Here is a 72,089-nt window from a genome sequence, read left to right as displayed (position 1 = left end):
AATCCAGCATTTGATGCTAAATTGGATGTTTTCAGAAAATCATTAAAAGGAAAAATCTCGTATGAAGTTGATATGGTCTTATTAAATAATACCAGTGCAAAGGTCTGGGCAATAATTAAATATCGTTTAATGAGTTTCAGTGGGTGCGTATTAATACGATATGATCATATCATTACAAACGGTCATTTTCATTACCGATTAATCTGCCTATTATTTTCCTAGTTCCTCATTTTGTATATACAATACAGAAAAATGCCAATCACAGTGTCCCAGAGCACAAAGTGATGTGGTCAAATGGCTTCTTTTATCCGAATAACAGTAAAAGATATTTAGTTATATATATATATATATATATATATATATATATATATATATATATATATATATATATATATATAATTTGGTATTTTTGCTTTAAAAGGATGATATATTTGAGATAATTTATTATCTTGATAAACAGTACACTAATAGTTGGACATTTGGGAGGGGGGTGGGTGGATGAATGGGAAAATGGGGAGAAACAAATTTGAACTTGACTTTAAACTACCACTGTTGTTGCACCAAAAATATATAAAAAATAAAATAAAAACAGTACACTAATACAAATATTCACTTAAATATCATGGTATGAGTAAGGCCTCTTTGTCTTGTAGATCTTTGCATAATAGGGAATAATGCATGCAGTATACAATATAACAGTGTAAACATACAGTATTTCTGCGGATCACAGATAGAATTGCCAACCACAGCTCATTCCACATTCAAAGAAATTATTTTGTAATGAATATTAATGGCTTGGAGCTTTATTTTAAACATGTATTCAAATTTACTGAAACTCAATCTCCACCTGTGTTGAGTAGGAATGTGTAAAACATGAACTCTACTGGTTGATGTTTAACTAAATTAACAAAAGAGCGCTTGAAGAGCCCTCAAACATGACTGGTATTACATGCTGGGTGATGAATTTGGAGGAAACACATTGAGTCATCTTCAAATTGACAGATGCAGAATCTCTCCACGGGACTCTTCACAGTGGCTTAGTGCTCGAGTGAAAAAATAGATTTTTACCAAGTTTAATCACACGCTATTACAAGGCAGCTTTTATCAGTGCCTTCCACCGTGTAAGTGCTGGTGTCTTCACTAGTTCATTACAGACACTTGTGATTCTGCAGCACCCTTCTCATGTGTAATTGCATGGTTAGCTTTCCTCTGTAGCTTCCTACACACACTCTGGTGCAAATTATTTCCAATTCTAGTTTCCTTTCGAGAGCGATGCTGCAATTACAGAAATCTGAACATCCTGGTAATTCCCCCCACAATTTTCATTTTTGTTGGAAAATGCAACGAAGAGATCTTTCCATCTGGGAAATTCTTAAGAATTATTTTCTATCTTTATTTTAATCCTTCCACCAAGTTTAGTTAGTTACTTGATGAAACTGATGAACATCAAACTCTATGTGACACACAATCTGGTTAATTGCACTTTCTGTGAAACAATTGTTAAGTACCTTTTTCTTGGTTTGCAGCTGGTAACTGAAAATACACACCTGTGTTGTTTCTGTGGTCCGAAAGCCTCCACTCACAAGTACACAGGCTTTCAGAAAAATTACAGGCACTACCATGTTCTCATAGGATTGTTTTGTTAAGTACATTTCATTTTATACAGCATACATAGGATTCTGCCATATATGTGAATGATTATTATAAATGCTTTATAATCAATAATAATGGCTACTGCATATATTTTCTTTTAATGGCTAAATACTTTTTTTCTCTACATAAAAAGACCAAAAAGCTGCAGTGGTTGCTAATGTTATCTATTTAGGCAGCAGAATTTCCAGGCTTTATAAATGGCCAGCTCCTAGCCTTTTGTGTGCCTCCATTCATTATCACCACAAAGCGGTTGAGGTCTCCCTTCTCTGCATTTTCTGTGCTAAGCAGCGGGCACACCAGACTGTCTATTACAGGCGTGTGACACGTGCAGCCTGGGAGATGGCCAAACAGAGAGGAATGTCATCGTTGAGTTAAATTAACAAGCTACATCTGTGTGGAATCTGTAGCCAGTCAGAAAGACAGGATGTATCTACGGTAACCGAGATCTGATTATTTGTTAGCCGAGATGTTGGCGGTGAATTTGCAGCCTTTCGCCTGGTGGCTTTTCTTCTATTAATCAGCTGACAGGGTGGAGTAGTCAAGTTACAGTCGTAGGAACTCAACTGTTGTTTCTCAGCTATGCAATTAGTAGACACTCTATATGCTGACTGTGAGTAAGGAGACTTAATTTCAAACACGGGGGCTCCATTTCTACTCCTCCCGAATAAATTGGATTATATAAACAGAATCAGAATAGGAGACAACGTGAAGATGAACAGCATAAGTAACCTGCACTTTAAACTATGACATGAATAGCCCCACACACACACACACACACACACACACACACACACACACACACACACACACACACACACACACACACACACACACACACACACACACACACACACACACACACACACACACACACACACAGTAATTACCCCTCAATCCATACAAATTGAATGAAGCCAGAACCGTGGTCTAAGAATATAGACCATAATTAATAAATTACAGCCACTCTACTCAATCATTCTCCACTTTGGGGACATGTAGACATCCCATTCTCCGCAGAGTAATTGACTGAGCCCACAGAAAACACACCTAGTGCCTCCACGGTGGCTTTGTGGATGCATCTGGTGCCACTTCTTACAACCAAACAGATGCCTGATTGAGACTGTGGGTCATATCGCAGATCTTCTATCCTGTGTGTTTACAAGTAACAAATCAAAAGCATGCATTATTTCTGGGCTCTGAAAATACGCCTGGGGGAGCTATCAAGTTTCTTTGCCACCCCCAATGCTTCCCCTCGCAGCTGCTGCACATGAGCAAAGATCTTTTTCTGGGTGGGTGACACAGTCATGGAGTCCAGAGGAGCAAATGTTGAAGTTTACAGTACAAATCAAATAGCAAAATCTATTTTTTCTGGTGGTTAATGCAGCTGAATGCTTGGGATCTGATACTGTAATTGGAAACAAATATAAACCCTTGTCTATTGCATTTGAACATGCTAAGTGGGATAACACAGATACCTTAATCAAAAATGTACCATATATTCTCCAAGTCACATTTCTCTGTGAAAAATGAGGAGAGGGTTCGTCTCACACTGCCTCCATTTACAAATATTTCTTTGAAAATAATATATTTTGTTGTTGCTGTGTGTGTCCCCTTGGGCTAGAAAAGGGCCCGCTGGAGACTGTCTAATGATTGTTGGGTCATGTATCAAATACACAGCAGCTGGAGGCGAGAGGGGAGAGTGCATACAGTCTGGATGTTTGGGGTGGGGGAGGGAGGGGTCTGTAAGGAAAGCCCAGGCTGTGTTTGGGTGCTGAGGGTGGGTGTGAAATCTGTAATGGATGCTGACCAGGGTACTCACTCACTGGACCTTATTAAGAGCTCTGACCTTTGTCTGTTTCACAATTACTTTATTCAACTAATTTCTCTAACAAGCAGAGCCGCTGTTTGTGAATGATTTCAGGTAAAAGATGTCACCAAAAACAACAGCATTTTGTGTAAATATTATATTCACTCAGAACCACTGCAACCTTTACATTCATCGCCATATTGACAGTTAAGATTTCCTTTCATGCCACCTGGAGAGACAACATGTAACTAATCAGCCAAATCCTTATCTGGCAATGACATAAACAAACATAAACCAGTCTGAGAATGTGAATAAGCTCAAATGATACTTATTCATATGCAATTGCCTTGATTCAATCAAGTGAGCTAATGAGTACCTCGCAGCCAGAAGCAGAGTGACTTACCTCAATAAAAAACTGAGGCGATAAAGCAGTAATTAACACTAGGAGTGTTCATTGGAAATTATCTGAGAGAGCACACTAGAGTAAAACATGTTTTTAAAAGAGTTTTTTCTCTTTTTCTAGATTGCCAAATCTAGCAAAAGGACCAGCTGGAATTATAATTATAAATCATCTCTCTGTGGTGCAGTAAAAAACTCTGGAGATTTTCTTTAATTGAATGAATCTTGAGCAGAATTATTTTTTAATCACTTACTCTGATGTGTATACAGTAATTTCCTGATATGTTTTAATTAAATATGGACCTAATGGTTTTCAAATAACTGTACAATTGCTCTGATGTTCTGCAATCCTCAGCCCAAATCAACCCTGTGTTTTTCCAGTTCCCAGAACAAAAACAGAAAACGGAGTGAGACGGTCATAAAGTACTACTGCCACCTGCTGGTCTTCTGGTTCATGTTGGGCTTTTTGCTCTACATTATTATTTGGAGCCGTTGACACAGCATTCAACTCTCATTTCCAGATTGTACCTCTGGTCCTGGCAGCTCATCAGAGTGGACTGACCTGAGGAGCGTGTCCCAGCAGGGCCCACAGCGAATCGGTTGACAAGGTCTGGACTCTGGTAAACTCGAGAGTGTCTGTCTCCTGTCGGTCGAGAGCGATGTACTGGCAGCCCTGGAAGTCTCCTTTCAGCTGCTCGCCACAGTGCAGCCGCACCAGATCCCACGTCCCCACCCTCCTCAGGACCTCCCGCACGGACTCCATCTGCCTGTACGACAGATGACCTGCGGGACAAAGAAAAAAACAAATAAAAAAAAGAGTTGACCTGGTAGCATTCCTGTCAGAAGCCTGCTTATTTAATCATATTCTGTTGTGGAATTCATTACACTGTCAAACATGTCAAGTCAAGTTGCTAAAAGTCTGACTATCTTAAAACAAGTGAAAACATTTGCAAGGTCAGTAAGATTTTTTGGTTTGTTTTAGAGAATTTTTTGGGACATTTTATTATTTTATTTTTTTTAGAGAGTCAACAGGATCAATTTATTATTATTAATTTATGGTCAGCGCCTTGTTGCCAAAACTTATTCAGTTTTCATTATCATGAAATGAGACAGTATAAGACAGAGCACTGCACTAGAATAAAAAATAAAATAAAACACTGACAATTGAATGTTTTAAACACAGGGATTAGTATTGAAAACATGTTGTGTCACTTGTCTATACTAACTACTAACTAGTTTTTGAAACAAGCAGTCTGATTGAGCAGATTTCTTCAGTATTAAAACATCCATTGAATCCCTTTGAGTATTAATGTTCATCTTTTAAAGAGCTGCTCACCGGAGAGCCAGGATGGAGTCAGTGCATCCGATATCCAGGCCATGTAGCCCTCCCTGAAAGATCTGAGGAAGCCGTCTATCTGGCTGTGGGAGACCAGCTCCCTCCTCTTCCTCAGCTCCTCATCCAGCTCGCAGTTTTGAGAGAGGAAGATAACTCTGGGGAAGAAGAGGCTTTGGCGCACAGACACTCCACTCCTCTTTAAATGGCCACATAAGTTAGCCGTCTTGGTCTAGAGGAGAAGAATTTTGGGATGCAACTAATGATAATTAGTTTCAGATTAATCATTTAGTCTATAAAATGTCAGGAAAATTCCATCAGTACTAACACTAATCAATACTTTTTTGGTACTGAACAAAATATGTCTGTAGCATCAAGAAGAAGTCTTGTTTATTTTTTCTTTGATCAGACAGTGTTGTCTCAGACAGTTTGGATTCTTTTGTTAAATTAAAAGCTGGTACTTGAATGTGTTTGTATTATTTAAAGCAAAGTTAGTAGAAAAAGTATTGTTTTGGTACCTAGAGCCCAAAGCAATGTCTTCAAACACTGTATCTTGTTTTGTCCAACTACCCAACCAACAAAGACACTGAATTATCAGACTTGTTCTTCATAAATTTCCTGTTGATACACTAATCAATTAATCAGCTGATTGTTTTAGCATTAAGAGTCTATATCCAGAAAAGATTAATTTGTCAGAATGTGCTAACATTCACACAGGACGCCTTTGTATTAAACAGTTATATAATGACCCAATAAACACACAAATGCATATGTCCACTTTTCAATTTCTAAAAAGGACCCACTTTAGGAAATTATACAACCTTAAATTGGCACAGAGAGTCGAGCTGTCTGCTTTGTGTACATTAATGAAGTTAATACTTGCAATTCAAGCAGAACTGTTTAAATAATGCAGTATGTGTTTGCCATCAGACTCTTCTGTCAAGCTCCCAGTCCCAATTGAGCATCTATAGAGATGGAAATGAATGACTCCTAACAGACCCAGGCACATAAGGTGACAGCTGTGTTTAGGCACCTGCCTGGTTTCGCCCCCCCCCCCTCTGAACATAATTATGGCCTTTCAAATGAAGAGCAACCACTTGGGAAGTTTAGGAAGCCCTGTTGTAGTGTTTTAAATTTCCATATAAATTGTTATGGTGACTCAGAATCTCTTAACCCGGCTGGAGTTTCGGATGAAAACAATGTCCTGGACAATTGATTGGACCTTGGACACAAGTGTGCCAGACAGTTTGACATTTAGGTTTCCATGGTGGTATTTCAACATTTCAGCTAAATGTGTCTGTTTTTACCTTGATAGCTTTGAGGGGATCTTCAATCTGCTCAATGCAGGTATTGGCAACGTTTTGGTCCGCTTCCTTCACTTGCACATGCCAGTTCTGGTTTTGAGCGGAAACTGTGCCTCTCCATGGTTTTACATCTATGCAGAAGATCCCCTGGCCTTGGTAAAAAGAAGAAAACATAATTGAAAATGTACAGAACAATAGTGTAATCCCACATATACGGTAGCTAATTCTTACCCTAAAGCCTCAAGGCAAAATGGATAAAAATCCTTCATTCCCACTGCCATCACTACACTGAACAGCGATACATAGACAACATCAAATAGCTCCATTCAGGCTTCTTCCTGCACTGTTTTTGCATTTTGCACGTTTGTAAAGTCAATATTGTTACACAGTTCCTATATGTATCTTTATGTTCTTATATGTATTTTATGTCATTTGAGCCTGCCCTGTCAAAGACAAATTTCTTTCACTTGTGACGGACAATACGTTTTTCTTATCTTATTTTAAGTTTTTCTTATCTTAAATCTTCCATGACAGTATATGTAATTTTATATCACCGTAGCAATGAAGACATTTTCAAATGTCACAGTAGGAAATAATAAAATTAAGAATGGCTGAATTCGATTTAGCTGCTTTAGTTTGGGCATGCTGGTGTTGTGCATGCTGGCTCACTGCCATGGCTTACATGGTACATTTTAACAGAACAGAGCAATCGTTATTGTAATTAGTAACACCTGTGCTTTTCCTTCCCTGACAAGACAATATGTCTGCTGGAAAAGGGTCTAGTAAAACGATTCACTGCTCACTTTAATGTAACTCAGACTTAAAGACCTGCGGGAAAAACAACATTTTAGATATATTTCAATATCACGAAAAATAATGTTTAGATGATATTAAATCCTATAGCACAAAATCAGCATTATATTTATTTATTGCGCAGCTTTCTTATTAAATTAGTTTTTATTCTAAATACCAACCTGTGAGGATAACAATGTTGATGTCATCTTTGGCGGTCTGAAACTGGTCGGGGATACGCAGATTGCAGTAAATATCTTCCTTTCTCATCCCGGTGAGTTTCCTACAGTGAAAGAACATAGAAACAAAGAAAAGAATAGAAAATAAGTTATTTTGTGCAAAAGAACACTTCTGAAGCTGCATTCATTGATTTTATGTTGGCCACTTGGGGGAAGTGGAACAAGCTAGGAACACAACATTGACATATTATCGTATTATAAAGTTCTTACAGCAAACGTGTTAGCATGTCCAGCAGATACAAAGCAACATTAGCATTCATTTGGAGTAGTGGTTCTGCCCATCCCATGATGTAAGTCCAGTAGTCACTATCCTTTTAGCTCTGTTTTAGTCTCCACCAACTCCTAAGAGAAATATCTGGCTTTTAGCTGCTAAATGCTCCACTATGTTCACCAGCTAGTAACAAACTTTGTCTGTCTGCTGTTTGGTGCTGGGCAGGTAGTTTAAAGCAGGTTTATCAGAATTTATCAGGGAAAACAGGAAGGTTTATGATAACAAGACGGTAAAGTGGCAGCTCTAAAACCAGAATAATAAGCTGAAAGATACTAAAACACAAGAGAGACAATAAGGGGAACTGCAGAGTTAGGTGATAGGCTTATTATCTGTGTGCAGCTTTAAATTTGCACAATACTGACCTGACATGTTGTATAAAGTCAGGTAGTGTTGCTGTCTGATTTGGGCTCTTGCCTTGAGAACTTTCTGAAGCTTTGGAGCTGAGATGAAACTGAGAAAACAGGCGTCCAAGCTGAGGCATTCTATTCTCTATCTGAAAAAAAGAACAGATATACATTTAACTGCCAGCAGCTTCCTACTGAAGGAAATACATACGCACAGAGCGTCAGATGTTTCTCTTCCCCCAGTTACATACTGCAATACTGTCAAATATGTCAACATGGTGTTTAGACTATATTAAACATGCTGTTTCGAACCAAACCCAACATGTTAAACTAAACAAATCCAGTGTAAAACACTATCCCCATTGCTTTAGTATTGTTGTGCATCCTGAAAGCATGCTAACTGCTACATTCAGGCTTTACAGCTTTGTTGACGACACTTGAACGCTTGAACCTGAACCTGAGAAGCCTGTGGAGAGAACAAAGAGCAAAAGACAAGACTGGCACGAGCTCTTAAACAAAAAAATACATACTGATGAAGTCTCGCGCTGTTTAAAGAGCCGTTCAATACGGGAAAATTAGGGAATTCAGCTCGAGATTTTCCTGGCGTTAATGTCGGTCTACGGTTCTCTTTCCAAATGCTGAGCAACCTAACTCTATCCAGGAAAGCTGTTTCACAATTTCACCGAGCCCCCTCTCCCCCTCCTCTCCAGCAGCACTTCCAGTGTTCCTGGAAGAAGTAAACAACAGACCACGTGCACCACCTGCAGCATCATATTACGTCCAAAGGGACATGACGTCAGAGCACATCACTCACTCCTGCCAGAGAATGTCTAATAAGACGGGCTCTGGTCCTGCAGTGTTTGCGTGATGCATTTAGGGAACGATTCCTGTTATTTGCATGTGATGTTCGGGTGATGCTTTGGACTGAGAATATGCTAGACAAGCAGTGGTGGAAGAAATACACAACACCACAGTGGAAAAATACTCTACAAGTACAAGTATAGCTACATGTGAAATGCATACAGTGAATTTTGTATTTAAGTAGGCCTAAATGTAAAAATGTATTTGCAGTAGAATGTACTCAAGTATCAAAAGTACTCACTGTGATGAAGTAGTCTTGCTGTCTGATGAAAACCTTGTATCTCCAGCTGAGAAAACAATCCCACTATGAGGTCCATTTAGTAGCTGTTCTGAAGCTTTTAATCATAGCACATGATTTTCATCAGCAAATGGAGTTTGCCAATTGTCATGGAATTATAGACCTCAGAAAAAAAACTGACTTTTGAACCTCAACAATTTCTAAGTAAGATCAGGGGATATGATCAGAAGTGCATAACACTACTGAATGGACTGTGGTGACACTGTTTCTTAACTGCTGTTTCAACTTTGAACCTCAGCTTGTGGCAACAGTTTTTGGGAGAGTGAATTAAAAGTAGACAGTTGGAGAAACAATACTTTTTGGTAACACTTTAGATTACAGCCTGCAACGTACAGCTTAATAGTCATTTTAGGGTTTAAGTTAATGGCATGTTACATGTTAAGCCCATATTCTGCATAGTCTGCATACTCTGAGTATTGAGAAAAAATGTCCCAAAATGTCAACATATGCTTATACCAGTACCTTAAATTGTACTTATACTGGAGAAGATACTAGCTAGTTATTTCCCACCTGTGCTAATAACTGAGCGAAAATGGAATTAATTGTGATCCAAGCAAATATTAAAAAAAAATAGCCACAACTTTCAGAATAACTAACAGATAGTACTGTCTACCACAATATGAAGTGCATTCAACAAAACTACAGTGAGCAAACACCAAACATTTAGAAATCAAAATCCAACCCTATTTATAACCCTACATTTTGTCAATCCCTGTTGGTTTGGGATTTCTGTTTGCCATAAATCACCATGGAATATAACATATTTCATACATAACATTATATACAGTAGTATATAGATATAGTTGTATTATATATAATAATCCATTTCATTCTAAGTGTTATGATTCATTTTATAATACAGCAGTGCAAGATGAAGGGGAAATTAAGGAATACAATTAGTATTCACAGGTAACCCTTTAAGAGCACAAAGAGCAGACCTATCACAATAATGTAGAGAAGTTTATCCTGGAGTTGGCTGAAAATAATAAGATTTTACATTGCATAGCATATGGGAGGACACTGATGAAATATACTGTATGTTGTGCGTTTTCCCCTGAGCTCATAGATGGTATACATAAGGATTTGCTTGCACATCTAGCAGGATTCTCACATCCTGCATGAGCCTACAGAAAGGATATTACAAAAGTGATGAAGAATATTTAATTCAGCAGTAAATACACACGGAATATCTCATTGTGGTGATAAACAATATCCGGGTAGCACAAAATACCATGAAAGAGCTTAATATCAAGAGCAGATAGCCAAATCAGCTCATATGGGCTCAATGGAAGCCAATAAACAGAGGAACTCTGCCTCTCCTGACCTTCACTTCTGGTTGAGATCGGGGCGATAAAGCAGGCGCAACCTCAATAAAACCCATACAATGGAGTAAAATAAATAGATATTAAATTAAAGCAGAGGCAATACTAGCTGAACTGCTGCAGGAATTTGAGAACAAAAGCTTCTTTGTGCAGTTTAATATTGTCTACAATCACCGCCTCATGATACATTTCCAATCATTTTCATCTCTTGCCTTCACGTATCAACACATATAATCATCTTGTATTGGAACTTGCAAATTACTTGTGTGTGTGAGCAGCCACGTTTAGATATTAAATGTGACTCATGCTCCTAGTTTGGCCTGACTGTCCAGCGAGGAGGGGTTTATGGTGTCAAACATTGTCATGAGTGCATGTTGTTTGTCTTGCACAAACTTTACCCTGGCTACATTTTATGTTCTTTTTAGCCATTAGGCTGCGTTAGGCTTCTTATTTTGGTGTCATTATTAAACATGCTGCTGCAAAACCCATGTTGTTGTCTTTAGTTTTTTGTAATGGGCTGAAATACAGGCCCTCTTCAGGTCCACTGCATTGCTTCAAGTGGTTGCTGAAGCCTTGCGTCTTCCATTGCCAGCGTTAATGTCATTTTCACCTAATGCACCTGAAGAGCCCCGCTGTGTGTGTGGGGAGGGTTTTCAGGTCCCCTCTAAAGCGTAATTAGGCATCAACGTTCATACTTGGGGGGCTTAGCTACTATTGTATAGAGGGCTTAGTAACCTCAGTAGAAAGAAACGAGCATAATCTGGAGAATTATCCTGGTATTAATTATATGTACGGTATTTGTCAGAATTGGACTGCCATGTGCAAGTAGATCATATTTAGTGTGGTGTACAGTATATAAAAAAGATTAAAAACTTTCACACTGACGATATTTCCATATTCTATCTTTCAAATCAAATATCTCATTTGCAGAAGTAATGGCTACATGACATCGCTGATGCTCTGCTCACTAATTTTTGCTCATTTCCTTTGAATTATTAATATGAGAGATTCTCCATATGCTCTCAGAGGATTCTTGCCCATTCTTTTCAGAGAGAATTAGCATTTTACAATGAAGAGTATGAAGAGCCTAACTGCCCCAATCAAACCGGGGGATTTAAATCCTGTCTAATCGAGATGTTTAATAGGGGTTGCAGTTGGATGACCTGAAGTAAATGGTCTGAAAATATTCCTGGGTCTCAATCACCTGTATAATGAGGACAATTTCACCTGCAAAAGCATGGGTGCTGAAAAGAGGTTTGGAAATAAGACTCTAAAAATGTAGTCTTGTATTGCCAGACCTATTTCTACAGCGCTGCAGAGGAATACTATAAATGAGGTAAAATAAACCATTTGGAGGTAAATTGCTGAATGCATAATTGACATAATAATGACACAAAACTGAATAACTAATAATCCCACTGATATAATAAACCCAGTTAAACCTGGTCTCAAAACTGAAGCTGGAAAGTGTAAAAAACAATTTTGAAATCAACCCTGGAGAGCTTTCTTTGTGACTGGCCTGCCTCAGTAATTAGTTATGCCATATGAAGAGGTAATTTGTATGCTAAAGTTGAATTGTTCAATTATCACTGGATGTGAGAGGAGGCCTTGATGCCATTTCATCATGTTTGAAAATAGTGTTGAACCCCTCAAGCTGCATATTGTAATAGTTGGCAATTATAGAGAGAGCCCTCTCACTAAGTTGATTGATGAAGAAGCCTTTGCTACCTGCCGGATGCAGTCGTTGGCAGTGAAGAGTCGGCCCATTCAGCCTGCAGAGCTGAACCAGCCGGGCTCTGTAGAAGAAAAAGTTCTCAGGTCCAATTCAGTGGCTAGTTCAGATGAGTTTTATTTACTGCGCAGTGGTGAAAGAAGTTCACAAAAGCTGTAGAATTCTCTCTGACCAGAATGAGTTTCTGGCCAGGGTTTTATACACGGTTACAGAAAGGGACAGACTAAACAATGGCTGAGAAAATGTTTAATTTACAGGTCTATATGAGTAAATTTGCATAGGCTCAATGCTGTCTGCTCCAACTAATCAGAAGGTGTGGATCTCTCTGTTGGGCCAACCTGGGCAAAAGATGATCAAAGTGAAATGCTTCCTCTAACACCAAGCTAGAGAAAAGGCAGAGAGACTTAAATAAATCAGGATACATTAAAGGTTGTTGATTAGGTAAAATAGTTCCAGCACAGTTGAAATATCATACGGAAGTTTGATCAGTGAACAATTCAAGAGAATATTAGTATAAGATTAAACTAAAACTCTTAGGTAATTAATTTTCTTCTACAGCTCTAAGGACCTCAACTAGCTGCTGATAGACGGCATAAACACCAACTGTATAAGTACTGTGGAGGACAACATGTTAAAACATTATCATAAAAAAACAAGAGATTAGTTGGCCATTTTTTTGTTGGAAGAAAAGGCTTACTTTTCTTTTTTCATGTTATAAACACATAGAGAAACTAAATCACATGAACAATGATCCTCAGCATTTTTTCATTATGTCATGAATACAGTTTCAAATAACATTTTGAATGCCCAGTCTTCCAATTTGCATTTCACCATGGGAAGTTTCATGTGTTTGTGGCTTCTGAATGTAGCTTTTATTGAGGCCAAAATCTGGGATTGAGTTTTGGCTCAGTGATTCATTTTTTCCCCTGTTTACTGACCTCTCAATGAAGGCCTGAAAACAAGCATTACTACCTTATTCAGGTATTTTTTTTTTTTTTTTTTTAAAGAACAACTGTAAATGTCAAACAAATATGTATTTTTTAATTTAAATTTCCACAGTGATGCGAATGCTTTATAACAATTACTGTTTTGTTAATTCAATTTAATAAAAAAAACTATTGTATAAATAATGAAGAAGCCTCGTATTGCCATCTGCAGGCTGCCATTAAACAAGACAATAAAAGGAATTTAAAATCGAGATCTTACAAATCTTGAAACGTTTGTCATCATAATATAATGTACAGTGCATGAGCCATGTGTAATAAAGCAACAGAAATAATATAGAATAAAACTGTTAAAGAGACATTCTGTGGGACACTGAATCGCATTTGCATGTCTTTTTCAGATGTATGTGTAATACAGACATATACCAAGTAATTACAACTCCACAATCAGTTACTGATGACCTGGGATGACATGGGCTGATGATGACCAATGATTATGGTCCATTTCATGCTTTTTAGGGGCCCAGATGGGAATCCAGGAGACAAAAGGGGCCCTTCAGTCTCACCCAGCAGCTTTTCAAGATTCTCATTAGCGTGCTAAATTGATCCATATGTGTCCAATTTATAATTAGCTCCTACACAACAAGGGTGGAAGGGACATGGGTGATACAATGTCTTTGACAGAGAAAGGTCTAGGCCTACTCTATTAAATGCCTGTCTGTTCTCAACAACAACATTAATAACAATACAGGAAGTGAGATTATTTTAGCTTTTTTTATATACAGATACAGACATACATCTTTATTTGTATTCCTTACAAAAACACGAAGGGAATAAAAAGCTGCCTTTGTGAACAATAATTCATAAATAATAGAAAAGTTACAGCAAGGTCAAGTCGAAACTTTTGTGAATTTAGGAAACACACTTTAAGCTTTGTTGGCCCTTTGATGAGTGATTTGTAAAACCAGAGGTACAACAGGTAACAACAGGTACTTTCAGCTCTCCCCAAACAGAAAATGTCCCTTTCATGTTCTTCCAACTTGGTACTCACAATCTGAAACAAGGGTGCAATTGTGGTTGTCACCAAACAATGACATTTTTTTCTTTCTTTCACTCTCTAAATTCCCCATATCATCTCTACACAGATGAGCAATTTGTCTGTCATGATGTCTGGGGCATTGAGCCACTCTGGGCCTATTTCCCTGACAACACTGTTATTAGCTGTAAGCCGAGCCAGCGGCAAATGAACCTGCCTACTGTTTAGGAGGCCAGGGCTCTTTTCAGCGATTAATTTGATAAATATATTAATTATGAATCTGGATGACAGTACGATCAGATTGTCAGGCTTCTAGACTTGGCCTTTGTGATAAGTCTGCTTTGAGATTGAGTCTCCTCGGGTTTCAGGAGCTGTCATCCCCGGGGCTCAGTCTCTTATCAGCGCCTGACCCATTCACTCGGTAATTTCCTGTGTGTTGTAATTAAATGGAGGCTTTCTGATTGCAAGTGACTCTCTTTAAGAGGTGCTTCTTGGGTTTCAGGTGAATGGGATGTTCAATGGACTGTCTGTCTCCCCTGCTCTCTGCAGTACGTGTACCTTTAATACATCTGCTTTAATGTGAAAATCTTGTTGATGGTTTCTGCTGAAGAAGAATCCCCACAAATCCTGTATAAGGGTCCACAATGTTTCCAATGCACAAATGAGTATTACAAGCTGGTTTGTCTCATCATCAAATAACCCAAAGAAAGACAAACACCAATTCATCACTTTGAATCTGGACAAACAAATATGATATGTAAGGTAGCTTTCTTCTTGTTAGGTTATGTCAGGTTAACTCAGCACAATCGATTATTAAAACTATTAAAAACTTTATCTTTGCACTGAATGATGGTCTGTTTATTGGTATGCTGGAATATGTTGGCCACTGCTTGGAAGTTTAAGGAATCCTCTGCTGGCAGCTGACAGTGGAATATGGACATTTACTGTAGGTGCTGACTCTGCCAGATCATCTCCGCTTGGATACTGTTACAGGACTGGCAGACAGACTTCCTGAGCCTGGCGTTGGGCCTGCAGCAGCAGTCCTCTGTCAGTATAGTCTGACAAATGGCTGCAAGGCAGTGAATGTTAAAAAAATAAAGCAAAAATAATGCTTGAGGTGCAGCAGAACCAAATACTGAAAAGTCTGGATTTTCTTCAGTGGTATATCCATGTTCATGCCATCAAGAGATGACAAAAACAAATGTTTATAGAAATTACAGGCTTCATCTAGAGTTTATGTTTTAAAGTTTCACTATAAAGTCCAGGCCAAAGCTGACAAGGAAACAAATCTTAGAGGTAAGAGCAATATTTAGTGATGACTTTGTAACATAAAGGGTGACAACGTGACATGGAATGATTAGGAATACCTGATTATAACTCTACTTCACCTGTATTTATACAGGTGAAGTAGAGTTATATTATAATTATTTCATTAAAAAAAGTGAATTATTTTCTCCCAGATTCACTTCATGATAATCAGTATCTTATCTTTGGTGAAGAAGACCTTAGAGGGACAACTCAAATTTACACACATCAACTGCGTTTACTATTTCCCAATTTAATTCAGTAACACCCTTATTCTCAACAGTTGGAGAGCCAATGAAAGCTTGAATTAGCTCGGCTGCGCTGCCTCTGGAGGCACAAAAGGTTTCCCTGCTGCCCTCTTTCAGTTTTCCTCTCTGGTATCACCAAGACCTATAATTAAAATCACTTTTTTTTTCATACGGCCAGTGAGCGCCATTAATTCAAAGAGTGGGAGCCATTATGGAGCTTGTGGCTCCCGGGGTAGCACTGGGGAAGAGGTGGGGCACTGGCTTTTCAACATTAATGGCCCCCATATGTGTCTGCCAGTAATCTCAACAAGGAGTGAAGTGGCTTCATCACAGCTGCAGAAGCAGGACAGCAGCTTCCAAAACACTGCAAAGATTAAATGGAGTTTTGTCCTGGGCCCTTTACTCTGACCTGTGCTGTGACATTTAAAAAGGTGCTCACAGTGGGCTCACCTTTACTTGCCGTAAATTGGGTTACAATCGGGAATATTGTTCTCGTTTATATCACTTTTCAGAATTAGCAGCACTTTTATTTTATAAAGGATCCCGTGTCTTTGTGCAAGTGCAAATATTTGGACAGAAACTGATACAGCACCTTGTTTTGTCTTGTGGAATTATTTTATTCTTTCAGCTTGTCAAACAGCCTCTTGGCTGGAAAAACAATGTGTAGGTCACCTCTTGTCTACATTCAACGGTTGTTGAATAATTCCTATATACACCATGACAAGCAGGACATGCAATTTATAAATGCCACTCAACAAGACATGGACTATAAATAGCAGGAAATGTAGATAAAAACCGCACTGACCTTGCTTTGCCACAAGGAGGAAGCACCGGTTTAATTTTGCTGCAGTCGTAGTTCATTGCTCATTCATGCAGTAACAGTTCAACAGAGGCTTTTAGTCTGGTTGTAATGCTGCAGTATTTCACTAGATGGCAGGAGTGCATAATTTAGTCGCTGAGCTTGTGTCATCATAACAATGAACAGCCAAGATAATCTCTTTTATAAACCAGCCACCTGAACAAACAGGAGAGTCACCACTTTTGATTTTCTATCTGGACAACAGTGATGGCTAAGCTGTAAAACAGGCTTCTAAATATAAAATGACTTATAAAGCAGTATGTTACAGTAACACAGCATTTATCAAAACACATCGCCCATGGACGATAAATGTCAGGCCTCAGGACGCAACCTCTTTCATCTTTTTGTATCATGTCCCAAAATGACACCTTTCTGGACTCATATCTTTTAAACTATCTCAGAAGTAATCAACACTCCATTAGAACCAGAGCCTGTACTGATTGTCCTTGGAATGTCTGAAACATTACATAAGAAAACTCCACAAGTTCCAGCAACAATTCCTTTCTTATTGTCTCATCACAGCAAAGAAATTACTTTTGATGTCATGGAAAGGGACAATGGTTCCTACAACCAAGATGGTGCTCCAGGACCTGACTAGTACATTACATCTGGAAAGGATAAGATATGTAATGAAGGACAAACTAGCACAATACAGTAAAACTTGGCAGCTCTTTTTGTCGTACCTGTCACAGTGAAAGTTGTAGAATACATATATGCATATGTTGTACTGTATCTCTTTAGCGAGTTAGATGAGTAAGAGTAGTAGGTTGAGGAATGGGATGGATATAGGGAAATGAAGCTCTTGTGTGTGTGTGTGTGTGTGTGTGTGTGCGTGCGTGCGTGCGTGCGTGCGTGCGTGTTTTCTTCTTTTTTCTGTTTGTTTTATTTCTGTTTTTCTGTACCAAATATTCTACTGTCTGTACAATAATCTTTGGCTCAATAAAAAACATTCTGAAACATAAACAAGTATGTTTGTTGTATTGTTCAGAGCCTCATACGTATCACTAAAAGAAACAGTTACCTTAATGGTTACATCCTGCTGGAGAGGGGACACCAGAGGTTAATTGCAGTCTCCTGCAAACTAGATAGAACGGCTCCATGCAAACAGGGAAAAAACAAATTACACTCTCACAATCATGCAATCATGCTGATATGAAATTAATTCTCTGAAGCCAAAATCGGCTGTTATGCCCTTGTTGCATTCTATCCATGCTGGCCATGATAAGCCGGAAATAAAAGAATAATTACGCATTAGCGTTTCTAATTAAGGTTCCTCTCAAAGGTAAATGGAACACTGATGAATTTTTTCTGGGATTTATTAAATGACTGTGAAATCGAATTAGGGTAACAAAATTAATCCTTGCTGTGAATTAGATCAGTGAATGAGAAAATTGACTTTTCAACACAAAGCAGGGGATAAGAAGGCAGGATTGGTATAAAACACAGACACACAGCAGGTTGTTGAGCTCACATGATTATCAAGGATGGATGGCAACGGCTCTTGTTCAACCAAAGATGTTCACATGGGCTACATTTACATGTAGGTACTGTAGGTGAAGCATCCAGAAAGAAATTCCCAGGAGCAAGAATCATACACATTTCTTATCTCAGAGAGACAAGAAAAGTGCCTTTAGCTCCTACAGTAAGTACACATGGCTTTTATTCCTATATTTATCCTCTCAGTGACATACTTTGCTGTGATTTTGTTGACCAGGCATACCCACAATGCACTCAGAAAATCTGTCTAGTGTTTGCAGTGATGCACAAACGTATGCATCCCCAAAAGAATCACATTTTTCTTGAGTGCACCAAAGTGTGCCAGTACACTGTTCCTTCCTTTAACACAAGACTGTTCCTACTTGAGAATGATGATGCACTTTTTAGCTTAATATCTACATGAAATACACTTATTTGCATTCTTAAAAAGAAAAAAAAAAGTATAGAGCAAAGCATTATTATTGTGGTTGCCTGTTTAAATAATTGCTTAATCATTTATTTAGTACTTAATGACTGGTATGCTGCCTGTTTCCTCTCACTGAGGTGCTCTACCCAGGGGAACAATAGCTGTATTCCTAAACTTTAGGGGGTTAAACAGTTAATATTGAAAAATACTGATTATATTTCCTAGGTTACAAAAATAAGTGTCTTTAAGGGAGAATTCTAACTATCAAATACAAATACAATTCTCTTCATATTGGACACAAAGTGCATAAACAATTCTCATAAAATAATGGATATTCTCTCATGTGGCTTCATTTTTTATTAGGATCAAATAAAGGTCAAATGTCAAAGCCTTTATTTGGTAACAGGCTGTATACTTCTCTCTTTCATGAGCTTTGGGTTTTGCTGACTTGCATTAATCACTCGATCTCAGACACAACAGGTCTATTAGAAAACAGGATTTAACTGGTGTCAGGAAAAAAGATTTTAATTCCCACTCCAGCGTGGAAGAGAAATCTACATGCATTTGAAAAAGTATAGTTTGTGCATTTCGATTTGAATTATTATTGCCTTGGCACAATATAATCCCCCGCTTTATGTTTATCTGGACGTTATTGAATCCAAACACTCTGCAGCTTCACAGCAAGTTTGACACTTGGTACTTTGCTGCAGAATTGCTAATAAGAAGATCAATACATTGCAGATTGTGTTTGCTTTCAGCTGTTTGATGTAACACGGGCGTCAAAGAACAGCTGATAATGACACTGTGAAATCATCTGTAAAATAAACAGATGAAAGACAGAGATCCTCATATTTGAGCTGCTTTATGACCTGGATCGATACCTTCAAGGGCGAAAATCTGCCCTTTAAATTATAATGTGTAGAAAATCCCTCTGGCATCAAACTCAGTGGACCTTTTTCTTCTGGCCAAAAATACAGCTATTTCCTGTAGGGTTCAACAGTTTTACATAATTATACTATAAATCTGACTCCATCCTTCAGAAGCTGAACCGCAAATATTAGCAGAACACTGTCCAGCTACAGATAATAATTGCAGCTCCATGTTTTATGGTCCAAATGTTAACAAAGAGTCTAAAAGCAATTTATCAGCACCTAATGTTAAATAATCACACCATGTCACAAAATCTTTTGGTTTTCTGAGACAGTTGCCTATTTGCAGCCGTGATCATGGTGTCACACTGCCAAAACCCTCCCGGATCCATAATGAAAATAATCTTATTTTATACTCTATAGCCCAGTGCCTGTATTAACAGTGTTTGGACTATGAATTGCTGATGGCGAGCTCAGGCCTCGGTGCTGGGTTTCCGCGACATCACCACTGCTAATGTGAAATGACAGAGGGGCCTCAGATTGTTCAGGAGGGTTTTGGTGGTGCACTGCCCAGCCAGGCATTCAGATGGAGGGCATAGACAACAGCCTCTTATGAGGGAGGCTTTTCTGACAGTCATTTATAGCACTCAGGGTGTTACGTTGTTATATTATTACAATCAATAAGCAGAGAAGTATGGAAGTATTAGCAGCAAAATGTACCTAAGCATCAACAGTCCTGGTCCATTCATGGTTGTTAAAAATTATTGGTACTTTTGTACTTTTTCTTAAAGTTTGCCGGCTGCTTGTGGTAGCTTAAAACCAGCTTCACAAAATGTTCGAGTGATCCAGCAGCTTTGGACAACTTCTTTGGCCCTATATGTGTTTCTTTAAACAAACTTGCAAGCTGTTTTGCCCTCATGATGACTGAGCCAGAGATGACAGGAGACTGGAATTTCAGAACTGTGTCAATACCTTCCCAGGTTGGCATTTCACTGTTTGTATAAAGCTTCTTGTCTAAGTGTGTTTCCCTCCTGTCTTCACCTATGAGACCTTTATAAGCCATAAGACCGCTGTGCTACCAGCTCTTAAAGTATGTACGCATTCTTCTGAGTTACATAACGTAGTCTCAAGTCTGAGTTTAAAGAAATTCCCCCAATCTTTTTATCTAAGTTCCTCTCAACTCAGCATAGAAATCCCACGTCAGTAGTTGAGATATGTTCAAATTATAAGTGACAAGTCTCTATTCAGAAGGTGAGTTGGGAAAAACGTAAAAGCTAAAGCATATATCTAGGTTAAAACTTTACGCCAGCCTGCCAATCCGAGGGAAGTCATGTGTGGAATTGGAACTGGCAGCGAACTCAAATCCACACTGTCGTGGCAAAAAGGAGGAGTGCTGCAGGCTTTCTCTCAACCTACCTCACAGATCTCACAGTCAAGTCCTGCACTTATTGAATCTTCTGACAAGAGGTATTATCTTCAAAGGGCAGATCTGCAGACATGATGTCTTGACTTGTCTCAAACACGGTAAACACAAAATTCAGATTTTACATGATACAAAAATCCGTTTTTATGTTTCATCTACATGTTTACACAGTTAAAATGGCAATCAATGAAGACAATGGTAAGAGTCCTTCACTTGGATTACAATATAGCCAGAGGCGAGTGATCATTGACCAAACTGGTAAAACTAGCGCTAGTCGATTAGTCAATAATTTTGGAACTCGTCCTTTATTAAGCAAAAATGCAAAAAAATAAAATCACTGGTTCCAGCTTCTCAAATGTGAGGAATTGTTTCTGTTTTTAAATGGAATATGGAATGGAATATCCTTGGACCAACAATTCCAAGCCATTGTTAGATTATGGGGTAATTTTTCACCATCTTTAGACATTTTGTAGACTTAATAAGTACTTATTAATAGTCTATAGCCTGGATGTTCCACTTCCGGGATTGCTCCGGTGCCGCTGGATGCATGTATTTTCGCTGATGTCCGTTTCCTTCCTCTTTCTTTCTGTTGGAATTTTAAACTCCGGTGGATTTATGAGGACTATTGTTAATTGAGATCTCTGCAGGGTAAATCCAGACAGCTAGCTAGACTATCTGTCCAATCTGAGTTTTCTCTCGCACAACTATTTTGCGGGTCTCCGTGCGGAGCTTAGCACCGCCCATGACGATTGTGATTGGTTTAAAGAAATGCCATTAAACCAGAGCACGTTTTTCTCCCATCCCGGAATGCTGTGTGGACTAGCTAGACCCTCCTCCGCTCTGCATACTACTTGATTAATAAAATAAAAAAAAATAGACAGATAATAAAAAAGTTTTACCCTAAAGTCAGCAATATTGCTTGTACGTATATAAACAAACTGAAACCTGCTGCTACACTTCCACGCACAGTATGCACAAACTCATCAATGTTTGGTAATGCATGTATGATTAAATTAGTAAGGGATAATGGCTTTTACCTGGATTGACTTCATTAACATGTACTTCCTAAAGAATAGGCTTTCTTTAATATTTTGTTTGTTCATTGTGTCTCTGATTTATTTGTGAGATGCACTCGACCAACATCGGCTGCGCTGTATTACCTGAGGCCAGGAGGCATCAAAGCCTCCAATCAGGCCTCATTTACATGGATCTGCTTAGACATAATGCTCTCCTCAAATAAAGCCTCTTTCAGGTGGAATGAAAGAGGACATTTTGTATATATTTGAAAAACATCATCCATATTTATCAAAAGCTATTTCCATGCACATCTGTCTAATGTGGCATGGTGCCTAATGGGGAAGTTTGTGTGGCTTCGTTCCGATTGATCCATCTTTAGCAAAAACCAGCTAGAACAACAAAATCCATCACAAGTGCAATCCTCTCACCCGTGCACAATAAACCCCCATCCATATCACCCCTCAAAGCTATATTTTTAGAATGGCTTTTTTTTCACAGACATTATTGTCTCTGGAGCTGGCATTTAATTATGAAAAGAATAATTAAAGTGATCCTTACGAAAAGCTGCTTTTGCACCTGAGGTCAACTTGTGGCTCTGTGCTGATAAGGCCTCTGAACTGACAGGAGAGAGCTGCACAAGCAGTTGCATGACAGTGCTCAAAGATTGCCCCCATCACATGTCCAAGTATAATGTTGAAAATGCATCCATCATAGCCAAAGCCCTACTCTGGGACAAGATGGAGCTGCATTTCAGCTTAATAACACCCAGGAGCTGGCAGGGTTGTCTGTCCTTCCCCTGCAGCCGCCTTCTCTTTGCATCAGGAGCAAACATCAGCCCATACTCCACAGCCACATACACCATTACAGAATGACATTTTAATGAGCCTCCTTTTAAATGAAAATCTTCCTTTTTTTCTCTCTTGTTCCTGTTCACCTTTTGCCACCCAGGAGAGAATGAAGAGAACATGGTGCCCTGCATAAAGTAGAATCACATCTCCCCAGTGAAATACAATGTCATGCACACTGTGTGTTGCAGTAACAATAACTCTTTCCACCCACACACTCTCACTCTGACACCCCCCTTCCCCTTATTGCAACCACCACCCCCACCTCAGCCTGCTCCAGAGCCTTCAGTGGCTCACGTGCCACAGCACACTCCGATGAGTACCACGCTTCAGAGGAACGATTCTCAACACTCAAGTCCAGAGGGGCAGCACAGTGTGGGGGCGTCATCCGGCTTCCAGGGGAACGGAAGATGTTGCTGCCTGTTAATCTGATGAAGCAGACTTAATTAGTAAAGATTTTTGAATAAAGCATGAGGTGAAGAGATGCTGCAGGAATGCAATGATGGTTCAAATCAACTGAAACCACTAAAACATGAATTGATTTGTCTTTCCTCAATCAGTTTGATTCCAAAAATATTATTAAATAAGCCAGAGTGGGAAAAAAATGATCACTTGACAATTGCTTCTGGACATTGTGTGGCAGTTGTCTTCACATACATGTGTTGTTTGTATTGTATCTATTGTCACTTTAAAGAAGAAAAGAAAAGGAAATACACCTTGAATACATCAGACAATAGTGGTACCATTTAATGTGTATGACATTCATCTAATTGATAATATAAAAACAGTGTTCCAAGTAAAAAAAAACTGAAAACCAAAAAAAAGTAATAATAATAATAATAATAATAATAATAATAATAATAATAATAATAATAATAATAATACTTTTAAGCACATCAAGTGTGTCAGTTACTGTTAAAACATTTTTTATTCAAGCATACATTTGGATTATGTGAAAGGATGAAACTCTTTCTAGTAGGAATCCCAAATTAATGTTATTTGTTTAACAAAGGAGACAGGGGAGAGTCCAAGTAGCCCACACACTATGCAGTGTGTGCGGAAGGGTGATGCCTCGAGAGCGCATCACAGCACGACAAAACCCCACTGCAAGACGCAGTGCCAGAATAGAGCAGCTTTGGCACGAGAGCTGGTTTCCTGTAGTTGATAGGAGGAGAGGGGAGATCGTCTCTAAGAATCCCCAAACATACGTCTTATCATGCTGGAATCCTCATCTTTGCTGGCTCGCGTACAGAAGCAATGTAGTGGAGAGGAAAAGGGAAACTCCACCGGTGGAGAGATCTGGGGATGCATGGACGCGGCTATGGGTGATTAATGCCATGTTGTAGCTGCACAACAAGACTGGATATGCGCTCAAAAAGTGGGGATAAGTGAGTTTCGGGGCCCACAGGATGGACACTGCGGAGGTGATTCTCTCTGTGTTGGTGGTTGTGATTATCTTAGTGTCGTTGCTGTCCAACGTCCTGGTGCTGATCTGCTTTCTGTACAACCCGGAGATCCGCAAGCAGGTCCCCGGTCTGTTCAACCTCAACCTCACCTTTTGCAACTTGTTGCTGACTGTGTCTAACATGCCGCTCACTTTGGTGGGACTTGTCAGTAAGGCTCAGCCGGGAGGAGACGGCTTCTGCCAGATCGTGGGCTTCTTGGAGACCTTCCTATCCACCAACTCGATGCTGAGCATGGCAGCTCTGAGCATCGACAGGTGGATCGCGGTGGTGTTCCCCCTGAGGTACCACTCCAAAATGCGCCATAAAGACGCGGCTTTTGTGCTTGGGTACACGTGGGCACACTCCATGTCCTTCTCCACGGTGGCCACCTGCCTCTCCTGGGTGGGATACCACCGGTTTTACGCGTCCTGCACCCTGTTCAACCCGAGGGCGAGCAGTCGGACACAGTTTGTTATCTTCACCGTCTTTTTCCACTCCTTCACCTTTCTCCTGTCTTTAATAGTGCTGTGTGTCACTTACCTCAAAGTGCTTAAAGTGGCAAGGTTTCACTGTAAGAGGATCGACGTTATTACAATGCAAACTTTGGTGCTGCTGGTGGATATACACCCCAGGTGAGCTCCTTGAACTTATTTTTCCTGTTGTATTGCTCCTCCATTAGGCACCTCTTATTACGCTTATACCAATTTGCACTGTTGACTCACATTTGGAAAGCAAATAAGGACATTTCAAGATTGTTCAGGATTTAGAGAACAAACTATTTTCATTGGGAGCACTTGGAGCCATCATTTCTTTTAATATTGATTTTAAAGCCTGATATGAGCAGTTAATGAGGCTTTGCCATCTTTGCACTGATGTGTGTCTTCAGTATTCAGAGGGGGTGCATCTGATTCTATTGAAATGCCATCCAGAGTAATTGCTTTACTCTGCCTCTAAAAAACAATATATATAGTGTGTGTATGTGTGTGTGTGTGTGTGTGTGTGTGTGTGTGTGTGTGAGAGAGAGAGAGAGAGAGAGAGAGAGAGAGAGAGAGAGAGAGAGAGAGAGAGAGAGAGAGAGAGACATCTATCCATGTAAGTTTGGCTACATACTACTGTCTTTGAGGTGCATGCTGGTGTTCCAACTCCAGCCTGTCTTTACTAACCATTTCATGAAATATTAGTTGAAGTAGTGTGTCCATCATTACATCACAGCCTTAGTGCACTCAGGTTCACACGCAAAGTGTTATGTAATTCCTAACGTGGGGAACCCTTACTTTGGCGTTACATCAGTGTCTTTGGGATAAATCATTTATTTTACCTCTTATGATATTTTTAGAGACACTTTGTGGTCTTCCCTCACTTTGTCTCACTGACATAAACCCACTTAACTCCCTATGTTTCCAGTGTTCGCCAGCGTTGCCTGGAAGAGCAGAAGAGGAGACGACAAAGAGCGACAAGAAAGATCAGCACCTTCATCGGCACCTTCATGCTCTGCTTCGCTCCCTATGTGATTACAAGGTGAGAGAATCCTGTGCAGACTGGAGAGGGAAACCACACTGGCACACTACGGTGTACGCAGCCCTTTTGTTCTGCTGCTATACCCCAAACCTCCCTCCTCTGCTGTCAACCCCCCCTCACACACACACACACACACACACACACACACACACACACACACACACACACACACACACACACACACACACACACCCTCCTCTCTCTCTGACTCCTCTCTGCTCATTCTCCACACCGGCCAGACTTGGAAGATGAGATTGGCTGATCTTGTGATAAGTAATATGCCTCTGCTCTGCTGTTGCTGCTGCATTAGCACTTTTCTCCTCAAGTTCGTCGGGTGCATCAGTTAGTTAGGAAAACACTTGCATCCATCACTGGACAAAGAGAGGATGTGACATGAGGCTTTAGGGTGTGAGACAAAAAAGTGATGTACGAGTGGACATATGAGAAGAAATACAAATAAAACTGTTTGTACTTGAGACATTAGAATATCAAAAATATATAGTGTGCAGGGAAAGAAAAGAAACCTAAGAAAGGCTAATTTGTTCCCTCTATCCACAAAAACAGAAGTTGAACATGTTCTGTAAGACTTATAGGGTTGGTTCTCTCAAATTACAATTTTTTATTTTTTTATTTTTTCGCCTCACTTTTAACCATTTTTCACTGAAGAAATTGTCCTTGATTGTTCTAGGGATTATCCAAAGTAACAGAGACACTGTTTTTGGAAGATGATGCTGTTGACAATTTCGTTTTCAATGCTGTCAGAACCTCAAAAGGAATTCTATTCACCTTCATTGTATTTGGTTTGAGGCAGACATCATCTACCCATAGGTACCAATAAGTCAGTAAGTCAAACATATCTGTGCCCCAAACCCATGCTATATATGTTATTTTAATGTGAAAAGGGTTCCATAAATTACTACCCCCTATCTTATTTCAAATGTACCCCTGCTCAGAAGATGTTGGTGTGATGTAAATGGAGATTAGCTGGTGTCTGGTAGGATATGAAATGATCCAGGGAGATTTATCTTGTAAACGTTGCCCATTAACATTTTTAATTAAAATCTCTCAACATTTGGAAGAAGTAGGACGTTTTTTGAAATGAAACCAGGTTGTCATGAATAAAGTTAAGTCTTGAGTTTTTCATTCGCTCAAAAAATGTCGTGTTATCAGTTAACTGACGGTAATAAATGACCATAGCAGCACTGTACATGCCCTCATTCCGCAAATGGTTTACTAATTATAATCTGAATATATTATGCCAAAAGCTCCACCGCTGCCTCTCTGATGCTCATTTGTTGTCAGGGTCATCATGTGTATAGTAAAAGCCCCGCTGTGCGCTGTGGCAGCTGACTTAACCTAGTGTTCGCTCTGGTGGTGTGGAGTTTGTGGGCAAATGCCAGTGATGGCTGCCGGCCCATGTAAGACCAGTGTTAATGTGCTGACAGAGCTTCATTGTGGACAGAGTAATCATACAGAGTGCAAGCACGAGGATCAGCATTTTTTTAATACCATTTATGACACCACATAAGGTAAAATGTTTTTATACTTCATAAAAAAATCTGCATGAAAGCACCCATTTTATGTCTTAATGAGTATGGCTGAGATCACTTTGAGATGCAAACAACAGGAAAAGCTCATTATGTGCCCCTTTAAATAAAATGTGCATTTATTTCCAGTACAGAAGAGTATTTTTTTCCCCACAGTGCTGAAAGAACTCACTGTCATATGCCCTTTATGGTTTTCTGCTTAGCCTTCTGTCTAATACTATATTCAATAACAATCAGAGTTAATTGGCTTGTTTCCAGACACTCAATACTGCTTAGACAGGTCTGCTTTATTCTTCTGGTAGCTCTGCCTTTCCTTTTTCTGACATTTATGCTGCTGGTTGCAAATGAGAAATAGGATTAAAAAAGAGTTGCCTCACACTGTAAATGTACATGCATTACACATTTAGTTTTACTTGACAGCTGCCTACACTTTAACTTTAATTTAATAAGTACTTACTTAGATGACGCTATACAAAAATAAACCGTAGTTCTTTTAATAACTAGTAAAGAAGCACACTTCTCCCAATGATTAAAAAAAATGTTACAGGCAACAATGTCTTGCAAATATATTTCTATTTCTGAATAATAAGCTTAAGGCATGCACGCCTTTTCCAGCATGTTGACTTGCCTCACCCTCTCACAACCCCCTCTTTTTGCTTGCCTGCAGGATCGTGGAGTTATTTCCAGCGGTGCTTATCAACCCCCACTGGGGAATTGTCTCCAAGTGCTTAGCATACAGCAAGGCAGCCTGCGACCCTTTTGTGTACTCCCTGCTCCGACACCAGTACAAGAAGACTTGCACTGACATCATCAACAGGCTGCTGAAGCGTAGCTCCTTGAATACATCCGGGCGCATGCACGAGAACCAAGTCAACAGCATAGCACCTGCAGAGTGACAGGGAGTGGAATGATACAGTCTGAGGGTTGACCCGGCAACTGTTAGGGAAATATGAGACTGATTTATCGTCGATGAAGAAGAGAACAAATATCGGATGTTTCCGTCCACGTCTGCTTGAATTTGGTCTGACATGCCAAAAAAAAAAAAAAAAGACTACAGACAAGGGCAAATCCCTGCACAGGAATACTGAATACTGAGTCCCCAGAGCAGCAGATAAGTGCAGTGAACTTGTGAGGACTTTGGCCAATTCGGCAGATTTCACATCCACCTGGAGAGACAGATGTGCTCAGCCAAGAAGAACGGCCAGTTCATAGCCTCATTATTCCAACTAGCGTAGCTTTCAGTCTGATGTAAGATACAGTATATTGAGTTTGTTTTACATAACTGTAGTAAATGCTCATTATCTTAAAGAAAAAAAGGATAGGGAAAGACTGTACTGTATGTCTGTTTTAGTCTGTGCCAAGTGTTTGCAAGTGACAAGTTGATACGTTCAACACTATATGTAGCACTGAAAACTAGCCTAACCAAAACTTGACTGTCCCCAAATTGACAGTCCGGCTCAGGTTATTTCAGACATGATGGGGTGAAACACACCCACAATTTAACACATTTAAGGTACTTTTATTTTTGTAGTACATTGCTTTGTAGTGTATAAGGGCCAATGAAGGGGAAAAAAAGCAAGATTATGTGTTTCATGTGCGTAAACACATTACCATTATTTGTGCTTTCAGCACCCATTTTGAAGGACCCAGCCAAGCAGAGTTCTAAAAGTAGGCCTTCAAACCGGCTGCCTTTGCTGTCACGACTGACATGTGCCCCTCAGGTTGTTTAGTCAAGTGGAGCATGATTGACTGTACTTGGCCGGGTGTGTACTAGCAGAGAGGAGTAACCCGTGGAGACTGCTTCATGCTTTCTCGCACATTTGGGAAAGATGGACAAGAAAGGACAATGTAAAGTATGTCTTTATTTTCGTTAGCAGAGCGATCATATGACGACTAATTACATTGTGTGATATTTAATGTCAATGACAGAAAAGCTAAAGAAATAGTCTCTGCTTTCGGTTTCATTTACAATGTTTTTAAGAAAGATACTTGGCAACGTTTATGTTTTTTTAATAAGATGGATATATATATAGGATAGCAATATCATCTTTTTACTCTCACTTTGAATATACATATTCTGCAGTTTAGTAGTTTCCAGACATTTCTTGAAGCCTAAGCCCAAGAGCCCTCTCGACTGAAAAATTGTTTTCTGACTCACTACATGTTGTACCTATTATATCCATTTTTGTTCTGTATCAGAAGGCAGGTAGCTCTGTGTCAGAGGGGTTTTGACTGGGCTCCATTTGTTATAGAGTCAACATACTTTAGATGCTTCAACGCCTTAGTTCAGAAAACAGAGAATACAGAATATTGCAAAAGTTTAAGTTCTTGATGGATTTTGATGCACAATGTGTTTAGACGGTACATGAACAGGGCCAACAGTGAGATACTATATGTATCACACAGTGCCAAAATTATTAATGATGCCCCATTAGTAGCTGCAGTTCATTTTTTTCTGAAAACATAAGAAAAGATAGATAAAAAAAAAAATCTTTATGTAATTAATAATTGATACATATTTGATTTTATTTTGGGTTTGGATTTATGATAATACAGAGGAGAAATGGTTGTCTTGGATATAATGCAGTGAAGCACTGTATGATACTCCAAGACAACCCATGCCTTAAATTCTGTAATATATGGTGATTTTGAGTTTTACCATTCATAATAGCATATGGATATCTTATAACAATATAGAGTCAATCATTGCCTTATTCACTTCTATTCATTAACACATACTCTTCTAGAATCTGTATTTCTGTACCTTAAATTCTGCTTTCAATGGTAATTTATCGCTGATGTTTTGCACTGATGTAGAGTAGTTATTTTTGTCATACATGATGGTTATTGGTGAAATACAAGCTAAAAGAATATAATATGTTGACAGATTTAGATAAATGACAACGTGAAAAGTATTTTTGTGTCTTTTTGATATATGTACATGTGATTTATGAAGACACTAGTTGTTTGAGTGTTACAGAATGTCCAGCTTCACATGCAAATTAAGTTTGAACTGTTGTTGATAGGTGACAATGACTTGAGTGTAATATACCTCATTGTGTTACGGTGACTGACTTGACTGCCTGAAGTGTTTTGTAATGTACATTCAAATTCAAACCACTGACTCGATGCTGCTGCTACAGATGGCTAAGATGACAAACAGTTGATGTGATGACAGGTGATCATGATGACGATGACTGCTGTTTGCATCTGTTGAGGATATTTCGTATTGATGGTGATTGTTATTGTAATTTTTGTGAAAATGAGGAGGATGAGTTTTTCAGATGTTGACCATAATGATTAAACTGTAAACTTTACCAAAGTGGTCTGGTACTGTTCTGCAATTTTCTTTTTTCCACAAATGGGTGGCAGAGAAACTACAAAACAACCCCACAGAAACACTGTTCCAACCTCTGTTCCCCTGGCATCTATTATTATTATTTTTTCAGAAGCTTAAAGGGGCTGTACTCGAAATAGTGAAAAAAACCAGCATGTTCGGATTGTCACCACACGGCTCTCACAGACCCTTTCCCAATAAGTGAAATACCTACGTTTTTTTCACGCCGCATGCACTAACGTGCAACATTACAACACACAAAGGGAGTGTGACTCGCCATTACTCCACTTTAACGTTACATACAGTGGCACATATTTGTTTTCTGTTATATTAATGTTCTGAATGTTGAGTACAGCCCCTTTAAACCTGTAAACTTGTTCCAGAAGTTTTCTGTCCCTTTGGAAAAGAAATGGGTCGTATGTTTTAACTATCCATCCCCGCCCTCCCTAGGTGGACTTGCGTATTTGTGATAGGTCAAAGGCAAACCCGCCACAAAATGCCTTTACCTGGAAACATGATTGACAATGCAGTTCCGTTGTGAGGGAATATTATTTTTAGGAGCCAGGGCTGACTTATTTTTTATTGGTTTATTTGATAGGGACCATGCATATTTATGAACATTGTTATATAAAAAACACCATGTAAATATGCCAGAATTAGTAAAAATAACATAGGACTAACATAGAGACAGCCAGCAGTCATACAGTACTCATTCACTATAAATTAAAAGGCACACATAATGGTGACATATACATTGACAAAACAAACAAACAAACAAACAAAACAAAACAAGAATACATGATGACAAATACATTATTCATCCACCTCTATACTGCCTTCAGTTTAACAGTGGAAGTGTTTGGGTGATGAAATGTGTGACAGTTAAAAGTGAGTGCATCTCTGGTTTTCTTAAAACACCGTGTCATTTTAATAAATATTAAAAAACAATTATTTTGTTCGTATTCAGCAACTGCATCACCCATGAGGCTTTGACAGATTGCCATTGGTTAAAAAACAAATATGAATATGTTTTTGTTGAATACTAACGAAATTATAATGGTTTTACTTGTGTAAAAACAATTCAGCACCCAAATTTTATGATGAACATTATGTTCACTGTAATGACGTAATGTGTCACCCAATAGCATGGCTTATTGTTTTGTGTGTTTTTAATAGTTTTTGGACAACTGTGGAGCTTCATAGCACAGACGTATCAGGCTGTGGCTACACAGACATAACACAAACATGTCTTAGTGGCATTAATTCATTGCTGCGTTCGGCCTGTTCAGGAGATTAAGTGATGAAAGAAAAAAAAAGAAAAGAAAAAAAGATAGCTTAACCACTCACTTGTCAGAAAAAAGTTGGCAAAGAGTGGAAACTGTTTGCCTGCATCGCAACCATGGTCTAGCGATAAATCAGAGCCTTCATCATGTCTTCAAGAAACAACGGGAGGGCTTGACAAGTGTGATATGACGTCCAGCTTTATCCACAGCAATTCAAGTTTCCACCTGCAATCAGTCTGAGCCAGAGGGAAGCCATTTTTCTGTTCACACCACAGCGCAGGTCGTAATGAAACAACATCAGCGGCTGGCTGAGTTAGCCTCATCTGAGATTCTGTACACCAATTCACTCTCCAGGAGCTAGTGATTATTTTCAGGTGGCACTGACCGTAACACATGGCCCCTGAGTGAGACATAACCACAACTCAAAGTGAAAAGTGGACACCTCGCTTTGCACAACAATGTTTGTTGTTTTTCTCTTCATAACCCTTTGACTTGGGTCCAGGAATCCAAAAGAAGTTAACTTCAAAGCTCTGAAAGTCTGAATCTCTAGTCAACTTCTTGTCTGAAATCCATATAACGCTACTCTCCAGTAAAGTGGCACAGTCAAGATAAATTTTCCTCTTAAATGTGTAAATGTAAAATGACACATTTATCCAGTCATTGGTGAAAAAAAACTTAGAATAATATCTATTTTGACAGGTACTTGGAAAACCATAGAGGGTATGAAAACACTAGTTATAGCAAAGATTTAATGTTGTGTTTGTTGGATTTTTTTTCAACCACAAAAATATAAATATAAAAGACTCGAATGAAGACTATGAATGCTTTGTTTTATCCAAACTCCATAAACCCCAACAAACCTCACCTTGGCTTTTGCCTCGACATCTGAATGACATGTTCCGAATCACTGTGCTTCCTGTATCAAAAAACAAAAGGCATGTGGTGCTCATTGTTCCACTTGTGCTCTTGTTTCTCGCTATTCTTTCTATGCTTTCTGTTTGACTGTGTGTCCACCGTGCTGTTATGAAATATGTGTGGCTGCTGCTCTCATGTGTCATACTGTACTTCCACCGAGAAGGTAAAGCGTAACTCTCACCAAAATGCAACATAGGGTCTTTTTGTGAATGTACCCGAGTCAAACTTTCGTTTAAAAGCATATTTAGGCCGGAATCGCCACTTTTAAGATTTACCGTAATTTTGTTTTTCGGTGAAATGGCCTTTTGAATGGGAGTGCTAGGGGCACTTTTATGCTAGCCTCAAAATAGCTATTTTTAAAACACTAAGAAGGCTCGATACAACATGAAACTTTGCTCAAAGTATGATCAGGGGCTCTACACCTTAACAAAAGCATTGACAACATTGTCTGTGTACCCAGAGTTTACTAAAAAGAAAGGTTTTGAGCAACTCACGTTAGCAGTTGTTGTTAACACTATCCGCCATTTTCCCAGTCAAAAATAGGCGATCTCCGAATGCAAATGAACGGACTCCATAGGAGGAAATGTCATTCCTATATGAGGCTCCTTTTTCAACTACAAGGTCAATATTGTGTTTCACTAACGACAAAACAACGAATTATCCGTGCATTTATATGGAACTAAGCTTTTGGAGCTTTCCATCTTTACTCTCCTCCCTCAACTATTTTTGACTGGCTCGATAGACGGCGACTGGAAGAACAACAGCTACAGTGAGTTGCTCAAAACCTTCTTTTTAGTAAACTCTGGGTACACAAACAATGTTGTCAATGCTTTCGTTAAGGTGTAGAGCCCCTGGTGATACTTCAAGAAAAGTTTCATGTTGTTTCTTTGTGTTTTAAAAATAGCTATTTTGAGGTTAGCATAAAAGTGCCCCTAGCACTCCCATTCAAAAGTCCATTTGACCGAAAAACGAAAATACGGTAAATCTTAAAAGTGGCGATTCCGTCCTAAATATGCTTTTAAATGAAAGTTTGACTCGGGTACATTCACAAAAAGACCCTAGGTTGCATTTTGGCGAGAGTTACGCTTTAATTTGTTTGGTTTTCTTTGGTTTTTGCTTGGACATCTAAATAAACAACATTTTATAATGAAATTAGATGGAAGTTGAAGTGGTTAGTTTATGGTGCAGATTAGGGCCCAGTACTTTTTGAGAGCACTGTACTGTTTGGTACACCAAATTATTCACTCAAATAAAATGGTGAACAGCTAATATTGTGCACTGAAAATTAAAAAGGGAGTGATTTTGGACACAGCCATTTTTCATAGACATTTTGACACACAATTAAAAGCCTAAATGAAGGCTTCATTTGCATAAGGTGTTCCAGTTTCAGGTCCTGATATTGTGCATATTGGCTCAGTTATAAGCTTACTGGAACACCTAAATGGAACAGGGCCTTTATTATGTGACAATAATTGATGATAAGAGTATACCTGTGCTTTGTTTGTTTGTTTTTTGACAAGCCATGCCATAAAAAGGGTATATTGGAGTTTTGCAAAGTCACAAAAATACCAAAACTGCCTTCTGAGCAGAAATCTAAGTAGAGGTGATAACTCGAAACACCTGAGTTTTCAGCAGAGGGCTAATCAGCTACAATGCAAAGCGCAAACACCTGTTTGAGTGCGCAAGATTGTGGCTTAGGCTCAGTTGCCTACTGATCGGAAGGTTGGTGGTTCGATCCCTGTCCCTGCAGTTCCATGTCAATGTGTCCTTGGGCAAGACACTGAACCCCAAATTGCTCCTGATGCTGCGTCATCTGAGTGTAAATGTGTGTGAATGTTTGTCCGATGAGCAGGTGGCACCTTGTATGGCAGCCTCGGCCACAGTGTGTGAAAGGTGAATGGTTCCTTTACTATGTTAAAGCGCTTTGAGTAATCGTTAAGACTAGAAAAGCGCTATATAAATACAGTCCCTTTACATTTACTTTAGTCAAGTATCGTGCACCATATATCAGCTGTGAGGGATCTTAAACAATATGATGGTGTTTCACCAAAGCATTTGCACTTGTAATTAATGATTATGCTGTGAAGATAAGGCATAGTAATACTCGTTACCATACTTTTTTCCAACTAAATATTACCTACAAAACCTCTCACGTAGCAGCACTATCACATTTTACTAGCTTCTGTGTGCAGCAGCTGTGTGTGATGGTGGAGTTGGTTTACTTGTTTTCCTAAACCTGTAACATCTGTGCTGGGGCTGCTCCTGTTTAAAAGGTCTCACGCTGCAATCACCTCTTTTCTAAGTTTTATTCACTCATACTTGTGAACACACTGCTGATCTGTGCCTCATTCGCACACCTTCTGGTTTGGTTAACTATTATTATATTCCGTTCTCTCATTTTGTTTTTTTGAGCAAGGCGGTAACAGCAAATAATCATGCTGTTGTCATTATGATTTGTTGTAGAGTTTCATCAAGCACTTGCAGATTCACAGAGCAAGCAAATATTGATCTTGAGACATTTAGCAATTGTGTCTTAAAATACTTTTATTTGGAAATGTAATAATATTTAACACTGTCTTGCTTACTCTTTAAATGATCATCTCCTTAACTTGGTTCACACATATTAAATGATAATTCTGGTTTATTCCAGGCTGGGTCTTGTCCTTTTAGCCATGCTAGCAGTACGGCCCTGGGGATGTGTCGGCCTGCCGGACGAATGGTCCACCATCTTTGAGCCAGACTGAAATAACTTAACAACTATTGGATGGATTGCCATGAAATTGCGTACAGACATTCATGGTCCCTGGAGGATAAAGTCTAGTCTTTGATGGTCTTCTCGAGTCTGCCTCTAGTGCGACCATGAGGTGGACGTTTGTTGTGGATGGACTGCCATGAAATGGTTGTACTTTGTGAAATAGTGTTAAGTGCATGGACTGCCATGAAATGGTTGTACTTTGTGTTTAGTGCTAACTAGCGAGCAAAATCGAACACAGTATTATGTGTCTAAACTTTGCGATTACAAAAATAACTTCTCGACGACCATCCCTCTCTTTACTGATCCGGTTGCTGTCTTTGATGTCCATCAAGCCAACAGAGAGTCTAATCTGTTCCAGAGGCTCCGGAGCAGCGGACGGGAGAGAGGTTAAGATCTGGTTTACCAACGCTGCATGGCAACTCACTCCTGTGATGTCCAGGCCGCCACTATTAACACTTCAAAGGCTGGACCGACTTCTGAAGAGGCATTGGCCTTTTAACTGCTGGCAAAGTCAGCTGGTGCCTGTGTCTTCCCACACAACTACATTATGACAGCTGCAGGCCACAGCGGCTACACTGCACACCCTGCACACTGAACCACCCCCTCCCCCTGTCCCTCTGTCCCACCACGATCCTCACCCACCTTAACTAACAGGGATTGTCTGCTTGCCATATGGCAGAAGTCTGAACCTCAATTTGTCTTACTAAGTTCCTATTATGAATGCTGCCTCACGAGCAGTTCTCTCAAGTAAGTAGTAAATAGTATGGTACTGATGTCACAGATTTGCATGTCAATGTGTGACATCATGTAGCAACATCTAGTGACTTTTTGAGCAGGCGTAAGCTGCTTTCCATAAAAATAGTTGCCACCACTGCTCCTGGTTGTGTGTGTGTGTGTTGATGTAGCATAATAAATGTTAGTTCGCCACAGTATTCCAGTCATTTTTAGGTTACACTTTACTTGAAGGTATCTACAAAAGAGTGACATGACACTGTCATGAATGTGTCATAAACATTATAAACAAGTCATAAACGTTTATGACATAACGCTTCTTTTAGTAAGTGTCATTCGGTTTTTGTCATGACAAGTTATGGTTATGGTTATGGTTATGGTTAGGGTTAGGGTTCATGTGTCATGACTGTGTCATGACTGTGTCATGTGTTCATGACTGTGTCATGTCACTCTTATGTAGATACCTTCAAGTAAAGTGTTACCCATTTTTACAAACATTCAGCAGTTCTCTCATTGAGTCTCATAGCTTGCTATAGTTTGTCAGATCATACAGGACTGAAATGCAGAGATGAAAGTTTGGGGCGGGCAAACTTAAAATCAAACCTTTTTATGTAACACCAGTTCCTCTGTTTCACATTCAAAGTCACTGATTATGGTATAGAGCTGTAAAAAGCTTTGCAATATATGTCCTATACTCTCCAGTGCTCTGAGATGCTGACTCTCTGTTTAATAACCAAGGAAATAAGAGGTTGAGGTCTTCCTATAATTGCATGTTGGCCAGAGCGAAGGTAGGCTGATGGTGTTGTCAGAATAAGCCAGTGATCCGTAAAAGCCCCAGCAGAGCTCCGATAATTAGAGCCTTTCCACCTCGACACTCCGAAGCTACGATCTCACTATACTACAGGAATCAGATGTGAGGACGCCTAAATTAACCACAGTGATTACAATTAAGTTATCGGAATGAAACAATGTTTATTTTCCCATCAGGGATGTTCAATCAAGCAGGAGTAAATGTAAATGCTGAGTTAATTTGAATATTATTCAAACAAAATTCTATTAAATCACTCCTGCAAATTTGACTTTGTTTTTAATTTATAACCTCTCTTCAATTCCTTGTCCTTTCGATGTGAACTATAAAAAGAAATATAAAACGTGTAGGAGAGAAAAGAAAAATGTGTTTATGAAATAATTTATACATTATATTTTTAGCTCCAGATCTGTTTCCATACGTGTTGTTTAATTCACGTTTGATTTGCTTCTACTTTTATCATATTTGTTTCAATTTGATATTTTTGTTTTTTTTGTACATTAGTTAACCATTGTGCACTGTTTAACAGATTTTCTAGATTGCCACATTAATTGGAATTGAAAGTATACAAACTGAAAGCAGTTTTCTCTACAATTCATACCAAACTGCATAGCTCTTTCCGGGGGAACCTTTTGGAAATGATTAGAAAATTACTGAACCATAAAATAAAGCGCTATCATGAAATTATAAGGGAATTACAAACCCGCATAAAAGTAACCCTTGAACCATTTTGAAGTGTGCACTATATGAAAGGTGCTATACAAATGAAGCTTGTTTGATTGATGAGTGCTTAACCATGAATAAAATCCACACACTTCCACATTGGCAATTAAACAATTTCAATTTGTTCAAACATAGTTTAATAACTTGCCACAAGTAAAGTGTATAAAAAACAAATCAATGACACACAAATGTCACTGAGTCAACATGTTTTTTTAAAGGACCGGAAATTGTACAAGTGCAGATAATAAAACTTTTGTAATGGTTTACATAACAGTGTTACATAAGTTAATAAGTATGTACATAATGACAGTCATGGCCATTCCTCACAGTGGTTAAAATTAATCGCTCGGGCAGATTCCTCATCTGTAACATTTATTTCAATTTTCTTTTATTTAAAAAAATAAGTTCTAATGTGATTATATTCTGTCAGTATTTATAGTTGATGGAATGATGGTCTTAATAATAATGTAATAAAATAATAAATTGAAAAAGGGATTATGAACATAGTTACTTAGCCTTTGACAGAATTAAATACGGTGAATACAAAGAAAGGTTAAGATGACAACAAAACCAAACATCCCATTTAAATTAATCCACATTTTCAATCTTCAAACACTAATTCCACTGACAGCACTCTGGAATCTGATAGAGGTCTTTGGAGTTGACCCCAGTCTGATCAGAGCAGATGTTTGTTTTTAATTCTTCTTCATTCAGTCATTACGTCCCCATGCGTCTCTCTCTGGTCCTACGAGCTTGGAGCTGCCTGACGGGCAATCTGATGGGCTGCTTGTTGAATTTTTCCATTATTTCTTTGATTCGTGACAGGTTGGTGCGGGATATGATGAAGTTGCAGGTGGTGGCGCCCATCTCGTAGCCCACCTCGCACTTCTTACTGGTGAGGCTGTAGCCCTCAGCCCTGGCTGTTACTCTGTACTCTCCAGGGTTCAGCAAGCGCCAGTAATCGCCATCAGAAGCTGAAAACACACGCAAGACCCTTTCACACATGCACTGAAACCCTGCACTTATCTAGACATTACCTGGAGGAGCTGTATGTGAGAACGCAAATGTTCTAAGTTGGACATTAAAGACTTAACAGTGCTAGCTCCCTACTACAAAGTCCATGTAATGTCCAATTGAGCCCCTGTGTGAATAGAGCAGGTCATTGTCCAGAGAATTCTCAGCGAGTGAGTGGGCGTGTTTGATGACATTTCTACCATGTGGCTGGTGCAAAACCAGAAGACAACAAACATCTGAGGGTAAAGACGAGGGGTCCTTTACACGAAGATGGCAACGAAAATGTTTCTGTCAGTTAGTACCAACGCCAAAACTGTCAGACAAATTCAAGGAACGGCAAGATACTCCTGCACACTCTACCCAGCGCCAACCCTCGCCTAAACCAAACAGAGTTTTTCCAGTAAGAGAGAGTGCGTCTGAGACTGACGATCTCCTGTTGTGTGCTACCTGTTTGAAAGGGCAACTTCGGACAATGTCCAGATCTGATTCTCCTGACATTGTCCAGACATTATATGAGAAAACGGCTACAAACAGACAAAAAAATAATTTTTGCACATACGTATATGGTGTCTGTTGTGCTGTTGGCACAACTATTCTCTCAGGTGAACCATTTTACTATGGATGTTGTATACATTTACTACTGTAAGGGTCCTTTTAAACATTGTATTAAAGTTAAATCACAACAAGCATAACATTTACAGTTACACATTATTTGTGCAAAAGCAGCAATATGCAAATCTTGTCCTAGAAAGCTGAATTTAAAGAGCCTGCTAAGCAGTTGCAAAAAGCAAGCCTCCACTCAAAGCCTAAAATAAAAGTTATAGAGAGTTCTTTGTGTTCCACTTTTGAGAAGACCATGTTCTATATTCCTATTCCGATATTTAAAAATAGCTCTGCTTTGTCATGTTGGATTTTCTTGGTCTCTCTCTGCTGAACGCTGCCTTTATGTAACCTGGGAACACGAGTATTATAACGAGTATAAAATGTATTTTCAGCCTTGGGCACACTCACAGAAAAAGACAGTGTCGCTTCCTTCCAGTCATCCAAACACCCACCTGACACATCTGAACAACCACCAACCAGACAAATGAAATATGAAGGCAGGTCTGTCTCTGCTGCTGATCTACAGTCCACCTAGTCTCGCTTTGCTAGACTCTCCTTCACAGCCCTGCGGAGGAAGGTCTGGCTAGTCCACACAGCATTTTGGGATGGGAGAAAAACGTTTATTGGCATTTTTTTTAAACCAATCACATTCGTCATGCGCAACGCTAAGCTCCGCACGGAGCCGCTGCAAAATAGCCTCGGGGAGGAACTTATTTTGGTGGAACTTGGTACTCAAAAGTTATTTTAGTCGTGCGAGAGAAAACTCAGATTGGGCAGATAGTCTAGCTAGCTGTCTCAATTTACCCTGCAGAGATCTGAGGAGCAGTCAACCATAGTCTTCGTAAATTGACCGGAGTTTAAAATTCCAACACAAAGAAAGAGGAAGGAAACGGACATCCACAAAAAGACATGCATCCGGCGGAATTTCCTGCGGCACCGGAGCAATCCCGGAAGTGGAACGTCGTGAATATACTGTAGACTACAGTCCACCCAAACGCTACATGTGGGCATCTGTCATCTCACATTCAGATGGCAGAAAAGAGTCTATTTGTTTCCTAGAATGCTTCAATATAAAATGCTAACAAGCCAATGAATACTCACAGGGGCGTAGCACAACATTCTAGGCCCTGTAGAAAGGCATTCTCTATGGGCCCTTCCCCGCATCCACAGCTCATTCTAGCATCTTTTTGGGCCCTCCTCACATGAGGGCCCTGGGCACTCAGTCCCATTTCCACCCCCAGTCTGACACCCCTGAATATAATCAGTCTGGCAAGAACATCTTTCAGATATCAATGTGCACGAGTAGCATCCAGGCTGTCTGTCCTGCCTTCTCAGCGAATACAGTTGATCCATCCAGACGGGAGCACAAATGCTTTGCTAACGTCTGTTTTTGAAGGTTCATACAGTTCCAATTTAAATTCAAAGCAGCTGAAAAGGTACCATTTTCAAAATAAATACCCTGAAATCTTTTTGAAAGGAAAGAGTGGCTTATACTTTGTTCCAAGAATAATAAGGGCTAATGTCCTTTTGGACAGTCGATTTCACGCTCTAAGTACAAAACTACTTTGGCTTTGAAGGCTGCATTTTTTAGGCATCAGCAGAGATTGCCTTGAGGACACACAATCAATAGTCAAATTCAGAGCAGGAGGCCTCATTGAGACTGGCTATGACTGTAAATTGAGTCAGACTACAACCTGCTCCAGCTGCTTTTGTTTATGCTGTTTATTCCATGTTACACTGGAGAACTGACTTACGCGTAATAGTCATTCCTGAGGAATAATTTGAAGAGTAGTCACAGTCGAGTCAGTGCGCCCTGCTGCTTTGATTGCAAAATCTAAGCTTGCTCACATAAAATTACAGAGATGAAGCGATAAAATATCCTCATGCTGCAAAACAGACATTTGTTTTGTATTGGTTGCAGAAATTAACCATTAATAGTTTAAATCCTACATGAGAATCAGGTGAAATGTGATGTTGTACCTGTGCGAATATCATGGTTGATGCCCTCCACAGAGATGATGGCATTAGCTATTCCGCGCCCTTGCAGGTCCCTTACCACACCTTTAATCCCACGATGCACCTGCACATTAAAAGCATGCCCCAAGGCAACCATGTGTGAATCCAGCTCCAAGTTTACCCCATCAAAATCTACTTCATAATTTAATACAATGTATATTACATGACGTGATGATATCATGTATAATGTATGAGCTTCACAGTTAAACATGTTTTAATATATTTCCTCCTCATCCAGCTTAAATAATAAATAAAAGCTGTGTCCCAACATGGGGCCTCTGAAGTCCACATCACTAGAGAGAATATAACGTCTTCTCAAAGTACCCATGAGAATGCAGCCTTATTTTGACACGACCTTTGCAACCATCTATCCTTGCTTTTACTGAAAATTTCAAAAAGGGTTTAAACATCCATTTATCTAAACGGATGGTTGTTAAAACACTCTTGAGCATGTGTAGAGTATGTGATCAGCTTGTACAGTACTGATACAGCATTTTTTTAGTAAACACTGTACTTTAGTGAGGAGATCAACAGGAAAAAATTGATATTCCATATTCCTAAAATAACTCAAATAATAAAAAGCATGTGTTTATTTGGCTCGCTTGCGTGTGCATGGGTTTTCTTGTGTGTATGTATAAGTTGCGGGGGCTGCTTTGCCTCTGTACCTGCTCCATGAAGACAAGAAGTGACTCGCGATTGTTCTCCCACTCCTCAGGCAGTTCGCTCTCATGTGGGAATTTGTCACAACCCACATACATCGACAGCTCAAAGCAGTTGGTGTGCAAATAGCTGAAATCATTCATACCTGCCAAGAAAGAGAAACATATTTGTAGGACAGCATCAACTTAAGTCAGCATTTTGTCACGCCTGTGGAGAAGTTGTGGTGTTAATTAAGAGTGGAATGGGTTTGAATCACTTTCACTTTTGCCTTACATTGTTTGTTTGCCTTTGAATTCTTACATGACGCTTCAAGCTAAAACATAGATGCTTTAAAGCAGCCAAAGGGGCTCAGTACTGAATATGCAGATGTACTCATGTGTGCTAAACAAAGCTACAGCTCAAAGGATCAGAGCTGAGCAGAGAAATCCTGCATAACACAGTGTTAGGATCAGTGAGAAAACACCCGGGCAGCTATGGACACTAACTGCCAGCCGCGGTGTGCCAGGATGCTCCGTTGATGGTGCCGTCCTCCTTGGCAAAATCTTCTGTGTGGCAAACCCTTCGGTTGGCAGTGGTCATCAGGCGGTGGGTGGACGCGTAGGAGAAGGCCAGCCAGCGGAAGACGTGGTCATCCGGGGTCGGGGTCTGCTCCCTGGCCACCCCTTGGGAGCGAGTTTTGTCGTACGGGAAAGTCACCACCAGCTCCCCTCCCTGGATGTTACTGCCCAGCACAAAGGGCATCTTCTCCATCCATGCTGTCAGAGCCCGTGTCTCCACAGCAACCTACAGCGGGGACACAGGAGAGGGGAGGATAATGTAATTCACAAAATCATCTCAGTGCTGTGATTGCTAAATTAACTCCCTCACAGTGAAAACAATTTCACTGCTCTCAAGACACTCAAAACACTCGTGAGGATGAGCTTTTAATAGGTTGCTGGGTCTATTTTAGCTCACAGCCTCTTCATCACAAATAGCAAATGCATCAGCTTCTTCCAAATTAGACATCACTGGTATGCCCACAAGCCTGTTTTACCCTTTTTACTGTGGGATTTGTTTGTTAAAGTGGAGGTGCAGGGCAAGGACATGGAGTTACAATTTGTCACCTGTAGGTGAAGTCCCTGGAAACTGAATGGCATTCACATTTTTAAAGATGCAACACATGGAATTCTTTTTTTTTGACTCTGCATTGTAAACAATAAAAGCTGTCAGAAATGTCAGAAATGCTAAGGTTTGAATATCTCAGAAGTTGCAGCCTGCAGATTTTGGCCACACGTGGCATTTCTGTAAACTGTAATCTGAAAATTGCATGTCTTTACCTGTGGGGATGATATAATATACACATTAAGTTTACAATACGATATAACAGTCAATCAGACTCACTGAAGCATTTTTGGACAGGAACCACTCTGGGACGGGTACATGGTGGTTGAACATTTTGCGAGGGATCCACTTCTTTGCCTCGGCATCCCACAGGATGGAGTTGAGATCGGGGAAGTTATGGTGAATATCTATTCCATCATTGCTCCATCGACCCAAAGACCAGCCGCTGAGCTCTGAACCCTGCGCAAAATAAGAAGAAAAAGAAGCAAAGTAAAATGATAGTTACAACAGCAGTTCTATGATCGCAGATGGAGCCCTGTAACATGGCTCAGATGGCTTGATGGGAGGTGTGGAGTTAGGTTATCGTCACATTTTGCCTCCCTGCCATCAAAGCTCATCCAGAAAAAGCTGCTTAACTGTGTAGAGATGCAGAGTGGGGCATTTATTCTAAGTCGTAGTACTAACTTAGTACGTAGTACTCTAGTGACCCTTTTTTGACAGAGTAACTTGATTTAATGTTAATCTCAACAATATAGCTCAATGGCTATAGCTTAATTCATCTTTGCATCAGCCACGATACAGTGTGCTTATTTGAGCTGAAAAACTAAAAACTGGCCTGTCCACTGCACTTGTATATGTCACATAGGGCTGAATAGTATCTAATTTCTTTTGATGTACATGCACATTTCAGTACAAGCTAGCTTTTGTAAAACAAAGCGTTACAGTATGTACTGTGCAGTGCATTCCCACATCGGGTCACCAAAACACATGATGTCATTGACTGTAAAGCAGCCAAGCCACAATACCTAGCAGCATGTGTTCCAGTGGTATTTTACAGCAGAACAGGCAGCCCATGTCCACTTATGTTCTCTTATATAAAACATTCATTGTTCATCAAGGCATTTCCACCAGATCGTTCAAACCAATTTCCCTGCATGCACCACACGCTCTCTTATCAGGCAAAGACGTTTTCAGCAGAGGCCAGCGTGTGATATGAGGTCACTAATGGCCGCCTTGCGAACCTACCACTTCAAAGGCTTTCTCGTACCCATCAGGGTTGACAGATGGCAATAGATGGATTCTGGTCTCTTCCACCAGGTGACGTATCCGCTGGTTGCCGGACAGATACTCCAGACACATGAACTGCATCAGTAGGAGGAGCAGCTCTCGTCCCAGCACCTCGTTACCATGGGAACCTGCTGTGTAACGAAACTCTGGTTCACCTGGACAACAGGGTCATACGAAGGGAGAGATGAGGGGGAGAAAGAGGGAGATTAAATATGGAATCACTGCAACTACATTTACACAACCCTCGCTCAAAGCAACGCAGTATGATGTCTCTGATGTTATTATTGCGCATTAAATCACGTCCTGAAGCCTTAAATATACTCACCAACTTCATGCTCTCCTGGGTTGTCAGAAATCTCTATGGCATACAGCTTGAGGCCGCTGTGGCTCTTTCCTATGTTATAGATCCGGGTGATGTTAGGGCACATTTCATTGACCACCTTCATAAGCTGTGGAAGGTAAATAATAAAGCATCAGCTCTTGATATATTATATAAAGATAGTGTTTTTGTATTTAACTGTTGGACATTTGGGAATATTTAATGTTATAGAGAAACGCTTTTCAGGCGCTTTAAGAACATTTTACTGCTTATACTTTCAAACAAGTAGCCTATTTTTACTTATGAACAACCATGAATGTAGGACTTTTACCCAAAGGCCCTGGAAACTTATTTCCTCAATGAGCCTCTTAGTATGAATAATGGAGTCCTGCACAAACACACAATTGTCTGCCAACTTTTTGGTTATTTTGATGAGAGATTTTGCTAATTTTTTTCTCTCTGTGTGCTTAGGAAAAAAAGATGTCACATACTTCCATGCACCAATCAGGATTGAGTAACATTTGAATTAGAATCATATGACGGCTGGTGGGTTGTTTGGTTACTGTCAATCAAACTTTGAACTTTGACTGTTGCTTGTTTAGTAATGAATATTATATTTTATAGAGAAATATAAACAATTTGAAGTCAAGTTTTCAAGTATTTGAAACTACTTTAAATGCTGGGTACTTGATGCCTCAAAATAGTACACAATAATCTCCATGTTATTGGAAATTTCAAAAACAATATCACCAGTGCTGTTTCACAGACCTTATTTAATAACTCTAGAAGGGGGGAGGGGCGCGCTGTGTGGAAAGGCAGTCAAGGTAATTATGAAGACAGGCTTGTGGAGGAGCTGATTAAAATAGCACCAACTATCATTTATCCATGTGGGCATGAGTGGAGACACAAAGAGGAAGTGCAGCAGGATAAAGACTAACAAGCTGTTAAGAAATCTGTGTTTACTTGCTCTTCCAGCTAACCAGTCAGGAGTGATGTTTTTTTTAATTCATTCTGGTTGAATCTTGCCTTTTCCAACCAAATAAATCCTTAAACAAACATTTGGTTTACAAGAAGAAGACCGCTATTTTTATATAGTTTTTCTTATCAATGCTTCTGCCTGGGTCCGAATTTTAATGCAAAGTCACAAAATGATTTACGGCAGGTAGACGGCACTACAGTGCACACATTCTGACGGGTCACAGATTTCGGCATAACACCGGAAAAGCCTGTGTTTGCGAGTATGCAGGTAAACGGTAGCAGGAGATGTCTTTATGTAGGCCTACTTGTATTTTCATTTTTATTTTAGAAGTGATCTGCAGTAGTTATGGCTGATACTGGGGCACGGCCATCACAAAAAAAAAGGAAATGAAACGAAGAACAACTAAAAGCTAAAAGGGAAAGTAAAAGACAACGGGCGAAATCCGAGTCACACTCGGTCGGGCTTTCAACAGATGGAAACAATTACGGGATTGTAAATTATTCAAAAATGTCCCTGAATTTAATTCAAAATATAACTTTAGATTGCGCAATGTGGTTGTACGTCAGTAGCCATCATTAAATTACGTCCCCCTTCAATTTAGCGCAGACGTTTTATTCCTTTTAGTCCGTGTTTGTGTTGGCCTACTATTTTCTTTTCCCTTGTCCCCCTGTATTTGTGTAAAGCGTCCTTTGGGTTTCATGAAATGCGCTATATAAATCTAAGTTATTATTACGTTGGTTGCTACAACAAACTCTTATTGCTTTGGCTCGTGACACAGTGACAGTGATACCCGGTTTAGCTCACGATGCATCCAAAGTAGGCTAAGTTACCGTATACATCACTTAAAATGCAACGATGTACCTGTAACGTACTCTCTTATTGTAAATGAATGATTATCTGTCTGAGCAAAACATTCATCACAACTATATGACCTCCCCATAATGCTAACTCCTAGACATTTACGACAGCAAGTGTGGTAAAAACACTACTGCTTTTGTCCAAAGGGCCCACTGAAATCAACACAAACTGAAAGTTACATATAGCCACTTTAAACTAATGTTATCATTAAATAGAAGCTTCTTGGCCAGGATGTGCCAGGGTCATGTTAAGGTAATATATAATCTGCCTCTTCTTTCCACCTATTTTATTATATCTTTCAACTGTCCTCACTCTGACAATATCAGTATTCCCAAGGCTACGTTACAATCAGTCGTCTTTTCACTCCTCTCATGGGACATGTACTTCATTTGAGAAGCCACAATGTGGCTATTTCCACTTTGAGGTTCTGTCACAGAACTATTTCAACTGCTGTGGATAAGGGTGAGATACGGGTGTACCTGAGTGCATGTAGAAAAGAAACGTCAAGGCTTTAGGAGCTGAGTTTTAAAAATAGTCCTTCCTTTCTTTGCAATGGTCCATTGAGGATGGACATCCTGCGTGCCACACATTACACAGAAAAATAGAAGAAAAAAAACAGTCACCGGGGAACAAAAGCTTTACAATGAGCCATACGTTCAGAGCATTAATTGGAGTTCATTGTGGGTCATAACAGCAGTTTAGGACACCTGTAGTCAAATGTTTGGCACAGGGGAGCTGCTACATTATAGACGATTGCGATTCACAGCACTTGTACCTTCACAACCACTCAGTCACAGTGTAATCCGTGACAAATACAGCTGTCCTCCTTCTCGGTACAAACAGGCTACTGTTCATGACAACTATATGAATAAGTAATGACACAACCCAGGAGATGCTTAATGCATTTTCATGTGGCTGGCAGCGCTCACTTCATTTGTTACTGCACACTTTGTTCTCGCAAAGGACACAACTTGTCTGGTGTTGGCTCGCAGTCACACAAGATGTTTTATTGCTCCATGCTCTGGCGTCTTTGAATAAGCAGGCGGCTGATGTCTGTTGTTTTCTGTTCACTGTGACTCACCTGCCTCATTTCTTTATAGCTGTGGTGTCTGAAGTCCAAGTCATCTGTCGTTATGACTTCATTGCGTCGGTGGTAGTAATTATTTGGATCTGTGAGGAATCAGAAAACATATAAAGGGGGTGGATGAGGTACTTTATTTGCAATAATACCAAAGGAAAGGAATGATCAGTCATGTCAGGTGGGTCGAGACTACGCGCACCTTTCTTCCTTTCCTGCAGTTTAGGTCAAGTTCAGCCAAATTACAAATAATCATATTTTCTCTCTGACCTCCAGTATTTTGTGCCAGGGTTCTGAGATATCTGCCTCCATCCCAACACAAAGGTTCAACATTTTTATTTAAGGTGTTTAAATGTGTGACTTTGCTGTGCAAAGCTTTCATTGGGACAATCGTTTGTATTTTGGATACAGGGATACTGTCCTCTTGACAATGGCATCAGATCCGAAAGTGCTTACTGTATTACTGTATACTTGTCTTTCTGAGAGTGTGGATGCTGTATTTTGTAGTTCTATGTGTCTGAACTAGTCCCCAATCCTGAATCAACCTGATATGTCTACCCTCCAGCGGCAGGAACTATTCATGTGTCTGCTTTGTCCATACAAACCCGTCACCTGGCATAGGACAGCCAAGGATCTCCACTCTCATACAGATACTGCCGCTGGGAAGCCATGAGCGAGGGTTGACTCGGATGTATCGGCCGATCACTGGCGCAGGAAAGATGTTCCGGACTGGGATCTCCTTTTCCCTGTTGCCAATGAAGATCTACTAAGGCAAACACATTCATCCAAATGGTGACTTTTTTTTTTTTGCAAAGTGAACCTCGGTTGATTTTAGCTATTTGATTACATTCATTACAATAGTGTATTTGTCATGGACAAAGCCTTTTGATCAACGGTTGTAAATTAGCCAAATGGGTCAGTGTATGTTTTGGTCATTCGATTTTCATTTCATTAACAGGTATTAAAAAACAAAAAAACGAATAGTTATTTGATTTTCGTTTTAAAACACAAAATTTGAAAGGCGTTTTTTCCTTTTCATTGTCAAAAGGGAATGTGAACATTTAAAAACATGCTTAGATTTTCATTTTCTATTTCATATAACAAAAAATTAAATCACTTGAAAACAGAAATGAAAAAATTCCAGTTTTTTCATATTCTGAGACCGGATGTTGCATTTTCAAGGCAGTAGCACGTTCTCTTAATACATCCATGAGTAGCACCGGTGGAGCCGACCAGTTTTGCTTTAAACCAGGCTGCAGTTGAGGGAAACTGTAGCCCAACTTGCTGAGCAACTGATCATCTGTTTTTTGCACCTCTTTACATAAATATGGCTATGAAATACATCCTGAAATACATAAATGAGGCATACATATATATGCATTAGTCATTATAGTTCAATAGCCTATATGTTTTACTTGTATTTATTTCCGTCTATTTATTTGCACGTTATGTTCAAAGGAAGTTTGGTTATCTCACAGACTCAGACTAAAAGCAACTAGGAAGCCTGCCTGACATCAGTGCATCAAAGCATATCACTATCTGCATAGAAAAGAAAATATGAATAAAACACGAGCGCAGCAGATTCGTCTGATTCCCAGCTTAGCTAGAGCGGGTAACACCAGCTCTGCAGACGGACCAGAGCCAGTCAGCACCGGAGAGCGAACATAGAGCGAACCGGGGACCCAGGTCACAGGTTAGGTTACACCTGCTAGCTAGCTGCAGCGGCAGCAGCGAACATTATAACATTAGACCCAGCACCGGAGGTCTGATCCCCATGATCTGATCCCGAACCGCCGGTGACTTTCTGCCAGATCAGCAAGCTTAACGGCAGCAACCGAAAATTTGCTGGGACCAGACTTTGGCGCTGTAACGGTTCACAGCCGTGAACTGAAAGTCAAGTCCTCAGCTGGTTAGCCAGTTGGTAGAGACAGAGAGTCAGAGGAAGGCAGGGAGAGAGGGTAATAAAGAAATGTGACATTATGAAATAAAAGTCCCTCCAAGCATTATGAAGAGTATAGCTAGCCCGGGCTGAAAGGACAGTGGTAGCCTACACTGGCGCTGTTGCATTGGAAATGACAACATCCGGTCTCTGAATATGAAAAAACAGGCCTTTTTTCGTTTCTATTTTCGAGTGATTTTATTTTTTGTTATAAGAAATGAAAATATATTATATGTTTGAAAATAAAAACATATTTTAAATTTCTCTCATCCCCTTTTGACCATGAAAAGGAAAAAAAACGCCTTGTATTTCAATTTCAAATTTTGTATTTTAAAACGAAAATCAAATAACCATTCGTTTTTTGTTTTTTAATACCTGTTTATGAAATGAAAATCGAATGGCCAAAATATACACTGACCCAAATGTAGCCTAGAATGTCATTGTCCCTGACAAGATGTTTAAAGTAAATAAATGTAAATAAAATTACAAAAACACCATGTATAAAGAACAGAACATACAGCAGATGTTGAAGAAGCTTTTGGAAATGGAATAAATTCAGTGAGAACATGCGCAGGACAATAGTTTCTATGCTTTGGTCCTCATAACCCTAAAGCAAACACACATTCACGCACCTGTAGAACATAATTAAACCTTGATACAACAGGGAGTTTATTGTAAATTTTAACACCCACCATTCTAAATCTTCTCTGCACCTTTTGGCATTTTGCAAGACAGTTTGGCATTTGGAATAAAATGTGTGTGGGTGGGTGAGCGGGAATCTTGTAGCTTGTAGACTAAATGATTGTAGGGGCATTATCTCCCACATCTATGACATCACCAGCCAAAGGAGTGTAGAGTTACACCAAAATGTCATTAGCTGGGACGTGAACTGCAGTGGGGAGCAGCAAGTATATCATTTTCCTCAAAAACATAATCTGATCTGCATGCTCATTGATAATAGGATTATTAATATTGTTATACTTTTACAGGCCGAATGCATCAGTGATCAGTTGCTGCTTTAGTTTGTTGTCAATAAATTCCTGTCTATTCAATTACATCAAGTGCTGAGACTGTAACTCTGACAATGAGCCAGAATCAGATTCCCATCTGCTTGAGGATCATCAGTATTTACTACTGCCTCCTAGCTCATTAAGCTTGGAAATAAGCAGAGAGGTAAATCGTCCTCTGTAATGACACAAGGGACACACAAAACAAGACTCCTTATGAAGCTAGTTTACGCGGAGAAAGAGTAATAATGCTTGAGCTCAAAAGCTTTACAGTGTGATAATAATTGTCTACTTTGTAGATATTTGTCAGGAGAAACTAGTTTTAAATGTCATGATTGTTACTCACCAAGTCCTTGGAGCCATTCTTCAGTGTTATCCATGTGTGACTGTCATTGCTCACCATCACCTTATACGAGGTCACCCAATCGCTCCTGTTAGCGTGAGTAAATCCGGGCACGAGAGGAAGAAAAATAAATATCATCAGGCTGAATTCAATGCAAATGAGGTGACTGTGAGGAAGTTGCTCAGCACATACTCGAACATGCTTCGTTCTCACAGGATGGAAGTCTGTTTAAAAGTAGCACAATGAAAGAGGAGGTCAAATGATTTATATTAGTATTACTTACTTATTATAAGTGTCATTTGAGCCTCTTATTGCTTAAAGTTTTGAAACATGAAACAGTGAAGTTTGTCATGCAGATGCATTTCATTTTAACTGGGTTGAGTTTTGGTTCTGAGTTCCAGAATACATTGGCCAGATAATCAGAGTGAATTTCCATTTTGTTTCACTTCATTCATTCATTCATTCATTAATTTATTCATTTGAATTGCTGAAATGTTGGCGGTGATTCAGGGGTAATATAACAATGATTATTTATGTGAGTGATGCATGAGTCATGAATTCAAAAAAACACAGTAAATGTTAAAGGAATAGTTTGACTTCTTGGAAAATGGTACTTTCTTGCTCTCTTGCCAATTAAATGAGAAGATTGATACCACTACCATGTCTGTACGTTAAATATGACACTACCCAGCTGCCAATTAGCTTAGCATAAAGACTGGAAGTAGGGGGAAACAGCTAGCCAGGCTCTGTCCAAATTTCAAAAATACGCCTACCAGTATAGTGAGTGTTTTACAGACTGATTTCAGTAATTTACCGAAAATGTATTATACTGTCAACTGAATAAACGTCAACTGAATAAACGACCTTAAACTTCTTAAATTAGCATTTCAAAAATCCTGTCTATGGCCCTGGCAACAATAATGTAGCTATGACAAAAAAAATGCAGACTTAATAATCACTGTGATAGATGACAAATATCAAGCAAGTTTAAAAAGTCTACTAAGAGATTTTCATAACAAGTGGAGATAAATGGAAAGAAATGGCCGTCTGGTACAGAAAGTTGTAGTTTAGGAGCTAAAACACACTGGTATTGTTTTTAAAAAGTATCTTAGGTAGCGCACAGAGAGGTAACGCATCACAATAATACAATGCTTTTTATGTCTGTCTGCAAAAACACTTCACAGATGATTTAATGTCCCATCACGCCAGACAGAGCTCTACCCACGTGAACAGTAGGTAGGTTGACAGTGACTTCCATGCTTCTGGATAAAGGCATCAGGGCTGAGCTGGTCCAGCCTGGTAAGAATTCCCAGTTCTGCTAATTAGAGCACTGTTATAGACAGAAACCCCAGAGCTGACACCGCAGACAGTTACATGCCCTACAGAGCTAATTGCGGGAGAAATTTTGTCTCAGGCATCGGTGTCTTCCGCGCCCTCAGATCGTGCTGTCCTAGAAAAAAAATTACCAACACAGCCTGATAAAATAACTCCCAATGCTCTACACAGCAGTTTTCAGAAGTCTGCGGCTATCCTTTCCAATTAAGAAGTACAAAGGCCAAACATCGTCAAATATTATTACGGAGCAAAGTCAGAGTAGATAGATGGTAGGGAAAAATGTGAACAAAAGCATTTGTTGGTTTTCTTGGAAGGCATATTTTATTTTAAGTTCCTTATTCGAAAATGCTACCCCAAAGCCATTATGACAAAATACAATTTACTGTAGGCAACGCACACAATAATAATTCAAGGTGAATCACCTTGACTACGTTTGTTCGCAACGAAACACACACGCAGACGCACACGCGCACGCACACACACACACACACACACACACACACACACACACACACACACACACACACACACACACACACACACAATTCTCTGAGAGTTCTGAGAGTGGATTTCTCAAGAGCTCATGGAATCAAGTATGTACTGTACAGTATGCGAGCATGAGTGTCACACACTAAAACTCACATACTGGGTTAACTTTTCCCACTGCCCAATGAGTATTTAAAAGAGAAAATCAAACAAATGTGCCACATCATTAGGGTCACTAGTTGCTGTTATAATATATTCTGGCTCTTTTTAAACATATAAGCCTTTGTTCTCACCCATAGTGGGTACAGTTTGGGTACTGGATAAAGTTTGACCAAACATTTGACCACGGGATTTTTAGCGTCAGAAAAGGTGTTACTCTACAAGTATACATGATTGTACATATTTTAACTTAATCTTAAAAAACAGTAACAACACACTCTGGCACAGTAATTGAAGCGATGAGATGCATATCTGGGTTCTAAATTTCGAGTAAATGTCTTCATACTCAAAAAAGATGCGACAGACTTATATACTGATTGAGCTGAGGCAGTGGATGGTGAGATTATACACATCCCTTTTTATTTGGAAGTTATATTACAGAAATTGCCATGGAGACCTGATGGTACTATAATTCATATATTAACGAGCTTCACAGACACCGTTCGCAGCACACAGCAGACTCATCCCATGTTGTAGTCAGTATACACTTACACAGTAAATATAATTAAAGTGTTAAAATGTGTACAGTTCAAATCCCTACTTGTTATAACATTATTTTGTCCCTCATCTGAGTGGATTGAACAAGCTTACAGTGCAGTAAAAAACACTTCTCCTGTGTTATTTTTAAAATGCAGTGCCCTTTTAAGAGAGATGAAAGAATGAGGCTGTACTCCAATCAATCAAACTCATAAATCCTTAATCCCACAGTGAAGGGATCAGAAAAGACTTGTGAAAAGGGCAAACACCAGTGAAGGTTCTACGCCATGTGGACGAGATTGAAAAGCTTGTTTTGTTTATATTTGTGAAGTAAAATTTTCCAGTTAGGTTTACAGGAAAATCCAAGACTCATTTATAGTTCTGGAACAATTATTGCTGTCTGTCTGCTTCTAGTTTTCATTTCCCGTAGTTATTTTGAAACTCATGCCATATGTAATTAGATTTTTGGCTGCTTACTGTGTTTGGATTTTTATAGCCATGTTATCTCAACAACTATTGTATAGATTGCCATGTTGACTTGGTCCACACATTCATGTTCCATGAGTCTCAACTGTACTTTGGTGCTAATTGCCAATTGTTAGCATGCTGACATGGTACACTAAGATGATGAACATGGTAAACATTATATTTGCTTAACGTTGGCATGTTAGCATCATCATTGTGAGCATTTTAGCACGCTGGCATTAGCTCAAAGCGCTGCTGTGCCTACAGTAAGTACAGCCGGCTGTACGAGTCTCTACACTCTGTCTCTGACTTATACAAACTTCATGATGCCAACCTGTGCTTGAAATGAACTTCTGATATAAGTATATCACTAATAGAAAACAGTGGTAGCAAAATGCAGGTTATTGAAGCGAAAAACATTTCATGGATGGCATGACATATCTACTTTCCTCATATTGTATTTTTCATACATTTTATCCTTTTCTAATATGGACTATAGGGGTCCATATTAAATGTGCTGGATTATCAAGATATGTAAGAGGTTTCCTTTCTTGTTCTACAAAAATTGAGTGTCCTCTAATGCAGGGGTCTTCAACGTTTTTGAAGCCAAGGACCCCTTAACTTTGAGAGAGACAGAGCAGGGACCCCCCTCCCCCTACTACATATTGTATTAAATTAAGCTGCATATTAAACTGGGCCTACAATAACATGTGGGCAGCCTAAAGCCTTTATACACACCCCCTTTTAGTGCATAGAATACTAAGCTATTAAAATAATTGTTGGTATGATTTTATAAATCATGTTTTTATGTTGCACAGTGAATCCTTAGAATGAACTGTATCTGTGGGTGGCTACCTTAGTGACTACCTATAGGCCAGTAAGCTTATAATCAATGTTGTTTTTTCACTAATAGGCTAATAATTTGTTGGATTCATGTTGTTCCGATGCACCTGTCTTCCATTAAAGATGTGCAAAGTATTTTTCTATAATGAAAAACTTTCAAAAAATTAACGCTGAGGACCCCCTAGGGGCCCCTAGATTGAAGTTTAAAACAAACTTCAAACAGACATCACTAGATATCACTTGATTTAAGGCAATTTAGAGAACTGGCATGAAATCCATCCCCCAGAATCCTTTAATCCTTTAACGTTAGCTTGGACAAGAAAATCCTCATTCTCAACCACGTGCAACTCTCCATGCATGTCTGTAGGGTTCCTACTCACGACCAGAGGGAGCTTCTGCCTTGTGTGATGACCCCTGTGAACTTAGTCAGCCTCCTGGCGTCCACCTCGAACCACTGCAGCGGGTCATCTCTGCCAGCGCACCAGGCCCCGTCATAGAGGTCATCTTCATAAAGGCCAGCCTGCAGTCCGGAAAACAGCCATGTAGAGCAGAACTTTATCCCAGATGTCCATGTGGTAATACAAACACGCAGTCTATGTTTGGTGCAACACTCTGACTAGTAATGCTGACCACTTCTGCTTTGTTTGCATTTGTCAAATATTTTTTAAAGGTCACTGTGTTTACAGTGGAGGGGTTGAAGCATGCACAAGTCAAGGCTGAGATGTTTAGATTTTAACCTCTGAATCTAAAATATGCTGTCAAGATAAGAATCAGCTTAGCTGCAGTAGATCAATGTTTCTTTTACCATGATAAAGGCAGCACTGTAAATGTTATAAAACAGGCTACATCACTCAAAGCAGACTGGATCATACTTAATGGAGTGAACAAGGGAAAAACAAAGCCAGTGAAGTTGAGTTACGGGAATGATCGCAGGACACATCTGCGATACAGGGCTGAGCATTAAAAAACTGTCTGAGCTATTTTCCGTTTCCCAGAATTCAACAGATTTGGTGTACATGCTACTGATGGATCACAAGGACACAGTTTCTGGACACTTGCTCAGTTCAACAGCTGAAAATGTTAAACTAATTATAATGCTACACCCTCTATGAAGCCCGTACTACCAGTCGACACTGTTGGCTCAGAGCGAGATGTGTGAACAGTCACACACATGCTGTGTGTGTGCTTCATCTTCTTCATCCAACTGCTAAGATTATGATGACATACTGCACTGTAAAAGTTGAGTGCTTGCTATCGCTGTCTCTTTATCATGACTGTCAAGTCCCTTTGAAGTACACCACTCAAATAATGTCAAGAATGTGACTTGAGATTTTCCGTACAAATGTACATTAAGTTAGGATTGGAATGGGTGTGAAACAGAGTGATGATCTGACAAATTTGTGAATTAACATCACTGTGTTGTGTCTAATTCATTATAAAGTGTTTACATTACATTAAAAGTCTTTTATCAAAGTCAAACATGAAGAAAGTTAGGGATTTAGAATTAGTCCTGTACATATGAAGTTGCCTCGGATTTCTGGAAGAATGTATCTAAGTTAGAATTCTGACTCTGTAAACAAACATGCATACATCTCCCAAATCTGAAAGTCGCATGGCTCTGTGCTTGAAAAAAGCTGTGAGGTCTATCCAACTTCCTGTCAGGATGCAGGTTTTAAACAGAAAAGCCAAAAATGTGTTCAGAGAGAAAGAAAACTTAGCGATACCCATACTTTTATTTACATGCTGCTAGGAGAAGCATGTTCCAGCCATAAGCAGTAAGTGCTCAGCTGCCTTGAACCAAATTCCTGAAGCAAAAAAAGTTTACTGTTGAATGATTTGTAATGATTCTGCAAGTAAATAGGCCTACTTCTGCCAAGGACTATCTGTTTTATGTACCATTTCTCTGTCAATTAGCAGAATATCTAATAAAAAAAAGAAAAAAATAACGTAACAGATTTGAATGAATATGAATGTCATGGAACAGGTGATTACGTTTGGTACCAATTCAGATCCAGGTGCAGACCCAGGACCTTTCATTACTTGAATGAAAACAATCTGGCACATGATGTATCCCATACTTGTCTGTCACTATATGTATTTTGCTGCAGGATAAGGATATAGTAAGTTTAACTTTCCAAACACTTCTATTACAATTATGACAAATTTAGAGGGTGTTAAGTGATGTCTAGCATTTCAATTGTTCATGTTTCACTGCCAGTATGCATCTCCAAATATGAAAAAAGGAAAGTTAAATTCCTCACATCACAGAACTCTTGGTGACTGGAATCAAACAAATTTCTTTTCTTCTTGTAGCAGCTACAAAAAGTGGGAAAAAAAAGCCAAGCTACATGGCCACAAGCCCGATTCAACAGGCAACATCTGCTTTCTATGTTTTTCTCATGATTTACAGATAATTGTTCTATATAATGGACACTACTGTATCTGCCCCTCTATGATTCTTGAGAGGCACTCACATACACAGAGGTGCACACACAACACACCCTTTGTTTTGTTGATTTCCTGACACATAATGCCTTGCCGTCTTGTGCGGATTAAGAGCATGTGTGCGTGTTGCATTAATTGTGTGGATTCAGAGCAGTGCCTGCAGTAGATGAGGCGCACTGCAGACTGTACACATGCTAATACCCTCAAAGCACAGCTTGCACTAACAGGAAATTCCTCTTTTCCCAGATACCAATCTTTTTTGTTAGTCTTGGGGATGTGCCCCTGGTTCGATGGCAACACTATCACTTTCTCTGTTGAGATGCCGCAGCGAGCTCATGATAATGTCATCCACATTTAACTGAGCAAAAGCCAGTTATCACAGGCAACATTTTTCCACAGAGCTTGAACATGAACTTAAACTGATTCTAAAATTAAAAGATGCTATCTCTGGATCATATTTCTTATGTATTGCTAATTTGTGGGGGGAAATGAGGCTTCCAGAAGCATTCAAAGAAAGGTGAAATTGTATAATGCGAGTCCCAACATTTCTGGTAAGCTTACCCAAACTTCCAACACTTTACATTCCTGTCTCACCTGAATGTTAAGTCGACCTCTGTGTGCACCAAGGCCGTAGCGTTTCGTAGTTGAAGCATGAAGCTGGAAATCATCAATCTTCAATGTCTCCAGTCCCATGGGAGGGCATTCTGGGTAACGAGAGTAACAAATTAGCCTGCGACGGTAATGTTATGTATCATGTGTTGTGCATTGCTCCAGGATAATTGCTTTCTGCACAGTACAGCATAGCTCCTTGACTCAACAGTAATGAGCTAATTTAGACTTTTCACAGTGAGCTCAAACGTGTGAACCAAATGAAGACAGCAGCTGCACTCTGTGTTTGTTTCTGAGAAGATAATAATAAGGTGCTCTATACTGCAAACATAATCGACACAACACACATAGTGAACAAGGAAGAGTTTAATAAAGGTTCAAATTAAAGCAGAATGTGATTGTGATAGCGACCATTATCAGTGTTGCTGTTTCTTCATTCTGCCTCCAAACCAAACACAACAATTACTCAAGATGCAAAACTCATTACATCTTGAGTTATTGTTGTCAAAGCACATGTCCTTTGCAGCTAATTTGATCACATGTAGGAGACAAATCAGGAAAAGTTAATTTTCACACTTCTGTCTGTAAACAACTCATTTTCTCCAAACCTGGAAAATCAAACTACAAAAGGTGAGTCTGTGTGAAGGAAATGGAGCTTAACAGCGTGACCGAGGCTTTGATGTCTAAACTGCTACGAATTTCAAAATGTGTCACTCTTCATGAATGATTAATGACTGTACACTATGAACACGAATGCATGCCTATCACAGCCATCTAACTGCACAATGAATACATAATTAAATTGGTGAAATGCAATATCATAAAAGGGCAAAAATGGGAAATTGCAGCAGCTACAAACCTGTCAAGCATGTTTAAAGGTATTGGTAAAAAAAAATAAAAAAATAAGAAGGTCTATTCTCATGTTGGTGATCACCTATATTTACTTAATGCATGCCCACTCTATGCTGAAACACTGGTATACATGCTAGACTGAGAGGGGTTTTGGTGCCAGTGCTATTAGCAGATATTGGATAAGCTGACAAACGGGTCAAAATAATAAAAAAGTTGTGTGATCCTTCAAGACCTTTTGCGCAACATAGTTCCCTTAGAGTACTCTAGCACTTTTAAATTGCTCTTCCAAAAAGTTGTGGAACAGATAGTTAAAAAAGAAAAGAAATTAAAGCAGCAGAGGTTGATTTATCCTGACTTTTAATTCGCAATTTCCCATAAAGCAACCTCATACTGCCTTTTTGTTTCACCCTCCCTGCCCAATAACCTCCACTGTGTTTTAAACTCTGTGCCCTTGGTTTATAATGCAGGATGTCTGTTTTTTTAAGTCTCCAAACTCTCACTCATATAACCCTGATGACATCACTATTACCTCATCAGGGTTATTTGAGTTATCTTCTCAGACCTGTCAGACCTAACTACTGTAGATGATGATACTACTGATACTGTGCAGGCATTCTCCCAGCCCAGACCACAGGACATGAGAGCTCTTCAATGCAATGAGTCCCATATTTCTTACATGTATCTTTACCGGCAGTGCTGATGATGGCAATAAGCATTCAGTGATATGACAAATCATCTTGTAATTAACTCCTTGAGTATGGCAATTATCCAGTAACACCCACTGATGCTACAGCAATGGTTTGGCAGGCATGCAGCTGTCTTCAAGGCACTATTTTAGAAAAACACAGTCCTTAAAAAGAGAAAACTGCACATCACTTAAGAATGTTTTCATTTGCTGCTGGAGGGAGTTTGCCTTTCATTTGAACAAATGCCTGTCTTTAAGTGATTGCAGATACTGAGTTGGTGTTCACTAAATAGAGCTCTTTGTGTGAGATTGGCTCATCCTTTACACTACAATGAATATCAATCAGTGAGTGCCAAATGGGAAAATCAAGGTTCATGTGTGAAATTCCAGCTGCCCAAAGGCTCTTTGGGTCAGATCATGCTATTTGCAGACTTGCCTGGATCACAGCGATAGAATTTCAGAGCAAGAATTGTGCACTGATCTGTTCGTACATACAGCATATGCTGCACATGCTGCTGTCATACAGCAAATGAACACCCAGAAGTGTAACAGGCACAAAGAAGACAAAGACATTTTCTTTAAAGAAATACTGTGGCTTGGACTTTTGCTTTTACAGCATGTATGCATGGGATTTTGGACATATTCTGCAGTAAAGTCTTTGACCCATAAATGAAGCTGCCTTTGCATTGTATAACTGTTCCAGCAGCCACATATGTCTGAGGCACTGGAGACCGTCAATCACATGAACCAGGATTTGTTAAAAAGCCAGAGAAAAAGATGATCCAAATCCAAAATCCACGCATGCATGAGGCAATTTATGTTTGGTGCATCAAGCAAACATAGCATGAGAGCAAATTAATGCATGATGTAAAACTGTGGTGTAAAAGTTGATTAACTACTTGTGACCCTGTATTCCTATATTTAAAATACTCTTGGTATCAGACACATACTGTAAGGCCACAGGCTTTCTGAATGGAGTGAACATATTAGGGACAACCCAGCCCTCTAAGCAGGGTGCCTGCCATGTTGCAAAGCCCTAAATCATTATCCCCATCTGAATGCAATCCTTTGCAAGAGGACCCACACAGGAACACACCATTTGGCCTTAACAATAATGTGTAATATTAACATCTGGTGGTACAGTATTGAAATACGTTATGTGTATGATTCATTCACATTATCATGTTTATCTACTGTAAGTTTTAAACTGCTTTCAAACAAGGAAATGTACCAACAGAAGTGGTGTCCTGTAAGCTTAAAAATTAAAGCGTGACCAGATAACATTTGCTGAACAGCGACCCCTGTGGCCATAAATGGTAATTGCAGGATATCAGCACATTGAATTTCCATGTCGCCCAAAAACATGGAAGTCTGAACAACTTTTCTGGCTATGTGCCCAGCAAACAACTTTCAATTGAATGAAGCGGTTGCCATCTTGGAACACTTTTAAATTCATAATACATGTGTAATTGGGACTGCAAGTAGGAAATGACAAACATGTCTTGGGGTGTGGTTTTACTTACTTGTGATAAAACCATTGAAATGTTTATCCGTGAAATTCTGCAAAATAGCTTATAGTACTGACTTTGCATTGTCAGTTATATGCTGATATCTATCTAGAGTTTAAAAACATTAGCTAACATTAGCCACCATAAGCTACTGGTCATACCAGACCAAAACAGCAAATATCCTCAGTGTATTTCACTGACAGTGTATTTTATTGATTGTGGGTTCAGCTTTTCATTTGTAAGAAGAAGATTGTATTATTTCTTCTTTCAGAAGTTCATGGTCTCGCTTTAACGACACATTGTGACATACTGTACCCAAATCATCATTGTACATCAACCCAGGATACAATTTTGACTTTTCAACAGCCTCTGCAGCTTGACTGCGCAGATGTGACAAACTGTTATCTGAGCAGAAACATCTTGTTTCAACACATTTCTGTCCAACGGGAATAATGAATGAGCCGTTGAGACATCCGCTGAATCAAACTTTGAAATACATCGCTGGTCTCAGACCGCAGTTTAATGAATTCCCTATTGTTTTGGTATGTGTGGATGTGGCAGGCACTGAGGTTCTGCTACACCTCCAAAAGTGGCCACATAATTAAAAGTTTTGAGGCTGAACAATTTCTGAAGTTGAGTTAATGCAGCTCTTGATATATAGAAAGTGAATTGTTTTTTACATTTTACATAAATCAGCTGCAACCAGAAGATGCTGAAACAAAGTTGGAAAACAGATTGGTGTTGAGTCACAGTTTCAGCCGTGAAAACTGAAACATGATTTTGGGAGCCTGAGCCTTCACGATCTTGACTGCCTGGGCTTTTTGGTGCCAGGCATGTCGGCATGGAGTTACTATTTTCCAACACACATGAATATCCAACTTTCTGCTCCCATTCTCGAGTGCCAAATTAAAAATGGCAACCTTTCTGTCTGTCTCAGTAAGTTCCTTACAATAGCTTCAACATAAACACATAAATTCACAGTTGGCCACAATAGCCTCTCTTAATCTCCAAGAATTATTAAATACAGCTTCCCGTTATGCTAGAAATGTCTGACACTGTGTAAATAAGTTTAACCAGAGAAATATCACCGCGTTCAGAGCTGTGGAAAGTCTGAGGTCAAAGCACATGTGCTTTGCCCTAAATCACGCTCTCAGTCGAGCAAGTTTAATCTGTCATCTGACATGACAGGAACACTACTGGGGCATCCTGGCTTCAGTTTAGCAAATATACCATGATCCATGGAAACCAAACACAATGCTTCATATTCAAAGACGACATCAGTGCCTCTGTGGCTTGACTCCACTTCTGAGAGCATCATCTTATATTGCCAGACTTTTCCTCTGAGGGAAAATATGTTCTCTGAAAAGCTCTTCCCCTTTCCAAAATATTTGTCATCTCTGAGAGAGTTTGTTTTTCTTTTCCAATCCTAACAGCTCCCGTGAAAGTTGAGAAATGATCCATGCACATCGGAAGGAAGAAGAATTTTCATGAGATCATAAATTTTCCATAACAAGTGAGAGTGTCACTGGTTGATCACTCACCCTCTTTTATCGAGTTGTATTGTCCTTCTCCCTCTGAGATGCTGTTTGAGGTTTTCAGGACGCTCTTCTTGTTCTTCTCAGCCTTTTTGTTGGCTGTTTTCACTAAGGAAGGAAATGACATTAATGCAGGAACAGAAATAAAACTTTTTTTTCTCCATTTGCTTTGACAGGTCCAATTACATTTAAAACTGCTGATTCATTGTTGTTAAAGGGAGTGTTCGCACAGGGCAAAACTTTGGCTGGATTCAGCCCTACACACATGGATAGATTCAGAATTGGGTCCTGAACCAAGAGACACTCTTTGGGCACATAATTAGGAAACATACTCTAAATAAACTCTATTGCTCTTACATTCAATCGCAGTATGTCTCCCACTCACAAGGGCTAAGCAGATGCTCATTTAAAGCGTAACTCTCGCCAAAATGCAACCTAGGGTCTTTTTGTGAATGTACCCGAGTCAAACTTTTGTTTAAAAGCATATTTAGGACGGAAGCGCCACTTTTAAGATGTACCGTATTTTTGTTTTTCGGTCAAATGGCCTTTTGAATGGGAGTATAGGGGCACTTTTATGCTAGCCTCAAAATAGCTATTTTTACAACACTAAGAAGGCTCGACACAACATGAAACTTTGCTCGAAGTATGATCAGGGGCTCTACACCTTAACTACACTGGTACACAAGGGATATACTAAATCTGTGGCTACTTGATATCGACTCGTTTTGACTGCCGAGGTGGTAGCAGCCGGAAACAACAAGAGCTATGGTGAGTTGTTCAAAACCTTCTTTTTAGTAAACTCTGGGTACACAAACAATGTTCTCAATGCTCGATTTCATGTGTAGAGACCCTGATGATACTTAGAGCAAAGTTTCATGTTGTGTCGAGCCTTCTTAGTGTTTTAAAAATAGCTATTTTGAGGCTAGCATAAAAGTGCCCCTATACTCCCATTCAAAAGGCCATTTGACCAAAAAACGAAAATACGGTACATCTTAAAAGTGACGCTTCCGTCCTAAATATGCTTTTAAACTAAAGTTTGACTCGGGTACATTCACAAAAAGACCCTAGGTTGCATTTTGGCGAGAGTTACGCTTTAAGCTATTTAATACATTAATACAATGTACAGTGTAAGATCACTGCCTCAAGGTTCAAATCAGTCACAGGGGCAGGGAGTCATGGAAGGGAGGCGTGTGCCTTTTATTAGACTGTCAGGTCAGGATAGGCACCACGTGATAACAATCCTTCTCACATCTGAAAGTCTTTATCCTCATTCTGGGGACAGGATAAATCCTCAACAACGCTCCGAGCTGCATATGTGGTTCAGCGTAACGGATATAGAAGGCTCTAACATATGATCATTTAGACGTTGGTGAGGTACAGACAATGTTCATGCCAGTAACACAATAAACACAACAAGTAATTGTCCTGTATTTAAAATTCTGCTTAAGTTAAACCACAAGTTTTAGAGTTTTAAGGTTTTGTAGTGAAGCAACAAAAACAGCACTGCAAGGTTTTTCATCTGTTCCCTGTTTCTCCACGTTTTGGACCTGTGCAACCATTATGTAATGCTTTCAGATCAGTTGAAAGTCTCCATGCTACTCCGAAGTTATTAGATCGTTTAAAACATGCATTAGGTTTTACCCAACAACAGTCTTTTGATATGGGCGTAAAAAAATCTCCAAAATGGAAAAATTCAAGAACCAGCATCCCAAAACTGTACTTAAAGCTGCAATAAATTAATTTTGTTTTTTTTTGTTATATTTGTTTATGTATTCACTTTGGGGCAGCAGAACACAGTATTGACCATTTAAAAGTTGTTATAGCAAACATGTTAGAAAGCAAATGGAATAAAAATGAATTTATTGCCAAAAGTTATTATAATGAAGATGAATAATTTTATTTCTGTTAACATACAGTACATGAAAGAAATAATTATTGTCCACAATTTGCCAGCGTATCTAACCAAAAAAGGAATAGGCTGAAGCCAAGGCCTAGTAATTTTACGTTTTTATCAAATTACTTCATAACCCTTAATTATTTTAGATTTTAAAGCTTTTTTGAAACTCAACAGACGTACACATTTCCAACACATCACTAAGTTCATTCCATAATTTAACCCCAAAACTGACACACATCTATATTTTACATTAGTCCTCACTTTACCAATTTCAAAGATAGAGAACCGTTTTAAATTATAATTACATTCTCTTAATAAAAAATTAATTAATTAATACACACAGGAAGGCCATTGTTTATAACTCGGAGAAGTATTTCCAAAGTTTTTAAATATACAAGATCTGGAAATTATTATCAAGATTATAAAGATTAATGCAGCTTTGAAAGAACACGCTGACTTATTGGGACTTTAGCTTATTCGCCGTATCCCCCAGAGTTAGACAAGTCCATAGATACCCTTCTCATCTCCGTCTGGTGCACCCAACGCTAGCCTAGTTTAGCATAGATCCTGGAGGTAACCGGCTCCATCTAGCCTACTGCTCCCAATAAGTGACAAAATAACACCAACATTTTCCTATTTACATGTTGTGATTTGCTCGCAGCACCTGAGAAGCCCCGGGGTGAGGAGCAGAAGGCCCAAGTAGCAGTGCTTCGCCTTCTGAGAAAATAGTTCCCAGTTTGTATACGGTTAGAAGATGGCTGTGTCTCATGGGACTTTGTTATTTGTACACACTGTGACTATCCAAATCACAACATGTAAATAGGAAAATGTTGGTATTATTTTGTCACTTATTGGGAGCAGTAGGCTAGTTGGAGCCGGTTACCTCCAGGATCTGTGCTAAACTAGGCTAGCGGTGGGTGCGCCAGACAGAGTTACGACACGCACGGAGATGAGAAGGGTATGTATGGACTTGTCTAACTCTGGGGGATACGGTGAATAAGCTAAAGTCCCAATAAGTCGGCGTCTTCCTTCAAGTTTAGTGCATCAATTAATCTATTTAGTTACTTTCCGCCTGTGAATTTCCAGTTTTTGTTCTACCATCAGCACACTGTCAACATGTTTAAGTCCTGTCAGTAAGTATTCACGGGCCTCTAAAAACTAATTCATCTTGTTAATACGATGCAGTGTGATGGAGATAAAACAAACAACTCTCATCAAAGGTAAGCAGTGACTTCTTTATATATCCTGCTCTATTCCCACCTGCAGCAGGTATTCCTGCTAAGACACGTGAAGCCAAATGCCTGAAACATGAGGTCACTGTTGATACAGCTGCTCTAAATTATCTGCCACCAACCAACCGAAAGCCCTCACACCTGATACTGTCCTCCAATCACCTGGCAGGATCTCAAACATACCTACAAACCTGCTACTGCATGTGCTGAGAGTCCTGTACAGAGAGCTTTAAGCTGTACATGTCTATGTACAGCACTGCTGTGTCTCGCTGCTGTTGGAAAAACGTGGATTTCACATGTGTTCTGGCCCTTAAATGCAATGTAGTCCTGACCTCTGCATTGGGTGAGGCTGTTAATCCTGCTGAAGCCACACAGAAACATGGCTCTGATCTATGTGTGAGGGGGGGAGAAGACTACCTGAGGTCATAGTTATTGTTTTTTCTCTGCACATCCATTACCATGTGAATTGAATTGAAGATTCTGAGAAAACTTTCTAAATATTACCTGCAACTTTAAACTCTGATCTTTCAGCTTTACTAAAAAGTTCACTTTAAAAGCATCAGCCGATACAAAAATCCACAGAAACAGGAGGTTTTTTTTAATGAATGAATGTGTGTTTTACCATTTAATCCCAAAGCACATCCTTACTAATTCTATTTTCACTTTTATTTTATTAAAATATTACTCACAACTTACCGGATAAAGCTTAAATAATTAGCCATACACTGTCATCTACAGTGGCAACACTGACTTATAATGTCACTTTAAAAGTTTCAGCAGAACTTTAGTTTTCTTACTAAACTCTACTGTATTGCTGATTGGTTGCCCATGGCACTGTGAAGATGATTTTGTGAAGGACTTCTAGAGAAAGAATGACGTTTTACTACTATTACTACTACTTAGAAAAGCAACACTTTCTCAAGTTGTCCTAAAGAGATGGCAGTGCTTTTACCTGATTTTACATCAGCTCTGTTTTTTTCCGTCTGCGTGCTGCTGTCTGCTTTTCCCTTGGGCACTTTCTTGGCAGGCTTTTGGCTGGGGTGCGCATGCCTGTCAGGTATCGAGGCCACAGGCTTCTCCAGCACTTGGACCTGGTTATACTGCTCTCTTGTCAGCAGCTCCTGCATGTAGTAATCCTCATCCTCACCGGCAGAGCCTTGGCTGAGGTCTGCAAGCCCCACGAGGAGTCCCAGCAGAGCCAGGGGGGTTAGGAGGCATAGGCGCTGTCTTGTCATGACCCGGGGCATTAGCTCCAGCTGTGAGTCCTGATGCCGTCTCCAAAGGAGCCTGCTGCTGCTGCCGGGCTGTGTCCCATCAACTGCTCCCCTTCCTCTCCGTTCCCACTCCAACGCGGAGAGTTCACAAAGTTCTCAGAGCGCTCCAAGTCACTGACGAAAGCAGCGGAGCCAGAGGGTCCATGGACGCCTTAGTCTGGGAAAAATGCAGTGAGGGAGGGAGAACGACAGAGAGCAGGAGATGAGGGAGAGGAGAGGGAAGAGGCAGGGAGACAGACAGCACCGTTCTCTCCTTTAGATGCTGGCAGGTGACTCAAAAAGAAACCTTTTTTTCTTTCTCTCTCATAGATTTAAACCAGCCCCGGCTGCTGACACATTGCAGAGTCACTCTTTCGACATTGGCTTTGTGTGGGTAGAAGAGAAATAGGAATAGAAATCTCTTTGGGATACATACATTGACACATTTAGAATCTGCTTTCATCTCCATCTCCTCCCACTCTGTCTGGGGCAGGCTTTAACCAGAGGAAAGTTTCTTCTTTTCCTGCGGGGGAATCAACTCAAGGACTGCTCTTAACTTTGCAATTCTGTATCCAAAGGAGAAGCAGAGGCGAGTTTCCTGATCCACGCAGGGGTGTGTTTTTTTGAAGTCCAAACTTGCACAAAATATGCATTGCCAAACAAACAGTAGCAGTCATCTGCCCTGAACAGTAAATCCCAATGGGTGTACAGCTGTCAGAGCTTAGTAAAAGAGTGCACTTATTGCATTGCATGTCTCCTAACACCACATCATATCCCTTTACTGGGAAAGCTAATTAACTTGTTGCTCTTCTTCAAGCTGACTCATTGGCTGAGGCTGCTCGTGTTTCAGCCAAGACCATTTTAGTCTCTCCAGTAATTTACACGTTAACAAGCAGCTGAAATTGAACTGAACAAACTCTCTGTGGAGCGTCCGGGCACGTTCTAACACAGGGATGAAGCGATGCCCCGTGTGTCACACCTCATCACATCAACGCCGTCTGTTCCTCATGAAACTCTTTCTCTCCTCTTCTCTCTCTCTCTCTCTCTCTCTCTCTCTCTCTCTCTCTCTCTCTCTCACTCTCTCACACACACACACACACACACACACACACACACACACACACACACACACACACACACACAGCAGCTGATGGAGCCTCACTCTCACAAGAAGACAAAGCCCAAAGCCAACACACTCCTGATTAAAACCATATTTTGCCAGCGAAAAAGATTTATCTTTAAGTTAGATAAAGGTTTCATCACAAGCGTCCCAATGAGTTGTATCTGGCATTTAAGAAGCGTTTGGAGGTATTTCTAAGCAAAGACTATGATGTCTAGCCTTCGGCCTTAAATATTTAGTCATGAGGAGAAGTGGGATTCCACTTATCATTTGCACAACTAATAGGTACAGTTTTTGACATTTCATCAACCTAAGGCAAGACAAACTAAGGCAAAGATAATAATCCCTTAACAAGCCCGGTGCCCCGCCTGGACGCTGCCCAATTTAAATGCACTGGTTCATTACACATAACTGATGTGGACAGACATTGCATACAGAGAAGTCTAAATAGGTTGTATGGAAATCAGACTTTACACCTGAGACTATAGCTTCTGAATGGTGGCTAAAGGAGGCTGAGGCTGCAGGCTAATCACAGAACAGCAGGATCTGGAGTGGGTGGACAGCTCGAGGCGGGAAGACTCCATGCTCGGCTGGCACAGTCTTTTGTAGCAGGCATTCGCTGTTCGCCCACTCTTCATCTAGACTACACCCATCCTAAACTGTCTGGGTGGAAAAATGAGGGAGCATTTAACATCAAAGGCTTTGACACAAGAAATATCCTCCCTCCCTCTTTGTACACCTTAAAACAACCACAACTTTCAAGTGTCAGGTGCTCTCCAAATGCATGACTACACTTTAGCTGTGATGCTTGGAGGCAAGTCTACATTACAGAAGTGATTACTTTATGGCATTGTAAAGGATTTCTAAACCAGTCTGTCTGATCACCACCATGTGAAGATCGTAACGTGACAGATTTGGCTGTTTGTTGTGGTTTAAGGGCACCGAGCTCAAGGACTGAATGGGTTCTGTGATGCACTTAATTTTTAGGTGCTATTTGATCAAAATCTTAACTCTCATTTTTAGTTCTGGGAATTATGTTTCACTATTCACAAAAATACAGCCATAACTTTCTTTTAAATGCTAGCTTTATTTCCTTCCTATTCAGATGACTGTAGCTTGGTTTATTCCGGCCATACATTTCTTTATTTCCTACCTTCAGTCTAAAATGCTGCAGCAACCTGAACCCAGTTAGCATCTTTACAATGGTTACCAGTGCATAATGCAAAATAAATTAACCCAAGCCAAGCTTTTCTGAGATCCTTGGGCAGGGCCCTTCTGGCATTTCCAACCAGTCCTTTTGGTTGTTTTTCATTGGTTTCCAAAAATACCCATATCATCATTCGGAACACAACTCATATGGGCAATTTCTGAGGTTTGTTTGAGTGTAGGCAACTAAAACAACTTGGTTAAGGCTAGAGGAAAATCAACCTATTAATCAAGCATATGCATTGTATGTAAGTTCCTTTCTGTGGCAATACAGGAATACAATATGAATACATTATTGTTGGATTTGCTAATGTTGTGCAATTTACAAAATCAAATAAAACCCCCAAACTAAGATAAACCATAGATATGGACCATATTTATCTTCCACTGGCTGCGTTATCTCTGCCTTTACACACATGGCTTTTATTAAATGTATATACTGTAGTTTAGAAGTTACTTAGATACGGTCAACATTCATTAAAGCATGAAATGTTTTTCTGTCTGAAACAGCCAGAATTTTCTGCATTCAAATACCTGCTATAGTCTGAAGCAAGCAGATCAAACAGCCGCTTATCAGGCTGTGGAGCAGAGCAGCTTGAGGCAGGGATGTTGTGACAATAGCTGTCTTCTCAGTGAAGAACACCCAAGGTGGGAGAGTGATGGCTCCTGCCTTTCTCCATAATCTCTTATAGGGAGAAAATCCCTGGCTGAATTCTCATTAATTGGACGTCAGTGCCCAGAGTGACAGGTTAGAGGCTCAGTGGCAAATACCTCCATGCTGCTGCTTTGGCAGCTTGTAATTGATGAAAATGGGGGGGACTGGTTTGAGATACAGAATCTGTGGGTGGAAAAAATGTCTAATGGTATTGTATTGTTAAGCAGGACATGGCAAGGCCAAGTGTTCCCTGACAGACAACGTGTAGTTAGTGACAATTTGGACTTACAGTGAGGAATAAAAAAAGCAAATGCAATCTCACACACTGACACTTTTTAAACATAACGGATTAAAGTCAGTAATGGACCCACAGTGGCTTACAAATGTGGAGTTTTGTCTTTTTCGCTTGAGGGCAGGCTCTGATTAATGTGTGTGTAATCTCACACATTCTGTATACATGCACTGACAAAACTGTATGAATGCAAACACATTTTGTGATCATCCATCAAACACAACCTTGAGTGCGTCAAACTGGCTTGTGCCCAATATTTCTAATAAATTCTGAAGTTACGAGTTCAATGAGGACAAACAGGTACACCCCTGGTTGACAGGGACAAACCTGCCTTGTCTTGTTTATTATTCACATGTCCAGCATAATGTAATGTGACACATTTATGGATCAAAAAAGTGGCAGATTACAACCTTGGATTTACTACTTTAAATCATGTGCATTTCATTATAGATGAATCTCAACTCCTGGCATTATTGATATGCGGACACGCAGGGAAACTAAATATGCAAGCTAGATCTTGGTTCATCTTAAACTATAAGACAAGTGTGCTGAATTTCCCTACAAGGATGACAATAGTGCTATCAACGTTTGAATTTCATGTTGATGCTTTGTACACTTTAATGACATAGACAAGGAAACAGGCCCGTTGCATTGTTCTTCCTAGATTAATATTTGGAGGTTTGAAAGGCACATCACATTATTTCCAATGTCATGGATTGTAAAACACACACATTCAAAAATAAATGTGCATACCTGCATAGCTCCGGTTGTATACACTTCAAAACTTGGCTCAATTGTATCTGTGAACATTTCTGATCACAGAAGAAGGTAAAAAGCTGGTCTTGGATCTTAGCAATACTTCTCCTGTGTCCATGGAAACTGTGTGAAACGTGGTGATGATCAATTTGTTAGACCGGCACACACAGAGCAGTATGCTTTGAGTCTTGAAATCTGTGTCAGCTTATGTTCTCCTGGTATCCTTCTTGGAACTTAAAAAATCCCTACCTGCTTTACCAGCCATGTCAAAGAGATAAGCAATTTTTTATTGGTTTGATTATAGTCAATATATTCAATGTTGTGATTTAGCAGGATATCAGCACATAACAGTTGGTTGGTGATATTGCTTTGGTGTGTAATGCTGAAGCAGATGTCAGATGTTCTGAATCAGGTTCAGTTGATCCAGTTTCATTAGTTGTTTTTTTTTGTAGACATTTTGGGTAACACTTTATAATAACCATTGCTAATAAATGGTAAATTAATAGTTAATTAAACTTAAGTTAACAGTTATTTTACTGTTAGCTAACAACTAAATGATAATTAATAATGTTTACTAATTATTAGTTATGCTATAATTTGTTATTTTAGCAGCTTGCTTTTGCTCACATCATAACACTTTTAAGTATTTGTTAGTGATTAAGAAATTGTTTATAAACCGTCAATAAACATTATTTGGATGGCTATTATAAAGTTGCATCTGATGAATATAATACCTTGTTAATGGTCAATACATGTTTTGTAAAGCATCTATAAACAATATAAGGATAGTTATTATCAGTGTACAAATAATCAAATAATCATCTCTTTTATAGATTGCCAAAAAAGATTTAATGGGGCCAAATGAATGTTGAACTTGATGCTTTATAAACCATTTAGTAATCATTAACTTATTATTAGAATAAGCATTAGTTGCAACTTTACAATAGCCATCCAAATCATGTTTATAGATGGTGTACAAGACAATTATTTACCATTGACAATCTAAATGTATAAACTTATTATTTTATATTACACTAATCTATTGCTAAAATAGCATAAATTAGGCTATAAAATTACCGATAATAAGTAAACATTATTTAAATCATAATTTTATAAGTTTGTTAACAGTAAAATAACTATTAAATGAA

At 39.5% G+C, this 72,089-nt stretch overlaps 3 protein-coding genes across 3 annotated transcripts in view; 1 reads left to right on the top strand and 2 right to left on the bottom strand.

Moving 5' to 3' along the window:
* Positions 1–8,878, bottom strand: part of LOC144536337 (uncharacterized) — a 16,394-nt gene extending 7,516 nt beyond the window's left edge. The window contains exons 1-6 of the mRNA XM_078279421.1: positions 8,673–8,878; positions 8,161–8,291; positions 7,471–7,571; positions 6,500–6,648; positions 5,196–5,424; positions 4,422–4,642 (exon numbers count right to left, since the gene is read on the bottom strand). Of these exons, the coding sequence (XP_078135547.1) occupies positions 4,422–4,642; positions 5,196–5,424; positions 6,500–6,648; positions 7,471–7,571; positions 8,161–8,279 (819 nt within the window). The 5' untranslated portion in view covers positions 8,280–8,291; positions 8,673–8,878. The remainder of the gene's footprint in view (positions 1–4,421; positions 4,643–5,195; positions 5,425–6,499; positions 6,649–7,470; positions 7,572–8,160; positions 8,292–8,672) is intronic.
* A 15,335-nt stretch (positions 8,879–24,213) lies between these two features.
* On the top strand, positions 24,214–28,210 carry LOC144536338 (G-protein coupled receptor 26-like). Its single transcript, XM_078279422.1, has 3 exons — positions 24,214–24,881; positions 25,654–25,767; positions 27,982–28,210. Exons 1-3 carry the CDS (start codon positions 24,214–24,216, stop codon positions 28,208–28,210), a joined length of 1,011 nt encoding a protein of 336 aa, XP_078135548.1.
* Positions 28,211–37,996: 9,786 nt separating this feature from the next.
* cpxm2 (carboxypeptidase X (M14 family), member 2) lies at positions 37,997–66,921 on the bottom strand. Its single transcript, XM_078279423.1, has 14 exons — positions 66,612–66,921; positions 62,537–62,638; positions 57,936–58,045; positions 55,277–55,416; positions 51,075–51,159; positions 48,395–48,545; positions 47,786–47,874; positions 44,874–44,997; positions 44,507–44,703; positions 43,541–43,720; positions 42,646–42,943; positions 42,166–42,305; positions 41,465–41,564; positions 37,997–38,841 (listed from the first exon to the last, which is right to left on the bottom strand). Exons 1-14 carry the CDS (start codon positions 66,904–66,906, stop codon positions 38,585–38,587), a joined length of 2,268 nt encoding a protein of 755 aa, XP_078135549.1. The 5' UTR covers positions 66,907–66,921; the 3' UTR covers positions 37,997–38,584.
* Between the last annotated feature and the right edge of the window lie 5,168 nt (positions 66,922–72,089).

The sequence above is a fragment of the Sander vitreus genome, chromosome 21 (assembly GCF_031162955.1).
Source record: "Sander vitreus isolate 19-12246 chromosome 21, sanVit1, whole genome shotgun sequence".
Lineage (NCBI taxonomy): Eukaryota > Metazoa > Chordata > Actinopteri > Perciformes > Percidae > Sander > Sander vitreus.
Note: the sequence above shows the minus strand (reverse complement) of the source record. Positions and strands in the feature narration are given on the sequence as shown.

Coding starts and splice junctions, on each gene's coding strand:
- LOC144536338 (XM_078279422.1), top strand. CDS start 24,214: ATGGACACTGCGGAGGTGATTCTCTCTGTGTTGGTGGTTGTGATTATC. Junction 24,882..25,653: donor CTGGTGGATATACACCCCAG/GTGAGCTCCTTG, acceptor CTATGTTTCCAG/TGTTCGCCAGCGTTGCCTGG. Junction 25,768..27,981: donor GCTCCCTATGTGATTACAAG/GTGAGAGAATCC, acceptor GCTTGCCTGCAG/GATCGTGGAGTTATTTCCAG.
- cpxm2 (XM_078279423.1), bottom strand. CDS start 66,906: ATGCCCCGGGTCATGACAAGACAGCGCCTATGCCTCCTAACCCCCCTG. Junction 62,639..66,611: donor CAGAGCTGATGTAAAATCAG/GTAAAAGCACTG, acceptor TTCCTTCCTTAG/TGAAAACAGCCAACAAAAAG. Junction 38,842..41,464: donor CAACCATGATATTCGCACAG/GTACAACATCAC, acceptor GTGTGTTTTCAG/CTTCTGATGGCGATTACTGG.